General features: G+C 42.7%; 1 pseudogene; it reads left to right on the top strand.

Annotated features, from left to right (window-relative positions):
* Nucleotides 1–44,940: 44,940 nt before the first annotated feature.
* Nucleotides 44,941–45,058, top strand: LOC126238593 (5S ribosomal RNA; annotated as a pseudogene).
* The last annotated feature ends 27,031 nt before the right edge of the window (nucleotides 45,059–72,089 follow it).

Below are 72,089 nucleotides of genomic sequence, written 5' to 3'. Positions count from 1 at the left end.
TGGAAACAATTTTATTCGTGTACTGCGGAATCAATACAGTATTATTTTGTGAGCTCTATTATTTTGTGTTGTTTGGTATATTGTTGTAGAAGTCAGTTGTATATAATGAACCTAATTCTGAATGATTTTCATTAAATGATGATATTTATAAAGTGAACATAAAACCAATTTTCGCTTAAGTTAGGGCTCCGTAAAATACGTAGTACTTCAAACGGATTCCGTCGCCAGAAAATTTGAGAACCGCTGACCTACACGAACAGTGATCAGGGGCTGACGAAATGAACAGCAACGCGTTCTCGCAATTTCATTAATAACCGACATATAGGAGTCCGCTTTGGTTTCCGCCGGATCAGCAGATCTCGATGCAACAAATTCAGTGATATTACTCTTTTGTAAATCCAAAAAAAAAAAAAATCACGGAGCAAATATACATTGAATATAGGGATTTTTGTAGGTCGCATCTTTACAGTATCACAAGGGAAGAAAAGCAACAGCAACAAATAGGTGATCGTGGTAGATACCTCTCAATGACTGCTCCTTCACACCCGCCGCTTCTAAAAGTAGCGTTTGTTATTGAACAATTGTGAGCAAGATATGTATCAAGTTGAAGCCATATTATCTGACGAATTCTCAAGACCCGATTTTCCTATAATAAGCTTAAAGCGTTTATCGAAAAGCGTGTGTCATTTTCCCCATACGACGTGCCGCCAACGAAATAAGCACCTGTTACGTTCTGTCCGTTTATGCCACATCATATATTCACACTTCACTGTCGTCAACTGAACATGTGACGAAGTCAAAGCGGGTTTTCCCCTCAGCTGTAGTGCATGTCCAAAAATGTGACTTCTGAACCTGGCTTCAACAGTACATCCTCATCTACATAGATCCTCGGCAAGCCACCGTACGGTGTATGGCGGAGGGTACCCTGTACCACCATTAGTCATTTCCTTTCCCGTTCCACTCGCAAATAGAGCCCTAATTTCTCGTGTCGTATCCTCGTGGTCCTTACGTACAATATATGTTGGCGGCAGTAGAATCGTTTGGTAGACAGCTTCAACTGCCGGTTCCTTGTCAATATTGTTTCTCGAAAAGAACGTCGTCTTTCGTCCAGGGATTCCCATCTGAGTTCCCGAAGCATCTCCGTAACACTTACGTGTTTTTCAAATCTATCGATAACAAATCTAGCAACACGCCCCTGAATTGTTTCTTTGTCTTCCTTCAGTCCGACCTGGCACGGGTCCCAAACACTCGAGCAGTACTCAAGAACAGGTCGTAGAGGCGTCCTATGTGCGGTCTTCTTTACAATACTTTCTCCATAAAATTGTCTCGGTAGAGAATCCACTAATAGTACTCAGAACGATGTTGAAGAGCACTTCCACGTAGCTCTTGGTGCAGAGGAACAAGTGACATTTATGTCTATGAATAACACTCAGAACGATTCTTTGCCTTATAGCAAACTCTCTTTGTATTGGACAAGAACCGGTATGCGTATTTACTGCAACAATTGCAAGAACCGCAACTTCTGCCTCATTAGTAAATGGCTTTATACTCCTGAAAACGTTTACGCATTACTAATACACTCCTGGAAATTGAAATAAGAACACCGTGAATTCATTGTCCCAGGAAGGGGAAACTTTATTGACACATTCCTGGGGTCAGATACATCACATCATCACACTGACAGAACCACAGGCACATAGACATAGGCAACAGAGCATGCACAATGTCGGCACTAGTACAGTGTATATCCACCTTTCGCAGCAATGCAGGCTGCTATTCTCCCATGGAGACGATCGTAGAGATGCTAGATGTAGTCCTGTGGAACGGCTTGCCATGCCATTTCCACCTGGCGCCTCAGTTGGACCAGCGTTCGTGCTGGACGTGCAGACCGCGTGAGACGACGCTTCATCCAGTCCCAAACATGCTCAATGGGGGACAGATCCGGAGATCTTGCTGGCCAGGGTAGTTGACTTACACCTTCTAGAGCACGTTGGGTGGCACGGGATACATGCGGACGTGCATTGTCCTGTTGGAACAGCAAGTTCCCTTGCCGGTCTAGGAATGGTAGAACGATGGGTTCGATGACGGTTTGGATGTACCGTGCACTATTCAGTGTCCCCTCGACGATCACCAGTGGTGTACGGCCAGTGTAGGAGATCGCTCCCCACACCATTATGCCGGGTGTTGGCCCTGTGTGCCTCGGTCGTATGCAGTCCTGATTGTGGCGCTCACCTGCACGGCGCCAAACACGCATACGACCATCATTGGCACCAAGGCAGAAGCGACTCTCATCGCTGAAGACGACACGTCTCCATTCGTCCCTCCATTCACGCCTGTCGCGACACCACTGGAGGCGGGCTGCACGATGTTGGGGCGTGAGCGGAAGACGGCCTAACGGTGTGCGGGACCGTAGCCCAGCTTCATGGAGACGGTTGCGAATGGTCCTCGCCGATACCCCAGGAGCAACAGTGTCCCTAATTTGCTGGGAAGTGGCGGTGCGGCTCCCTACGGCACTGCGTAGGATCCTACGGCCTTGGCGTGCATCCGTGCGTCGCTGCGGTCTGGTCCCAGGTCGACGGGCACGTGCACCTTCCGCCGACCACTGGCGACAACATCGATGTACTGTGGAGACCTCACGCCCCACGTGTTGAGCAATTCGGCGGTACGTCCACCCGGCCTCCCGCATGCCCACTATACGCCCTCGCTCAAAGTCCGTCAACTGCACATACGGTTCACGTCCACGCTGTCGCGGCATGCTACCAGTGTTAAAGACTGCGATGGAGCTCCGTATGCCACGGCAAACTGGCTGACACTGACGGCGGCGGTGCACAAATGCTGCGCAGCTAGCGCCATTCGACGGCCAACACCGCGGTTCCTGGTGTGTCCGCTGTGCCGTGCGTGTGATCATTGCTTGTACAGCCCTCTCGCAGTGTCCGGAGCAAGTATGGTGGGTCTGACACACCGGTGGCAATGTGTTCTTTTTTCCATTTCCAGGAGTGTACGAACATCCGGTTGGCGACCGATTCAACGGCTGCAACGACAAAAATACCTATATTCAATGTTGGTTAAAAACAGTCTTGGTTGCAATTTTAGTTTTTTTATTTTTCAACTACGCGTTTCGCCTCATTTCGGCATCTTCAGGTTATCTACATAGAAAACAGAGAACAAATACATCTATTTAAGAATCGCGATCGCGTTGTGCAGACTTGGATAACCTATAAGCACGTATAAACAGATCAACTGTTGAAAGTATAAACAGATCACCTATTGAATGAGCAAATACCTTAATTTGTTATTTCTTAGGAGAATCCTTTAGTCAGTGTAGCCAAAGGGCATCTCGTTCGTTAAACTCAGTAAAAACTAGAAATATAAAATAGTAAAATCATTACCTTTTCTAGATGGACGCGAGAGGCACCAAGATCTGCATAACGCGTTCCCGTTCACAGGAGCGAGTAACAGTAAGATGGGGGCTCAGGTAGTAAGCATAATGCGCCACAGCGTCGTGTGCCAGTACTGAAGCCTAATACAGAATCATCTCAAGAGGTGGCGCTGCGACGCAGCAGTGATAAGAATGAGAGATCGTGCACTGGATATACATACCCAAAAAACTTTATAAATGTAATGCACATAAAACATTGATAAGATGGAATTACTAGGGGCAACACCTGTGCATAACTTATCCTAAAATTTTGACGAAGTAAAATATAACGAAGGCGGTAAATTTAAAATGAGAAAACAAGGGTGTTTAATACAACACAGAGATTCAGTACATAAACAGATTTTTCGTATCATATACCACTAGAACGAGAACATTAAAAACACAGGACCGTAATTTCAGATAAAGAGGCCGCCCATATAACACTCAATACTGCGTCATTCGGAGCTAGAACGTCTAGCAAGAAGACTTTCTTTTTTTTATAAAGTACATGTAAAATTATTAGGCTTAAAAATACACACCAACGTGGAAGATGGACGTTATGCGGGTAAACTCCTCCCCCCCCCCCTTTTTTTTTATAGCTACATTGAAATGTGTAAAATGCGTCATCATTTAAAGCGACAAACTCGCAAGTATCCTGTTTGCTTAAAAAAGACACACCAGCGGGGAAGACGGACGTCATGCGGGTTAACTTCCCCCCCCCCCTTTTTTTGTTATAGCTACATTGAAATGTGTAAAATGCGTCATTGGGAGAACCTATATTCAATGTATTTCTACTGCGTGATTTCTTGTTAGATCTGCTATTCTAGTGCCAAAGATAGTATTGTTCCATTAAAAAAATTTGATGTTCATCTCACGATTATTAATACATTTCTGTTTGTCAAAATACAACTTCGGAACAGGGACTTACGGTCTTGGAAGTAACCCTAATCCAAAGAAAGCGTTGGAACCTCAGAAACATTAACACCTTGCTGTGCTTTGATGAGTCGGACTCGTGATAACAATTTTGGACCAAAAATGAATATTTGAATCGCACGCGTGGAAAAAAAAATGCAGGCCAAACATAGACAACACAAGTCACACTCGCGGGGACGAAAGTCGGATCAAACGTAAACATCGCGAGTCTAACTCATGAGACAAACAGTTGTCAGTTACAATCGTGGTCTAGTTCTTACTATTACGCTGCGAGAATTGGTCACAATTCGTTATATGTACGTTATAAAACAAGCGTGGTAGTGGTTCTGAACTTTTGCTTTTGAAGAAAAATTAAACAAACGCTTACATAATGTTAAGAGAGCGTTTCGTGTACGTAGTCATGCAGAATCCTAAGACACCTACGTGATCGCACAAAACAAAAAGCACGCAAATAAGTTTAATTATAGATGAAGACAGTAAAGAGGAAAATTCAATTCCTAAAGCAGGTGTATCATGGTCTTGCCAGGAAGCGAAAACCACACCAATCATTTGGAAATATTGTGAGACTCGTGGCATAAAAGCATATATTTCAAATCATTTAAGTGAATAGCTAAGACGATTAAATCTATATGTTTCATGGTGAATTTGCAATTATTTGTTACGAAAACATATCTGTTCGCACGTCAGGGAACAGATGAAAAATGGAACAAATAAGAAGTGAATGGCACTCGGTACCATGTAACTTCGACGAAATGAAGGCCTACTGTGCACTGTGCATTTTGATGGCTCGAGTCAGAAACCAAATATCCAAATGCATTATTGTAAAAGACCAGCAGTAACAACGCCAATATTTAAAAAATTAATGCCTTTTAAATATTTAAACAAATTTGTAGATTCTTTCTCTTTTGCGACAGTGAAACTGCTGACACTACTGTCCCGCTTCTCATCAAACTTTGGAATGACAAATTTAAAGAAATTTACATAAATTACACACTTCATGGTAATGTCTGTGTAGACGAATCCTTAATGATATATGTATAAACAATTTAATCGATCGAAAAGGGCGAGGTCTGGATTCAAAATGTACAAAATTTTTAAGGAAAGTATCAGTTTTTGTCACGGTTTCAGAATATCTACTGGCCAAGACAAAGCAGATAGGAAAATGAAGTGGAATGAGCGTATTGCGTCGTTGGCCGGGAGGCTCTATTCGGAGAAGTTCGGCCGCCAAGTTCAAGTCTTAAAACAGTATATTAGACAATGTTGTTGTGGACTTGTGAAACTGAATGAGCAATATACATAGTTTCTTGATAAGGGATGCTCCTTCGCAACCTCTTTTTAAAATTACACCAGGAAAACACAAATGTTTTAGTGACAGTAAGCAGCACTAAGCAAAATATGCCAAAAAATTCAAAAAGCAAATTTTAAAGAAAAGACAATGTTTATGGAGAAGTTGTAATAATTTTTTGGCTCTGAGATGGAAAGATAAAAGTGACGTGTGTATGGAATCAACGAAACACGAAAGTGTAGATATGGCTGAACATATAGACAAACAGTCTAGAAAAGTATTGAAGTCCAAATGAATCCTTGAATACAGTAAGGGAAGGGGTGGGATTCATCGTCGAAATCAGATGTTGGCCTGTTTCCAAATCATATGAAAAATCCTAAAAGGAAACCGAAAACTTTTTTTACACGTCAGATATGGGTATATTCAATGCGTACATTATCCATAAAACAATACACGGCCAAAGAAAACAAACATATGTTGATTACCTAATAACTATATCACAGGTAATTTTTTTAAATGTCCAAATACTGGACTACGAAAAGCATGGTAAACTATCGCTAGATGAAACATTTACTCGACACCAAGCCCAATATTGGGCCCAAAACATATCGATCCGACGTCTAAGAAAACCACCCAACAAGGATGTGTAAAGTTCGCATAAAACACAAAGAGCGAAGCGAAACGACGTAGGAATGCACGGAGTGCAAAGTGGTTTTACATCTGCCACAATACTGTCGACACTTCCGTACCATGCGTGACTACTAATTTCTAGAGTCGTAGGTATTTTTCTGTTAGAGCGTCGTAGGGGAGCATTTCTACTTGTAATTAAGTTGTTTGTTGACAATATCTACTTTCAGGAGTCGTGTTATCACATTCCTTCTGAAGATCACACCTGAAGTCGCCCAGGAACATTATAACTTGAGGCCCTGAGAAACATAAGGGCCCAAAGCACAGAAACAAAGTTTTGATAAAAGTAGTTGTTTGTGAAAAATCAAGTTTGTCTGCAAACTACCAGTCTCATAGGTTTGACTTATTTGCTTTTAACCAAGCGTCATCAAGCTATATTTCCCATAAAAAGCCATCCATTTACCCATTTTTTATTATGAAATTATAGTTAAGGTTTAGGAATATTATTAATTCATGTTAGCCCACAAAAATCCTCTGGCGTGAGGTTTGGATAAAATTCTCTGTTTACTTTAGGCATGAAATCTATTAGATTCTTTAAGTCTACGTATTACAAGTTTGATCTATTCGTTTTGTTAAATCTATGAATTTGAACGTTGATATTTGCCTTCCACCTAATTATTTGGACACTAGTGGGCAACTGTGGAGAAAAGACAAATTGTGGTCTCTCTCGATGTGAACTGTTGAAAATGGTAGTCCCACAAGTCTCCAATGTAGAATATCTTACGACGAGTTTCGTTCAAATGAGACTTGGTCACTGCGTCTACCTTTGCCTTACACGTAAGGTGGCACCACGTAACTGCGGGTATGGTGGCGCCAGCTATCGGTGGAGAGACTGACGTGTGCGCACCGTTTGATGTTGCATAGCACCAGTGAGGTTTCACGCCGAAGAGAAGGTGGTCACAGAAGTTATCGTCCACTACCGAACTTGCAGGCGAATAAGCAGGAACAACAAGGAATGATTCAATTTTTGGCGGCGGAGAGAGTTGGAGGCTGTGAACTGTATCGACGGATGGAGGCTGTGTACGGTGAGTGCAGCCTGAGTCGTTCAAGTGTTGTTGAATAGCGCAAACGATTCCTTGAGAGGTGCGAGTCACTGGAAGACGTTGCTCGTCCTGGACAGTCTCAACGTGTAATAGCAACGAAAATGGTTGCGGAAGAAACTTTCGAAAAATCTGTGTGCAGTGGGTTCCCCACCAACTGACCGCCGAACAGCGTAATACTCGAATGGCGCTGTCTTTGCGTCATCTGCAACGTTATCATGAGGGGAAATACGGATTTCTGTTGTGTATTGTCACAGGTGACGAAACATGGTGTCAACATTTTGAACCGGAAAGCAAGGGTCAGAGCAAGAAATGGAAACATGCGACTTCACCACCTCCAAAGAAATCAAAGACCGTGCACACCAGTTCTGGTAATGTCATGATGTCCTTGTCCGCAGCTCGTGGTCGTGCGGTAGCGTTCTCGCTTCCCGCGCCCGGGTTCCTGGGTTCGATTCCCGGCGGGGTCAGGGATTTTCTCTGCCTCGTGATGACTGGGTGTTCTGTGATGTCCTTAGGTTAGTTAGGTTTAAATAGTTCTAAGTTCTAGGGGACTGATGACCATAGATTTTAAGTCCCTTAGTGCTCAGAGCCATTTTGAGCCAGCCATGATGTCCTTCTTTTTTGTCCACAAGGGCCCACTGCTTGCCGAGTTACTGGATCGGGGAACCATTATCAATGTCCGGAGTTGTCAAGTCACTTTACAGGACCTTAGACGAGCCATCAAGTTGAAACGCCGAGACATGTTGTCCAATAGCGTTATACTCCTGCATGATAATGTTTCCCAGACACTCCCAATGCTCTGAAGACAACATTGCAGCAGTTTCTGTGGGTAACGCTGGAACATCCAACGTACTGTCCTGACTTTTCACAGTGTGACTTACATGTGTTTGGACCTCTAAAACAAGCTATTCCCGGACTTCGGTTCGCAACGGATGACGAAGTGGAAGTGTGTGACTGGGTCCAGGCCTGGATCCGACAGCAGCCTACAGCTTCTTCAAGGATGGAATCGACCGGCTAGTGTCACAATGGGATACATGTGGCAACAGTTTTCGCGACTATTTTTGAGTATGTGTACTGTGTATAGCTACATTTTTGAGTTAATAACATCGTTATCGTTACTTTACACTATTGACCGGGTTTCATTTGAATGCCCCTTATATAAGCAGCAGTTCAACCTGTTGGAAACTTCATCTTGGTAAAATTTCTGAAATACGCATTGTCAACTCTGACACCAAGTTTTCATTTGATAGTTGGTTGGTTGTTGTAATGGTTAAACGGGCCAAACTACAAGGTCATTAGTACTTCTTACCTGGAACAGGTAAGTCAAGAGAACTACACACCAAAGAAGGACCTAGTGCGTGAAATCCAGGGGACAAAACTCCAAGGACTACCATAGGCCAACAGAGCTTGGAAAGAGGATCAAGGAAGGAGAAAAGGGGGGAAAACAAGAAAAACAGGTGAGGTGCCCCGTCGGGGCAGCAGTCAGGGGCACCAAAAGGCAGAAAGTGCGTTGGGGGATATACACCCCACCACTTACCAGAGGCACCCCACCCAACTATACCCAGGTAAAACTAGCAACACAGAAAGAGCAACAGTAACAAAGAAAGACAAAGGAAGGACACCAAGTCAAACAGAACGCACGAGAAGGGGGAAGAAGAGCAATAGAGCAGGTAGGGTGAAGACTATGGCGAGCCACCAAACCCAGACAGCTGCTGCCCACACACGGCAGAGGAGTCTACAGGGCATCCTGCTGATTCCTCAATGGGCTAACAAGGCTGAAGTAACCTCCCTTAGAGAGAATAGTAAAAGCTCCCATAGTGAATAAACTGTAAAAGCAGATCAACCACTACAGGCATCATACACTAAGACGAGGGTGTAGTGAGTCAGCAAGATTAAGAGTCTGCCAGTGGGCGGCTAGGTTATGACAGTCCGGCAAAATGTGGACAACCATCAAGTAGGCACCACAGCGACAGCAGGGTGGATCCTCGTGACAGAGTAGATCACCATCAGTAAGCCAGGTTTGGACGATGTGGAGCTGGCAAAGGTCGATGTAGTCCTTGGAAAAGGCCTGCGTAGAGGATCTCCACAGCTTCTTGGCCTCCTTTATCACCCACAAGTTGTCACAAATGTTGTGTCCCAAATCTTTAGAACTTGATGGCATAATACCAACTGAAAGTCTGATTCTGGATTACCAATCTCAAGAGGCAGCTTGCCAGTAGCCAGTGTGGTCAGCCTGTCAAATGGTTCAAATGGCTCTGAGCACTATGGGACTTAACATCTATGGTCATCAGTCCCCTAGAACTTAGAACTACTTAAACCTAACTAACCTAAGGACAGCACACAACACCCAGCCATCACGAGGCAGAGAAAATCCCGGTCAGCCTGTCAGCGAGTTCTTTCCATGGGGTCCAACATGACCAGAGGCCCAGACGAACACCACCGAGTGTCCACATTGTTCAAGGGCCAAAAGGAAATCCTGGATAGTCAGGACCTAGGGATGGCGAGGGTAACACTGGTCAAGAGTTTCTAAACTGCTCAAAGAGTAGCTACAAGTGAAAACATTCATTACTTGGTAACGTGTTCACATAGCGAAACGCGACGTATGCGTTGCATGACCTGTTATATTTAATCTAGCTGTAATTGTAGGCTACTTATCGTGTCTAACCGAAAATCGGCCTGGTGCGAACCACATTACAGCAGAGCGCTAAATGAAAATGCAAGTTCATAGTTATAAAACTGAAAAAAGTAATCGCTTAAAGTACCACAAAAAACCAAAGAACTGATGACTTGTTCTTGAAAAGCGGTGCTAAAGAATAATTGAATGATGATGCTCTGAGGAATAGATCATGTGATTAATTGATCAGTCCACAACTCTTAATAAATTTCGCGATGAAAGCAGTGACAGGAGTGAGTCTAATAAGTGTAACTGTAAAAGTTTTCGCCCAAAAGATAAAATATTGAGACCACCCATAATGCAATAGCAGTGTCGTTAAAGAGTTCAGAAAGGAATGGCAACAGATTACGTTACGAAAAAGGAACTATCAGTGCCATAGGTAAAAGAGAGTTAGATAGAGGAAATCTGTGCAATGATGGCAAAGATCGCAAACAATTCATTAAAATAGGTTATTATTATGAAAAACGAGAGAGAATTGTGATGTGTGATCATGTAACATGCAAATTATTGCATGTGAAGTTCGTGAACAATTATGAAATGCAAACAGGAATAAAAGCAGTAAGAATTAACGTAAATAAGATGAAGAGGCGTGAACGTTCGGAGAATTTGAAAGGATAAACACAGGAGGACGAAACGTAAACAAGAAACAGGTGTTTCCTGAAACGAAAAAGCAGGATCAGTATGATACAGAAGCGGATAGAGAAGCTTGCTAACGTTGTACGCAGGCACATGAGTCGCATATGTAGTGTCTATGGAAAGCTACCAAAGATAAGTTGCGTTTTGGTGCAATTAATTGAATTGTGATAGCATATAGAGGCAGAAACGAATGGTGTGTTCTTTCAGTTAGTACACGGTTTTTTTCATAATTTGTAAAAATTTTCGTGTTTTACATAGTTTCAGATTGTGTTTGTGCATTTGTCGTATTTGCAATTTGTATTGTGAGAATTGTAAAATAGTGTCACTTCAGATGTGGGCGACGTCGCTTGATTGACCTGGAAGTTACCCACTTGTCAATGAACTTCCGCGCCAGTTTATTTTTCATGGGTAACTTCCAGTGTAAGTCGAATTCCAACTCAAATAATTATTTGTTTGAATTTCTTCTTCGTGCTAGGGCTGTACCAGACCTATCCGAATTTCTACTTTTAATACCAAGTACACCACATGCGACATTTCCGGGAGACACTCACCCCATTCAGAAACTGACACCAAGTCCTCGCCGAACAGCTGTCCCTTTACAGGGTCAGTTCGTGCCCAGACTGTCGATCGCACGAGATGCCTTGCAGTTGCATATAGGTAACTTCATCTGTTGCTAGCCTCGGTTCACCGATGTTTGCTGAGTCTGTAGGGAGTTTCTACGAAACGCGTCCGGTACGTCTTCAGAGCGACGAGTCCACTTCCAGACAGCCTGGCAGGAGTCAAAATTGTCATGTCAGCAGCGACACCAGTGTTTCTTCACCAAATGCGACAAGTCTGAAACAGGCAACTCAACAGCATATATCATCGTACGGGAGGAATCACTGTGGAACAAGTTAAATAAAATAATCGAGAACTTACATCAAAGGTACCCGGAGATAAACCTAAAGGAGAAGAGAGCAGAATGATTGAAAACACTGCAGAAAATTAATTATATAAACGCTTAGGTGATAAGCAATTATATAGAACTGAAGGACGCGAAGTAACTTATCCAACGATTTTAATTTACCAGAAGCACTAAGACTAATCCAAAATCGTCCATGCACCCAAAATTGTAATAAAGTTCTTATGATACACATTCAGTATTAATACAAAGCATAATTACAGATGAACTCAAGTAGCCTAAAATAACACCAGTAGGATCAGTTCATGATAGAGAAACATACCTCTTACGTGCAGTTCTTCTACACAACGTCCGTTCTTCCGGCTATCTTTGAAGCAAAATTGTCAGTAACCTTTTGACTGAAACTACGTACGCTTTGAATGATGTTTTCTATGTAGAGCAGTCCTACTGCGCACAGCCTACTCTGTATCGCTGCACTTCTTGAAAATGGTTCGCTCCTGACAAGCGTCTCTCAGCACTTGCAGTAGCCATAGGTATCGTGTAGAGAACTGTGAATGGCTTGCATGTTTCCGATATCTTTCTTTCCACGTAGATTTCTGCCGCGAGCAGAAGAAAGCTGGTAGTGTCAGTTGTCAATTGAAAATCTTGTCGGCTGTATATAATCTCTATTTCAGTTTTTAGACAGTCCTCGGTAATCGGGTACGTTTTTATTTCTGTGTGGTCAGTTGCACAGTGAACTGTTTTTCGTATTTCGCAAACCTCTTAATATGAAAAAGAATCACTGCACAGTTGAAATCTACAAATGAAATTCTTTCCTTTATTCGATAAATTATTACATTCCATACTTCCTTTGCCAACACAGCTAAGATACGGGACCCTGCCTTATTCAGTTCTGAAAGTTTTAACGCACCTCAAGACATTTTACACAGTAACATACACTCCTGGAAATTGAAATAAGAACACCGTGAATTCATTGTCCCAGGAAGGGGATGCTTTATTGACACATTCCTGGGGTCAGATACATCACATCATCACACTGACAGAACCACAGGCACATAGACACAGGCAACAGAGCATGCACAATGTCGGCACTAGTACAGTGTATATCCACCTTTCGCAGCAATGCAGGCTGCTATTCTCCCATGGAGACGATCGTAGAGATGCTGGATGTAGTCCTGTTGAACGGCTTGCCATGCCATTTCCACCTGGCGCCTCAGTTGGACCAGCGTTCGTGCTGGACGTGCAGACCGCGTGAGACGACGCTTCATCCAGTCCCAAACATGCTCAATGGGGGACCGATCCGGAGATCTTGCTGGCCAGGGTAGCTGACTTACACCTTCTAGAGCACGTTGGGTGGCACGGGATACATGCGGACGTGCATTGTCCTGTTGGAACAGCAAGTTCCCTTGCCGGTCTAGGAATGGTAGAACGATGGGTTCGATGACGGTTTGGATGTACCGTGCACTATTCAGTGTCCCCTCGACGATCACCAGTGGTGTACGGCCAGTGTAGGAGATCGCTCCCCACACCATGATGCCGGGTGTTGGCCCTGTGTGCCTCGGTCGTATGCACTCCTGATTGTGGCGCTCACCTGCACGGCGCCAAACACGCATACGACCATCATTGGCACCAAGGCAGAAGCGACTCTCATCGCTGAAGACGACACGTCTCCATTCGTCCCTCCATTCACGCCTGTCGCGACACCACTGGAGGCGGGCTGCACGATGTTGGGGCGTGAGCGGAAGACGGCCTAACGGTGTGCGGGACCGTAGCCCAGCTTCATGGAGACGGTTGCGAATGGTCCTCGCCGATACCCCAGGAGCAACAGTGTCCCTAATTTGCTGGGAAGTGGCGGTGCGGCCCCCTACGGCACTGCGTAGGATCCTACGGTCTTGGCGTGCATCCGTGCGTCGCTGCGGTCCGGTCTCAGGTCGACGGGCACGTGCACCTTCCGCCGACCACTGGCGACAACATCGATGTACTGTGGAGACCTCACGCCCCACGTGTTGAGCAATTCGGCGGTACGTCCACCCGGCCTCCCGCATGCCCACTATACGCCCTCGCTCAAAGTCCGTCAACTGCACATACGGTTCACGTCCACGCTGTCGCGGCATGCTACCAGTGTTAAAGACTGCGATGGAGCTCCGTATGCCACGGCAAACTGGCTGACACTGACGGCGGCGGTGCACAAATGCTGCGCAGCTAGCGCCATTCGACGGCCAACACCGCGGTTCCTGGTGTGTCCGCTGTGCCGTGCGTGTGATCATTGCTTGTACAGCCCTCTCGCAGTGTCCGGAGCAAGTATGGTGGGTCTGACACACCGGTGTCAATGTGTTCTTTTTTCCATTTCCAGGAGTGTAGTTTTTTAAATATAGCAAATGATAAATGTATTTCACAGTCAAACCCGAAAAAGCAGGAAAGTGTCGAATACGTGCGTACTTATTACACAGAGACAACGCGGCTCACGACTCACAACGGGAACCCGACGTATAGGTCTCCCTCTGATACAGTTGAAGCTTGCTTGGCCGGGTGATGGACGAAAATGAGTGGACACTTATTTTGGCTTAGGCGTCGACTGGCAGTAGCTTCCGAGAAAATGACGGTCAAACTTTCGATGCGAATTCATCGATCGTCTAACGCATCGCTAAAGCATTTGACTTGACAGTGCAGTGGAGCACAAATTATTGGTTAAAAATCACTATTAACTAGTGGAATGTTCAAATAAAATGATATCGGCCTAAAAACGCACAGTGCTCCAATACCAGCTTATGTTTTCTTTTTCTTTTGTTGCCTCCGTAGTAAATTATGCCACATCAAAACTTTTGTGATATCGTAATTACAATGGAACTGTTGTTGAAAGAAACACGCACTTCAGATCATATTAAAAATAGATTGTATCGTCACAAATTTTGTATAACGTTAGTTATTTAGTTTACATTAATGGAAAATTAAAGTGTAGGTAAGCTGCTTAGGTTTTTGTGTTGGTAACGCACTCTGTCTGAAAATCGCTGACTGTGCTGCGTGCAGCTGGTTGGCATAGTTGGAATTTTTGCCATTGTAGTGTTGGGCAGTTGGATGTGAACAGCGCGTAGCGTTGCGCAGTTGGAGGTGAGCCGCCAGTAGTGTTGGATGTGGGGAGAGAGATGGCAGAATTTTGAGAGCGGACGATCTGGACGTGTGTCCATCAGAAAGAGTAAATTTGTAATATTGTATATCATGAACTGATATATATATATATATATATATATATATATATATATATATATATATATATATGATGACTTTTGAACATTATTAAGGTAAATACATTGTTTTTTCTCTATCAAAATCTTTCATTTGCTAAGTATGCCTATCAGTAGTTAGTGCCTTCAGTAGTTAGAATCTTTTATTCAGCCGGCAGTATTGGCACACGCTGTATTGCAGTAGTTCGAGTAACGAAGATTTTTGTGAGGTAAGTGATTCATGTAAGGTATATGTTAATCAGGGCCATTCTTTTGTTGGGATTAGTGAAAGTCAGATTGCGTTGCGCTAAAAAATATTGTGTGTCAATTCAGTGATGATCAGAATAAGTAAAGAGAGAAATGTTTGAGTACGTTCAGCATTGCTCAGCTGTTTGAAAATCAAATAGCGTAGAGGTTTTCCAGCACTGTCATTTATAAAATTTTTCTAAGGGGATGTTTCAAAAGGCATAAAAATTCTAACAGTATTTCAATTTTTGCTTTGTATTTTACTTTTACGATTCAAGAGTACCAATGCGTTCATAAAAACATTCAAAGCACAATAAATTCTGAGCACTATTAGCAACTTCCGAAGACAAATATCCAGCCTCTTCCTGCCATGTCTCGGATTTCTTGCTATTCTCTATTTCCTTTTCGACATGACTTCTGCACCCAGAATCAGGTTTACCTTCTCAAATTCGCCACTGTTGAGCTAAATTATGCACCTCTCTTTCTTGCGACTGGATTCAGCGGTAGTAAGGCTAATATGAACAGGGAGGCCTCAGCTGGTGTCGTTCTACGTGCGTCTGTCAGGAGCAGAAGTACATTTCTCTGTACTTGCCGAAGACCGGGTCTCATCGAGACTTGACCGTGGGTCAGTGGAAACGTGTGTCCTGCTGGGATAAATCACGTTTGTTACACCAGGTCAGTGGACGTGTCCTGACATATCACCATGCACATGAACGGCTGCTCGTGCCACGGGCGCAAGCCATAGGGGCATTATTGTGCTGTGGGGAACATTCAACTGGGCTTCTGTGGGACCTGTCGTAGTATTCGACGGCACCGTAAAAGCTGTGGGGTACGTTTGTATTCCACTTTAACCCTTGATGGTTGATCTCTTCCCCGACGCCGATGGCATCTTTCAGCAAGGCAACTTGTTACATAAAAACTCCATGGGCTACCAAATTTTTTCCTTCAAATTTTAATTTTCGATGTATTTTTCTATGAATCAAGTTTGTAAGTGTACTAATGTTTGCATGATGAAATGAAACGTTTTCTCTTCACAGAGTTAAACAAATGTTATTGTAAGTTAGTGTAACTAGACACGCTGGCTTAGTCAGGGCAACGCGATACTGTCAGAGCATATAGTGAAGTGGCAGTTGCATTATCGCTGGGAGCGCGCAAGACCGCCATCAGTTGAGTGCAGAGCAGGACGCGAAGGAAGTTGAGAGAGGCAGTCGAATCGCGCTGCGGTTTTTTGTTGACAAATGCCCGTAACGCAGTGGTGCTAAAGTGTGTAATGACTCGGAGTATGTGGCATTAAATGGGCACAATATGATTACCGCAGTAGGATGCAAATTAAAATGGAGGGTATTGTGGGCCCAATTTCATTTGTTATGGGGCTACGAGAAGAAAAGCCTGTGCCACATATCGTTAACACACCGCCTTACATTGAACCTACGACATGTCAACCTAAAATAAGATCCAATTACTTGGTCAGACTTGTATACGGCTGGCCATGGTCGTAGCTCATTTTGTGTTTGAATAACACCGAGTTTTCCAGAGTGATGACCTCTAAGACCAAGTACCTAAATAGGGTCCATCATGCCCGTTGTTGATGACGAGGGAGAGTCCTAATGATTGAGAAACTATTACAGTATTTTTATAAAAGAAATAATATTTATTAAAATTTCAATAATTTGAAAAACAACAACTGACACAACTGCTTTAATCTAGTAAATAGTAATTTCAAAGACAGTGCTTAACAAAGCAATATTCAGTAAAAGATATATTTTGTTGTATTTGTTCGTGGATAGATAAGTTTTCATTTTTACGCAACTGCAATCAGTTAGAAATGTGTGTTAGCGTCTTGAGCCAATAATGGTAGTAATTGCACAAAATGATTATCACTAATTGTTAATGGATAGTAGTAAAAGTTGAAGTTACGAGAAAACACTGAGTCAGTAAAATCATGTCACGAACTTTGCTATTCTTATACAAGTGAAATTTTGACTTCGCAAATCACGCAACTGTAACTCGAAGGAAAGCTATTACTGAATGTCCCTATGTCATTAAGATAAAATAAATTTTAAGGTAATGAACAGTATTCAGTGATGAATGAACATAAATAACTTTTTGAGTGAAATTAAAGATAGTGAGTAAGACAGTGAGTGACGTCACGAATTTTTGCAGTTACGTAACTGTTTAATAATAATCAGACTTCTTCGTTCTTTGATTCTTACTAATTGGGAGTTGGTAGTTCACTGAAAGGTATTTGTTCACTGTGGCATATCCATTTGAAATTATTCGAGGTCAGTATTTTCCAATTTTGTGCTGTTTCCGCCTTCCAATAAAGCGAAGCGTTCTTACGTAAGTTTCCCAATATCAATAGAAATTAGTTACAGAGACAGTAATTATGTTCATGTAGTGAGCTAGCGACCGTTAGTTTTCATTGATTCATTCGTTAAATTTCTAACATTTTCCAAATTTAACTAACCACTGTAATTCCATCAGCCCAACTTTATATTCATTTACTTTCAAATGGCTCTAAGCACTATGGGACTTAACACCTGAGGTCATCAGTCCCCTAGAACTTAGAACTACTTAAACCTAACTAACCTAAGGACATCACACACATCCATGCTCGAGGCAGGATTCGAATCTGCGACCGTAGCAGCCGCGTGGTTCCGAACTGATGCGCCTAGAACCGCTCGGTCGCAGCGGCCGGCTCATTTACTTTAACCGAGTTTTTTTTTCTTGACGTCATTGCTGCAAGTGCTAAGCATTGGCGATTCGGTTACAACTGCAAGTAGATGCCGTTCCCGCTCAACACGAGACTTAAGGTACACGGTTCATTTAATTCCCAATTATCCGGAACTGTAGTCGGTTGTTATGAACTGCCCATGTCACAAGGTCAGATTCGCGCTACAGCGGTATGAGCAGTCTGTGAGTGAACTGACGTTCGTGTCCTGGCCAACATAAACACCGGGTCTGGGCCCGGCGCAACACGTCTGGGATGTATAAAGGCACATTTCCTCGGAAACGCGAAATCGTAATTAAATAATTAATCTCTGACAAATAAATAAAGCCTGTGGTACAGAACTGCAGCGCTATGCCGCTGATAAAACAAAATACAATTACGACACTCTTATGTTTCATTAAGAAGAAGTAGGTCGTGTACAATAGCTGGTGCGGGAAGCACTTATATTTTATTAACTGGCACACCGCCATATTTGATGTTATATAAGTACACTGCGAGTTGCAATCTCACTAGGCACTCGACTCTGTAAAGATTCTATATTTATGAAAGTAAGTTGAATTATTTATCTGTAGGCTTATTCGTTGAATATATCTGATTTAACTAACTGCGTAAACTTTTTTGTGTTTAGTAGACAGTCACCTCTGTACGACGTATTGACATGGCTGGCAAATTATTCTAATATTGTGATTTTGAGTCCGCACCTACCGCAGCAGTCTTTGGAAACGATTTAAATACGAAGTCCGATTATTTGAGTTCCATTTTACAGTCAACTACGAATAACATTGCATTTACGAAAAAGCCATTGTCAAGCGTCTAATACCAAATAATTAAACGTCCACGTTCTAGGTAAGCAAATATTAATTACAACCAGTCACTATCATACATATACAATAATTAATATTTTATTTTATTATTTATTTATTTATTTTATAGACGGTATCGGGCGCCAGCTCCGCACTAACAAACCACCAATGCACAGTTTACGGGAATACTGTAATCAGTGCGTAGGCATCTAGTGCCACATACCTTTTGAAACCTACCAAGGACTTATCAAATCCATGCCACGCAGAGTCGCTGTTGTATTGCTTTCCAAAGGTGAGCCATCACGCAGGATGTCATAATGTTTTGGGTCGTCATTCTAACTGACAAAGTGTTCCAAAGACACAGAAGTGAAATTCACTTGCTCTTTCTGCATCCTTCTTTCTACAACTAACAGCAAACCGAAATGTTCTTAACCGGATACCATTACTGTAGTGGGCGCTAAACTGTTCTCCGCTCAGCACGACTTCATTGCACTATTCTTCTGCATACGACAGTAGTTCTTAAGTTAGAAGCGTGACATCTCTCCTTCCTCGATAAACGGGCGGCAGCAAGAAGCCAGTGTCCTGGGTGCCTATTCTGTATCTTTCCGCCATTGTGCCGATCGTTTCAGTACTCAAGAGCACCGAACGGTCTAGTACTCGAATTAGAGTCCCATCTTTATTCAGTATGCATTTTGGTAGCGATATCGTTCGGGTCTAGAGAACCGAAGCGCTGTTGTCGGTTCGCGTCGCGCAATAAAATCAAAAGCAAGCGGCCGCACATCCGCGCATGCGCACTGCAGCGCACACAGTGCGACGAACACAAAGCGGCTAGCAGACGACACAGGCGCGCTATTCTTCGCAGTACTGAACTTCGTTTTCGCAGTACGAAGTGTTGCTAAAATACCAGCGGAAATGTCGGACGAATATGAGGTTAGTAGGTTCACAGTTCAATGACACTGAAAGAGCGTTAAGGATTGCTATTGTGATTGTTGTTTATGGGTATTTTATTTGAAACAAAAACAGCAACCCTGGGTATGGAGAGGCACTTATTATTGAACAGTTTTGGCCAGTATTTGTAGCCTCTGCTAAAAATTGTAACCATTAGGTGATGACTGAGAACTATAATTCGAGAATGGAACAGTAGAGAAATGGTCTGAAAGTGATTCGATTTCATCTGTAGTTCAGTCTTTCGTTTTAGTGTTCTTAGACTGAAGTCATGGCATCGAAAAAACTCATTACTGACAAAGCACACTCTTACATGTAAATGAAGGGCACATATACTGTTCAAACCCAGACAGTAATAAAGTGGCATCTTGTGTTGAAAAAACGCGTTTTCGAGAGCTCCTGCAGTTCGTCGAAGTTTATAACATGCATCTCATGAATGAAAATGTTTCATATATGGTGCTACAGTCTAAAAATATTACGGCGGAGATCTTTCATCTCTGTCTACTGTTGTTGAGGATTTAATCCCAGATAAAGACTTGTGACAAGCAAGATTATGAAGATGACTGCTGCTAGTTACATTTCCAGTAATTTAAGTTGTGCTCTTAGATTCCTGTCTAACCGCATACTCGGAAATCGCTACATATTCGGAAAAAATGGTGAATTATTTCTGACAAGAAAAAATATAAAGGTCACTGTCAGTTGTTTCACTCACAGCAATTTCATCTCCAACAATTTCATATTTCGTATTTTAAACACACAGAAATCACGAAATCATTACTGAGAATGTGCGCTCTTACATGTAAGTAATTTTGCAGAAAAAACTTACACGAATAACAATGTCTCAGAAAGTGTTGCATATATGAAGAGGAAAAAAAAAATTGTGGCATCCATCGGTTTGCGAACCCGTTTCTTTACGTGTAGCAGTCCCACGCAATAACCACTTGGCTACCCGAATCACAGCTATGCGTGGCTGAATTCTTGCTATTGCGGAGGAACGTAGATTGACTTCGTTGCCAAACGATGCTGCGTAAATCAGAAACGCACAATAGTTTGGAAGGTTTCCAATATCAGGCTTCACATAATTGCTTTCCATTGTTACTTGAAAGTTGTAAACACGTTTCGATAATTACTAACTAAACCATTTATGGGAAAAAGTACACAAAATCACTAGTAACGTCAGTTCACACTCATGTAATATACGTAAGCAGAGCCGATGTCTTGCTATTTCGTGATCTTTAAACTCTTATTTGCATTAAAATAACACGTATTTTGGAAGAATATTGACCGAAGACGTTTTCTTTTTGGATGTAATCATTCACAGTAACAACCAAACCTAACCATATTTCTAACAAAGGAAAATAGTCTATTATGAACTCACTTTCCAACTGAATGCGTCCTCTGGTGATTCTTTAGTAACACAATCACTAAATCCAAAGCTAAAACCGCTAAATACTTCTAAAATAACAAATTATAGGTGTACATAAACCACAGGTCACCGATCGACAGGGCCACACCGAAATCCAAAACCTCTCGGTACAATTGTCGCAAAATCGGTGGGAGAACTGTTCGGTAACAGGTCTCAGAAGCTTACTGAATAGGACATTTCGATTAAGAACCGAAAATAACGTCACTACCGAAACGAACCAACTATACCGATCGATACGAACGATACAGAATAGGGCCCCTGGTGCTGCACACACAGCCGCGGCAGCCGATGACCGTCGGACAGCCACCTGTTACACAGCGTCCATGTTCCGCATTACGTAATACGCCTCGTAGTAGCGCCGCATACCGAGAAGATTCCCGGAAGGTCACGTAAACGCCCGACGGCACACGGACTCTGCGGCGAGCAGCTGGCAAGCGATCGCGCCTAAGCAAAACAACTCGCCGCCGCGGGCCGTGAGCCAGCGAGCGCGAGGCGTTGTATGGGAGCTGGCTGGTGGCGGTCCCGCACTCACTTCAAACACTCACTCACGCCTTGCGAGTCGCTCTGCGCACAACACACCTGCGGTACGGACATCTCGACTAAGGGAGCTGGCGGAGTGGCCGTGCCACTGGGCTCAAATTCCAGCCCGGTCATTCAACTTTTAAGTTTTCTGTGATTTCGCTAAATCACTTCAATCGGACGGTTGTGTGTTTCTATTGGAAAGGACAGCCAAAAAAACTTTGCCAATCTGAGACTGTACTCCGTTTCCAAAGACGTCATCTTGGGCTACATAAGTATTATTGTTCCCTCTTCCTTTCCTTTACGGGCTTCTATTTCTGACTGCGAAGTCACTCATTTGACCACAAATATGTGTGTACATGATTACTTACTTCCAGGTGTTCGCAGTACTCTAAAATCAAAAATGGTTCAAATGGCTCTAAGCAATATGAGACTTAACAGCTGAGGGCATCAGTACCCTAAACTTAGAACTACTTCAACCTAACTAACATAAGGACATCTACACATCCATGCCCGAGGCAAGATTCGAACCTGCGACTGTAGTAGCCGCGTGGTTCCGGACTGAAGCGCCTAGAACAACTCGACCACCGCGGCCGGCCGCAGTACTCTACAGTGCCTGTTACACACTTCTGGTAGCGTTAAAGGGAACAATATGCGAGGATAATGTTCATTTTCTTGCTACAAAGTAAACAATACGTACTGTCTCTTTCATTTAACGTTTCGTAAACAACATGCCTTTCTCCCGCTGGAATATGAGTATCGAGGACTCTCTCTCTCTCTCTCTCTCTCTCTCTCTCACACACACACACACACACACACACACACACTTGTACACACGCACAAGCACACATACACAAAGAAATAGAGAGAACCTAAAGTTGCCAACGTTTCTACAAACGCATAAGGCAACAGACACCAACTAAACAAAAAGTTCTGCACAACGGTAAACTAGTGCAAAGTTGCAAATTTTACTCTTTTTATTCACTGGATGACTAGTTTCGAGCCGAGACCCAATTTCAAATCATCGTAGCATAGTCAACAACGGACATCCGAAGACGTGAAAACAATGTCGAAAATGTGCAACGAACAGTTATACCGCATACTAATAAGTAATAAGCATCTGTATGCGCTGAATCCACAGACCCTGAATGTCAACAGGGGACTGTTCAAGCTGGTGGAGCCTCTGTAATGGCGTGGTTCAAATGTTCAAATGGCTCTGAGCACTATGGGACTTAACATCTGAGGTCATAAGTCCCCTAGAAATTAGAACTACTTAAACCTAACTAACCTAAGGACATCACACACATCCATGCCCGAGGCAGGATTCGAACCTGCGACCGTAGCGGTCGCGCGGTTACGGCCACTCCGGCCGGCTTTCGACATGGTTTTCGCATCTTCAGATATACCATTTTTGACTATGTTACGATGATTTGAAAATGGATCTCGGCGCGAAACTTGTCATTCAGTGAATAATAAGAATAAAATTTGCAACTGTGGACTGGTTTTTCGTTGTACTGATTAACAGAAGTTCCTGACCCACAGCTACTCCAACATGCTGGGAGTTCATACAAAGAAAGTTCTGTTACAAAAACCACCAGAAATCAAAAGTTCTAGGCACTGAGACAATCACTTTCGTCAGTTAGCACACACGGAACGAGGTCTGCAAATGCATGGAAACCAATAACTACGATGCTAACGTGTGTCAAATTTTCGCAAGCGATCTTGATACGCGTCTTTTAACCTGTGACCACGTGAGAAGTTCCGGAAATCGGCAGGACAAGCAGATAAAACCATAATTACGGTTTTACTGACGTAGAAAAATTAGGACGTGGCGTGTTTTAAATCTACGATTAATAGACGAAAAAACTGCTTTACATTCGTCGATGATCACGCTATCCTGTCTAGGAGCACTATGATATCAGCAGAGTAGCATAATAACAATGAAAGTGAGCAAGGAAAGCTAGACTCGAAAATTCCTGTTAATACATGTATGACAAGAATCAAACTAGCCCTACGTCATCTAAAAACAAATCACGGTTAGATAGAAAATTTTGACAGCGTTAAATACCTCGGACAAACTGTACATCTCAAAGAAATGAAATAGATGCGACAGCAGCAGGCAAGAGAAGACGACCACTCCTTTTTCGATTGACAGGAATGTCGGAACTAGCAGTGAATGATTGAGGTAAAGATTAAGAATTACGGAATAACTGCAACACGAAAACGGAAGACTAATGGAGTCAGTAAGACAAAGAAGACTAAAATTTTACGGACGTGTATTTATGGTTAATGAGAAGGGCTCGACAGTAAAGAAATCTGACACACCTGACAGCAGACCCAAAGTTTTCGACAAAAGATTGAGAGGGGTGAGGCAGAATCTTCTGTGGGCGGATTACATCGAGGGGACATCTACATCTACATCAATAGATCTGCTCTGGAAATAATCCTGAAGCGCATGGCTTAGTACCAGTTATCTGTTCATTTCAGACTGGACAAAGTGTAAGTCAGTGGTCGAGAGCTTTAAAGGCCTGCGTGATGAACAGAAACTGAACGACGGATGGACAGAGAAAGAAGACAAGCTGTCACAGAAAGAATGCAGAGACTATGGGCCGAAAAGAAGGCTTTTAGTAATTTGTGACTATTACTTAACGGGGGCCTGCTGTAGGATGCACAGACTGAACCGAAACTCCATCGAAAAAATTTCGGAAGTTCTTCAGGGACATCTTCTGACAATTTTGGTAAAGTGGCCTACGGTATCTAGTGGCTCGTTACAGAATAGTAGTGTAATTAACATTTACTCGATTTACTCGGTTTATTACCCCAGTTACCTTTGCTTCTGTGAAACTACTTTCACAACAGTGAAAATTCTTGCTATACGTAATCACCATAACGTGAGACACCAAACACAGAGTAGTGCTGTAGTACTGCGATGTGGTTGCGGTTTCTGTGTGAACATTTCGGCCTAGCGCCTTTGTGCTGCCATTTGACCGCTTTCAGTGAACCCACACACGAGGTGCACATCGGCAAACTCTTCCTCAATAAACCTACTCACGGTACTGCTGTGATCACTGTTGGATCACAACCAACACTGCCGTAAAAGTAACCTTGCAATAGAATTATGCAATACTGAAGACAAGCTTTAAGCCGAAGTGCAAAACGAGCACTACTGTCGTCAACAGTAAGTGCCGTCAGTGAGCTTAACAAGTCTACTTCCACACAAGGCACACACAGCGCTTACCGTCGACATTAGCACTTTTGTGCAGATATTTTTAGTGGAGTAGAGGTACAAAGATAAATGAGGGTAAAGAAATCAAACGAAATGGAATTATCGTGCAACGGACCTGCGGATTCCAAGGGTCTTTTATACCTGAATACTAAAAAAATATCGTTGAACAACCTCTGGAACTTTGTCGGCGGATTTCCGGTCGACCTGTACAACCGACAACGGACATTGAAGACCTCTTTAACTGACCGCGACTCCGACGAGACAAGCCGTTCCGTGTACTGAAGTCCGTAAACGCAAGGTGTCTCGGGGGCATGAGGTGTGGGCTCCACCGGCTACTCAACACAAAAACAACATCCACATCATGAACGAACTGTTTGAACTGATCGTGTAGTTAAAAAATACAGAGGCTTTTAATCTGTTTTCGTATGTTACCCTACATTAATTTATGTTCAGGGTTTGTTTTCAGCCTTCGCATCAAGTGCAAATTATCTGCAAGAATTCTCACACTTCTTAATACTTTTGTAACGGTGTGGTATCCCTCTACACAACTACATGGCCCACAAACAGCATCGAAGAGCCGCCAACGTTAAGTGTGGTCAGGCGTGTTTTCGCTGTTCTTCGGCAGGTAGCTGCAGTGCCTGGCGTTGTCCGTCATGTTTAATATCAGCCACACAAAGTGATCGGCCCTGTGCCTTGTTGATACTCATAGCGAATCGTATGGGAAACTTCAACCGCTTCAAATCGAAGGCCTAATTTCAATCACCGAGTGTCAACGGAATGCGGTGAATGAATACGTCTTCAGCTGTGGCATACGTAAAAATCAGGTTTTAGGCTTCCAGTTTGCCGACTAATCAACAAATAAAAATTTGCAATCATGTTTCTGTCAAATTCTCTAGCTTTGGCTCGTCGCACGATCTATTGATATCTGATCGTACTACCTGCAAGACGAGTAATGCCGCAGTAATTTATTCTCGCAATACGAATTACAGTCAGCTTAGCACGATATATTTGGTTTGTTAGGCATTTATTTTTTCATTAGTTTACTTCATTGCTTCAGCTGAATATAGAAATTTGAAGTAAATCGACCAATAACTTTTATAGATTTTTGGAAAAAACCTTAACCCTTTATACACTACTGGCCATTAAAATTGCTACACCAAAAAGAAATGCAGATGATAAACGAGTATTCATTGGACAAATATATTATACCAGAATTGACATGTGATTACATTTTTACGCAATTTGGGTGCATAGATCCTGAGAAATCAGTACCCGCAACAGCCACCTCTGGCCGTGATAACGGCCTTTATACGCCTCGGCATTGAGTCAAACAGACCTTGGATGGCGTATACAGGTACAGTTGCCCATGCAGCATCAACACGATACCTCAGTTCATCAACAGTAGTGACTGGCGTATTGTGACGAGCCAGTTACTCGGCCACCATTTACCAGATGTTTTCAATTGGTGAGAGATCTGGAGTATGTGCTGGCCAGGGCAGCAATCGAACATTTTCTGTATCCAGAAAGGCCCGTACAGGACCTGCAACATGCGGTCGTGCATTATCCTGCTGAAATGTAGGGTTTCGCAGGGATCGAATGAAGGGTAGAGCCACGGGTCGTAACACATTTGAAATGTAACGTCCACTGTTCAAAGTGACGTCAATGCGAACAAGAGGTGACAGAGACGTGTAACCAGTTACACCCCATACCATCACGCAGGGTAATAAGCCAGTATGGGGATGACGAATACACGCTTCCAATGTGCGTTCACCGCGATGTCGCCAAACACGGATGCGACCATTATGATGCTGTAAATAGAACCAGGATTCATCCGAAAAAATGACGTTTTGCCATTAATGCACCCAGGTTCGTCGTTGAGTACACCATCGCAGGCGCTCCTGTCTGTGATGCAGCGTCAACGGTAACCGCATCCATTGTCTCCGAGCTGATAGCCCATGCTGCTACAAACGTCGTCGAACTGTTCGTGCAGATGGTTGTTGTCTTGCAAACGTCCCCATCTGTTGACTCAGGGATCGAGACGTGGCTGCACGAACCGTTACAGCCATGCGGATAAGATGCCTGTCATCTCGACTGCTAGTGATACGAGGCCGTTGGGATCTAACACAGCGTTCCGTATTATCCTCGTGAACCCAACGATTCCATATTCTGCTAACAGTCATTGGATCTCCACCAACGCAGGCAGCAATGTCGCGACACGATCAACCGCAATTGCGATAGGCTGCAATCCGACCTTTATCAAAGTCGGAAACGTAATGGTACGGATTTCGCCTCCTTACACAAGGCATCATAACAACGTTTCCCCAGGCAACGCCGGTCAACTACTGTTTGTGTATGAGAAATCGGTTGGAAACTTTACTCATGTCAGCACGTTGTAGGTGACTCCACCGGCGTCAACTTTGTGTGAATGCTCTGACAAGCTGATCATTTGCATATCACAGCATCTTCTTCATGTCGGTTAAATTTCGCCTCTGTAGCACGTCATCTTCGTGATGTAGCAATTTTAATGGCCAGTGGTGTATATTACATGCATATACATTTCAAGTCGTTATCAAAAGTGAACTTCCTCTTGCCTTGTAGGTAAAGTGTGCAAAATTTCATCAAGATCGGAACAAAACTGTAGATTCCTATGAATTACAAACAAACAGACAGACACTCTTCTTTATATATATACAAGGTGTTTCAGAAATGATGGCCAATATTCAGGGATATGACATGACAGGAATAACCATTCGATATTGTGAGACAAATCCCTTCCACTGCAAGCTCTTTCCTTTCCACGGTTTGGAAAGTGGTAGTATGGACTAAAAAAAGAAAAAAAGTCCAGTAAACGTGTGCTCTAAAACGCGTAACTTGAGAGCTATGAGCACTTGTTCATCTTCGCTATTTTGAAACACACCTCCTCTAATGAGCAAGTGCTCATAACTTTTAAGTTATGCATTTTAGAGCACATGTTTACTGGACAGTTTTTTTCTTGTTTTGGTCCATACTACCACTTCCCAAAATATGGAAACAAAGAGCTTGCAGTAGAAGAGATTTGTTTCACAGTATGGAAGATCAAGAATTGTTCTAGCTCTTAAGGTATCCGTTTCAGTCCCCATGTTTACTTGGCTTTCTTGTTTCGAATGATCATTCCTGTTATATCCCCGAATATTGACCACCACTTCTGAAACACCGTATATACATATTTTCGGAGACAACCCAAACAAAAAGTAGACACCAACTTTCCACATATCGACCAGCATGAACGGGAAATATCGATTTGTTACTCGGTAGAAACAAAATGTTTTTAAATGTAATTTTATGTGTCAAACGGATACAGCGGTCCAAAATCAATGCAGTCGGATATTCGGTTTAACTGTATGTACGCTGGTGATCGTCATGTCGGTAAACGTTGTGCTGCCAAAGCCTACTACCATTTCTCGCCTTGTATGTTGCGCTGACCGCTTGCTTCCGTCATGCAGTGGCGCTACTCACAAAGGAACACTCCCAAGTGTAAATAAACGGTCTTGATAAAACGTGACGGGTGTGCAGAGGGGTCCAAATAATGCAATACGCGTTTTGTTCTTTGTGCCTAATTTTACCTATAAAGTGTAAAACACACCCGGAAAGGTAATTTGGCATGTTAGTTTCAGAGGGAATATTTTCGAAACGATGATACAAGTAAAATGTTTTTCATACAAAATTTGGTAAGTATTTAACGTTCTTGAAAACTGTATAACCTGCTTTTGTAAGTCTCCAAAATACCCCACTCCCATCAGTTACCTCTGAAAAATGAAAACTTTTGTTACAACATACACTCCTGGAAATGGAAAAAAGAACACATTGACACCGGTGTGTCAGACCCACCATACTTGCTCCGGACACTGCGAGAGGGCTGTACAAGCAATGATCACACGCACGGCACAGCGGACACACCAGGAACCGCGGTGTTGGCCGTCGAATGGCGCTAGCTGCGCAGCATTTGTGCACCGCCGCCGTCAGTGTCAGCCAGTTTGCCGTGGCATACGGAGCTCCATCGCAGTCTTTAACACTGGTAGCATGCCGCGACAGCGTCGACGTGAACCGTATGTGCAGTTGACGGACTTTGAGCGAGGGCGTATAGTGGGCATGCGGGAGGCCGGGTGGACGTACCGCCGAATTGCTCAACACGTGGGGCGTGAGGTCTCCACACTACATCGATGTTGTCGCCAGTGGTCGGCGGAAGGTGCACGTGCCCGTCGACCTGGGACCGGACCGCAGCGACGCACGGATGCACGCCAAGACCGTAGGATCCTACGCAGTGCCGTAGGGGACCGCACCGCCACTTCCCAGCAAATTAGGGACACTGTTGCTCCTGGGGTATCGGCGAGGACCATTCGCAACCGTCTCCATGAAGCTGGGCTACGGTCCCGCACACCGTTAGGCCGTCTTCCGCTCACGCCCCAACATCGTGCAGCCCGCCTCCAGTGGTGTCGCGACAGGCGTGGATGGAGGGACGAATGGAGACGTGTCGTCTTCAGCGATGAGAGTCGCTTCTGCCTTGGTGCCAATGATGGTCGTATGCGTGTTTGGCGCCGTGCAGGTGAGCGCCACAATCTGGACTGCATACGACCGAGGCACACAGGGCCAACACCCGGCATCATGGTGTGGGGAGCGATCTCCTACACTGGCCGTACACCACTGGTGATCGTCGAGGGGACACTGAATAGTGCACGGTACATCCAAACCGTCATCGAACCCATCGTTCTACCATTCCTAGACCGGCAAGGGAACTTGCTGTTCCAACAGGACAATGCACGTCCGCATGTATCCCGTGCCACCCAACGTGCTCTAGAAGGTGTAAGTCAACTACCCTGGCCAGCAAGATCTCCGGATCTGTCCCCCATTGAGCATTTTTGGGACTGGATGAAGCGTCGTCTCACGCGGTCTGCACGTCCAGCACGAACGCTGGTCCAACTGAGGCGCCAGGTGGAAATGGCATGGCAAGCCGTTCCACAGGACTACATCCAGCATCTCTACGATCGTCTCCATGGGAGAATAGCAGCCTGCATTGCTGCGAAAGGTGGATATACACTGTACTAGTGCCGACATTGTGCATGCTCTGTTGCCTGTGTCTATGTGCCTGTGGTTCTGTCAGTGTGATCATGTGATGTATCTGACCCCAGGAATGTGTCAATAAAGTTTCCCCTTCCTGGGACAATGAATTCACGGTGTTCTTATTTCAATTTCCAGGAGTGTATATTAAAGAAGCTTGCAAGTCACATACGTCCGTGTGTAATAAAGGAGTACACACGGATGTGCTGGCGGAGTATTTTCAATATACATAATTCAAATGTCTAAACATTCTGCTGTGTCGTCCGAACAAGACACAGCCACGGCAGAAGCACCACAGGCGCAAAGATGCGAGCTGGTGCCAGTGCCGTAGAGACTCGCCACTTGCGCGAGATCCACCAGCGCCACGGCCGGCGCCGAGGATGAAGATATCGACTTCGCCTCGGCCACTTGCCGGCCGAGTGCAATCCACCATAGACCGGACGACAATGGACAGAAGCCTACTCGGAAGATAGAAGAGCAGCTCTCGCCCACTTGGTTTTAGACCATCGTCCAGGGCTGGCTTAGACGGGGAACGTCGTTTAGTGAACTCTTAGAAATGAACAGACAGTTGTTGCAAATTGTATTTGCTATATATTGTGAAATATACCTACGATTATTTGCACGTAGCCTATGAGAGCCTTCTTGTGTTATATTACAGGCAGTGTTGCAGGCTTCATTATTCAACAACTCACAAAGGTAAGTAAACCTTTTTAACTCATTTATGTGACTTTGGTACTAATTTGCTGGTGTTGTAGGACCTTCGGTCTCCTATTCTTCTACCTGGCCGTAGGGCATAGCTGTATAACACTGGCAGGGAAAAATTGTCTTAGCGGCGTACTGCACCAGAAGTTCGGCCTCCACAGCAGTAGCGACGAGGCCTTTACAAGACTGGCGACGAGGGTTTACAAAACATTCATAAGTATTTTAATTATTTATTTTTCTTATATTTGTTTTACAAGTGCTTTAAATTGTTATTTTACGTTTTACATTTATGATTTTTGGTTTTTTTGCTTACCGTTTCACATACGTCTATTTTGTTTATTGAAAATAAGGAGTAACTAATTATTCTGATATAAAATCATTACAGTAATGATAATCCTTGAAGACACGCTTAATCCTCGAGCGGGCGCGCTGTTGTAAAAAGTACAACAGCAGCAGTTTTTATGCCTAATCGATGCCTTAACCTCTTGAGCTATTGGGCCATTGCTGCCATATATTCCATTGTTGATGTTTTCTCGACAATGTTAAAGTGTCTTCAGTTCATTTGGTTAGCTTTCTAGTTTGTTTTCTGAATTCTAAGCAACGACGTGTGGAATGTTGTAAAAAGTACAACGCGCACCTGCTGGTGTGACGGTTGTAAGCTTTGCTCCAGCAGCCAATGTCCAGTGGAAAGTGTACTAAAAAGTTAAGTGTACTTGCTCGTTTTTTATAGTTTTTACAGGTGCACATTAAACGTGACTTTGGTTACACCGACATGTGAATGTATTTATTCATTTCATTTCTTTGATGTTTTGTTCCAGTTCAAAGGGTGTATCAGCGAAGAAATTCGCAAACTCGCGATAGTCTATCCAGACGTTACATACTTGGAGGAAAGTAAAGTAGATTTGAGTGAAGAAAACGCTAAATAGGACTATGGCAGTGAATCTTAACTTGAAGGTGAGGATGGTGATGGTCTCGAAGAGGCAGCAGATGGTTCTTTATTGAAAAGATAAGGTTTCACATTGGTGTAAAAGCGCGTGTGCTAAAACATCAAAACCAACATAGAAACGTACAAATTCCACCAGATACGATGAGAAACGTGATGGGTATAACTGATGAAGTTAGTGCTTCTTTGAAAGTAATTGACCTTGACTTTATTGATGAAATCGTAAACTAAACAAATACCTATATAAATAAACAACGAGATACACATAAATTCTCGCGCAAAAGAGGTAATAAATAGACGAAATAATGGTTATGTTCGGGATTTCTTTGAAGAAGAAGAAGAAGAAGAAAAAGAAATGCCATCATGCTAATGTACTGGAACTCTGGGCAGCAGACGAACATGAATGCTACTGCTTAGGATTATTAGGATTACAATGAGTAACAATAGGTATGTATTTTTTCTAAGCTCTATGCGGTTTGGACAGTGTCGGGTATCTAATGCTCCTGAGGACAGTGAAAACATGTGTGGTGCCTTTAGAAAATTCTAACAGGAACCTTACAACTGACAATTGGTATACAAGCTACCTCCTTTCTGAATATTTGTTGCAGAAGTCTATCACATGCATTGGTACAATGACGAAGAACAGATGTGAAATTCTTCCTAAATTTCTCCCAAACAAAACAAAAGAAATTAGAAGTGCAATGTTTGGATTTCAGTAGGATAAGACCTTAGTTCCATATGTTCCTTGTAAAAACTGTGCTATCATATTTCTGTTGCTATGCCATTACTTGGCGACAGTGGATGAAGAAACACACAAACCTGCAATCATAATTGAGTACAACATGACAAAAGTGGAGCTGACGTTGTAGCTAAAATGTGTGCCTGATACTCCATTTCAAAGAATTACGAGGAAATGACCATTGCCTACTTTTTCATTTTTCTGAACATTGCCGGAATTAATTCGCAAATTGTCTGTGAAAGGTGCTATGAAAGTGAACATATGTCGGAAAAACTGACTAAATTGTTATTTAAAGAACTTAAATAGCGAAACCTTATGTTATAAATGTTGAAGATAGTGAATATGAATTGCTTTCTTCAATAAATATAACAGTTCGTCTAAGACAAGTTTGTTTTTACTGACTAATGATGTTGTAAATTTGACAACCCGCTCCTGCTCGTGTGACAAAGTAGGTGTGCCTGCCGGAGAGTTAAAATAAAACGTTTTTTTTAACACCATGCACATAAAACGCACGAATTTTCTGCACGTAATACATAAGTCGAAAAAAAAAAAAACAATACAAACCAAATTCAGTAGGATTTAAAATTGTCGCGGGTGATCCTCTAAATATACCGATTTGCAGCAGGCGTATTTCTGTACATTGGTAAGCCTAGAGAATTGATTACGTACTAGTGAATGCAGCTTCATAATATTGTTACTCAAGTGGAAATTGATATCATAATAATTCAAAAAAGTAGATCTGAGAACCTTCTCACAACATTCCTCTAACATCGAAAGCCGTATACGTCCCACTGTTGTAACTTAGCAGTCGAGCCCTTTGGGGTCAGCAGATGAATAATTTTCTTTTCATCGGGTATGACGGTTTTTTCACACTGACCACGCGCCTTTTCACAGTTTTAAAACAAACTAATGGTGAATTTGGATTGACAATTCGAGAATCTCTTTTTGAAGCCCTAAGTGTCCTTGTGACAGCCTCGACATCTGGTAAACTACAGTCTGACTAGCTCGAAAGATATATGAAAAGTGTTTTCTTTTCCACTGACGAACAAGAAACTGTACTACTGTTGGAGGCTCGGAGTGGTCAATGTGAAAGAAGAGTTTAGAGCGTCCTATCTGAGGATAAAGTACTTGTTCCTCTGACGATCCCAAAGGGCTCAATGGCACAGGTACACCTGTGGGACTTATACTCTTTTCGATGCTGGAAGAACTTTCTAAGAAATATTCAGATATAATTCTGTTGAATTATTATAATTTCAGTCTTCACTTGAGAAACTGTATAATCAAACTTCAGTCATTAGTATATAATCAGTTCTCTTCTTCAAGGCTTACCAGGCACAGAAATATGTCTGATACAAATCACGATATTTAAACGATCACCGGCGACAATTTGAAATCCAGCTGGATTTTGTTTTTCATTGTGTTCTCTGTCGCATATATTATGTGCAGAATTTTCGTCCATTTTATGTACATGGTGTAAACCACATTACGTTTTAAACATTTCTTTACAAATTATTATTATTATTATTATTATTATTATTGTAACGATGTATCATAATAGAGAGTTACTTATTATTTTCAAGAAACAAAACAGACGTATCGGAAACGGTAAAATAAAAAAAGAAAATGTAAAACGTAAAATAACCATTCAAGACACGAAACAAATATAAGTAAAATAACTAATTAGAGCACTAAGTAATGTTTACACATTTTAATTAGGTATGCTGAAAACACTCCGCCAGCATATTGTGTCTACCTTATTTTCCAAAAGTGGTATTTCAGAAATACGCTTTATTTCACACTGATGTATGTGACTTGAAAGCTTCTTCAATTTATGTTGTAACAAAACCTTTCATTTTTTAAAAGCAACTGATGGTGCTGGATATTTTGCAAAATTTCAAATTATTATAAAAGTTTGTAACACATTTTTAAAGAACGTTAATTACCTATCAACTTTTATACGAAAAATGTTTTATATAAATCATCGTCTCGAAAATATTCTCTCTAAGCCTAACATGCCAAATTACCTTTCGGGATGTGTTTCAGCCCTTAAAAGTGAAATTACCGAGCGACGTGGGGCAGTGTTGGTTACCACACTGGACTCGCGTTCGGGACGACGTTTCAAATAAGTGTCCGGCCATCCAAATTTAGGTTTCCCATGACTTCCCCAAATCTCTCGAAGCAAATGCCGGGATGGTCCCTTGCAAAGGACACGGCCGATTCATCCCCATCCCCAATCCGAATTTGTGTTCCATCTCTGATGCCCTCGGTGTCAACAGGACGTTAAAACTAATACTTCTGCCTTCCTTTTAAAAGTGAAATTGGGCACATATAAAAAAATACGTATTGCATTATTTTGCCCCCTCTACATATGCGCCAAGTTTCAAGATGACCTTCTCTGTCGCTACTGCGTTACTTGCTATTTTCCGTGTTTTCTTTTTTTGTCCCTATTGTAATACATGTCGTTTAACTGACAGTGGACTAATCTTGGATTGTTCTACCCAAATGGGAACATAAAATAACACTTTAAAGCATTCTCTTTGTAACGAGAAACACACCGACGTTCCCGTTTTCACTGGGAGTCACATGAATGAAGTGATGTGTCGTGTTTGTTTGTCCTGATTCCATCTACATATCGAAACAAAAAATTGCAAATATCAGAGAAAATGCGCCTGACGACCGCGAACAATAAGTATCGTACCGTAGTACCACACGACCTAAGGAACACTGACTTCCTAAGCTGATGTCATTTAGTCATCACCAATTAAGAATTATGCACTCATGGGGGGATTTACCGATAGTTCTTATCCCCATGCAACATTGACCTATATTATACTAAAGGGATCATAGTGACACCAGAAAAACCTTCCGCTATTCACTGAAAGGTGGTTTGCGGAATATAGGCTTGGATGAAGGTGTACCAGTCCTGTTTGCTAGGAGATCAAGCCGTATATCCCTCCAGACATTGCGAAAGCACGTATTTCGTTTAGTAAACAACTGCGAGGAATTGTGCCGAAGGCCTTCCGGAAGTCAAGAAACACAGCGTCAACACGTATAAAGCCTTGTGGGTTTCGTAAACAAGAAAACGAGTTGGGTGTCATACGATCCGTATGGTTTCTTATGGATAAGTAGTTCAGTCTCCAAAAATATTATCGCATAGTAAGCACAATATACAGGGTACTAAAAAAGCAACGTCGTAACTGAAAACCGAATGAGCTTGATAAGAATTAAGAGATAATTATCTCATAAGAAGAGTAGAACCCTTGACTGTACAACTTGGGTGCAGTCCATCTACATCAATCTACAAAAGTACTCAGCAAGCACCTGATGGTGTATGGCAGTGGATACTTGTGATACCTCTAACTGAGCTCACCTTCCCTCTTACACTCGCGAATGGCGCGTAGAAAGAATAACTGTCGGTATTCAACCGTATTAGCTCTAATTTTTCAAATTTTCTCATTTGGTCATTTCGCGAGACATATATGAGAGGAAGTGGTATGTTGTCCGACTCTTCCCGCAAAGTGCTCTCTCGAAATTTCAATAGTAAACCTCTCCGTGATGCTCAACGCCTCTCTTGTACGGTCTGCCACTGGAGTCTGTTGCGGATCTCTGCAACAATTCTGTGGCGAAACGCACCGCTCTTCGTTGGATCTTTCCTGTCTCTCCTACCAGTCGTAGCAGGTAAGGGTCCCGGAATGATGAACAATAGCCAAGAATCGGTCGAACAAGTGCCTTGTAAGCAATTTCCGTCGCGGATGAATTACATTGCTTTAAGATTCTTCCTATGAATCACAGTCTGGCACCTGCTTTTCCTACTGTTTGTTTTACGTGGACATTCCACTTAAGATTGCTCCGGATAGATACTCCTAAATATTTTACGGTAATTGCTGTTTCCAACAAATTTTCATCAATAGTTGTAGTTATACAGTGGTGCACATCTTTTCCTATATATTCCCAGTGTGTTACATTTATTTACGTTCAGTGTCAACTGCTAGAGCTTGGGATATCATAAATCCTCTGGAGATCTTTCTGCAAATCGATACTGTATTCTGGAATTGATACCTTCTTATAGACAACTGCATCATCTGCGAATAGCCTTAAAGAACTTCCGCCGCATTCTAATAGATCATTGATACACGTATTTTCTCTGCCTCGTGATAACTGGGTGTTGTGTGCTGTCCTTCGGTTAGTTAGGTTTAAGTAGTTCTAAGTTCTAGGGGACTGATGACCATGGATGTTAAGTCCCATAGTGCTCAGAGCCATTTTTTTTTATACACGTAGTAAGTAGTAACGGACCTATCGCATTCCCCTGGGGTACCCCAGAAATTGCCTTTAGTTGCAGGGACAACAGTCTGAATGATTGACTGATCTGGCCTTTTAATATCAACCATAACGGCCTTGGTGTACTGGTATTGCGAACGGCTGAAAGCAGGGGGAAATCAAAAGGTGTAATTTTTCCCGAGGGCATGGAGCTTACTGTATGGTTAAATGATGATGGCGTCCTATTGGGTAAAAATTCCGTTAAATGATGATGGCGTCCTGTCAGTTTAATATTCCGGAGGTAAAACAGTCCCCCATTCGGATCTCCGAGCAGGAACTACTCAGGTGGCCGTCGTTATCAGGAGAAACAAAACTGGCGTTCTACGGATGGGAACGTGGAATACCAGGTCCCTTAATCGAGCAGACAGGATAGAAAATTAGAAAGGGAAATTGATAGGTTAAAGTTAGATATACTGGGAATTAGTGAATTTCGCTGGAAGGAGGTACACGACTTCTGGTCAGGTGAAAATAGGGTTATAAATGCAAAATCAAATCGGGGCGATGCAGGAATAGGTTTGATAATGAATAAAACAATTAGGAACGCGGATAAACTACTACGAACAGCATAGTGAATGCATTATTGTAGCCAAGATACACACGAAGCCCACGCCTACCACAGTAGTACAATTTTATATACCAACTAGCTCCGCAGATGATGAAGAGATTGAAGAAATGTACAACGCGATAAAAGAACTTTTTTCAGTTAGTTAAGGAAGATGAAAATTTAATAATGATGGGGGACTGCAATTCGATAGCAGGAAAAGGAAGATAAGGAAAAATAGTAGGGGAATATGGACTGGAGAAATGAATAAAAGAGGAAGCCACCTGGTAGAATTGTGCACACAGCAGACTTTAATCATCGCTAAAACTTGGTTTAAAAATCATGAAAGAAGATTGTATACGTAGAGAAGACTGGGAGACACCGGAAGATTACAGATAGATTCTATAATGGTAAGACAGAGATTTTGAAACCAGATTTTTAAATTGTAAAACATTTCCAGTGGCAGATGTGGACTCTGGTCATAATTTGTTGGTTAGGAACTGTAGATTAAAATGGAAGAAATTGTCAAAAGATGGCAAATTAAGGAGATGGGACCTGTATAAACTGAAAGAACCAGAGGTTGTTGAGAGGTTCTTTAAGGGAACATTAGAGAACAATTGACAATAACAGTGGAAAAGAATACAGCAAAAGAAGAATAGGTAGCTTTGAGAGATGAAATAGGGGCAGGAGAGGATCAAATAGCGCACAAGATGAAGTCTTGTAGAAATCTTGGGTAGCACAAGAGATACTGAATTTAATTGATGGAAGGATAAAATATAAATATGAAAATGCAATAAATGAAGCAGACGAAAGGGAATACAAACGTTTAAAAAATGAAATTGTCAGGAAGCGCAAAACTTGATCATCAGGAATGGCTACAGGACATATGTAAGGATTTAGAAGCCTATATCACTTGCGGAAAGATAGATATAGCCTACAGGCAAATTAAAGGGGACTTTGGAGAAAAGAGAACGCCCTGTATGAATATCAAAAGCTCAGATGGAAAACCAGTCCAAAGCAAAAAAGGGAATACTGAAATATGGAAAGAGTACATGGAGGATCTATACAAGGGAGATGTATTTGAGAGCAGTATTATAAAAATGGAAGAGGAAGTAGACGAAGATTAGATGGGAGATACGATATTACGAGAAGAATCTGACAGAGTACCGAAAGACCTAACTAGGCTCTGGGAGTAGAATACATTCCGTTGGAAATACTGATAGGCTTGGGAGAGTAGTCCACCATAAAACTTTTCCATTTCGCGAGCAATATGTATGAGGCAGGCGAAATAGACTTCAAGAAGAACACAATAATTCCAATTTCAAAGAAGCCAGTTGCTGACAGAGGTCAAAATTACCGAACAATCACTTTGAAAGTCATGATTGTAAAATACTAACTCTAATTCTTTAGAGAGAATGCAAAAAATGGTAGAAGCCGGCATCGGGGAATATCAGTTTGGATTTCGAAGAAATGTTGGAAAGTGCGAGGCAGTACTGACCCTACGACTTATAGAAGATAGCATTTATACATTTATAGCATTTGTGGGCTTAGAGAAAGCATTTGACAATGTTGACTGGAATACTCTCTTTGAAATTATGAAGGTAGCAAGGTTAAAAAATAGGGAGGAGGTGGGGAAGGCTATTTGCAAGTTGTATAGAAACCAGACGGCAGTTACAAGAGTCGAGAGGCATGAAAGGGAAGCGGTGGTTGAGAAGGGTGTGAGACAGGGTTATAGCCTATCCCCGATGTTATTCAGTCTGTACATTGAGCAAGCAGTTAAGGAAACAAAAGAAAAATGTGGAGTAGGAATTAAAGTTCAGGGAGAAAAAAATAAAATCTTTGTAGCTTCCTAATGACATTATAATTCTATAAGAAACAGCAAAGGATTTCGAAAAGCAGTTGAATGGAATAGATAGAGTCTTAAAAGGGGGATGTAAGACGAACATCAACAAAAGCAAAACAAGGATAATGGAATGTAGTGGAGTTAAATCAGGTGATGCTGAGAGAATTAGATTAGAAAACAAGACACTTAAAGTTTTAGGTGAGTTTTGCTATTTTGGCAGCAAAATAAATGATGAAGGTCGAAATAGAGAGGATATAAAATGTAGACTGGCAATGGCAAGAAAAACGTTTCTGAAGAAGAGAAATTTGTTAACATCGAGTATAGATTTAATGTCAGGAAGTACTGTCTGAGAGTATTTGTGTGGAATGAAGCCATGTATGGAAGTGAAACATAGACGATAAACAGTTTAGACAGGAAAAGAATAGAAGCTTCTGATATGTGGTGGGGATGGGGGGGGGGGTAAAAATCGTATATGGTGACCAAGAAATGAATACAGCAAGCACATTCAGAAGGATGTAGGTTGCAGTAGTTATTCGGAGATGGAGAGGTTCAAATGGTTCAAATGGCTCTGAGCACTATGGGACTTAACATCTGTGGTCATCAGTCCCCTAGAACTTAGAACTACTTAAACCTAACTAACCTAAGGACATCACACACATCCATACCTGAGGCAGGATTCGAACCTGCGACCGTAGCGGTCGCGCGATTGCAGACTGTAGCGCCTAGAACCGCTCGGCCACCCCGTCCGGCGACGGAGAGGTCAGAGCAGCATGGAGAGCTGCATCAAACCAGCCTTCGGACTGAAGACGACAACAACGACAATAACAGCTGCCTACGCAGGTAATGAAATTATTTACACGGTAACGAGACGCAGTAAATAAATGAAGAGGAAAGTACTTACGATCCTATCAAGACGTTGCCCAATTTTAATGTAAAAGATTCATAAGTGGTAATTTGTCAGCAGTATGAAGCACTTTTAATTTATTACCATGTTCGTCACGGAATAGTGTTCGTTTTTAAGACAGACTTCTAGTGCGGATTCGTTCTTTCGTAAATACTCTGTGAACCTAATTCGTACTTTTCGTTTTGTATGGCCAATAAGCCAATGGATAAATCTTCACACTGAATCTTATTTACACGTTTTGAATATGGATGCACGATTCTACAAATGTCTGTGCTGCATCACTGTATTCTTTTACACCGCTATCGTTTGGGTACAATCAAACGAATTTGGTTGGTTCAAATGGCTCTGAGCACTATGAGACTAAACATCTATGGTCATCAGTCCCCTAGAACTTAGAACTACTTAAACCTAACTAACCTAAGGACATCACACAACACCCAGTCATCACGAGGCAGAGAAAATCCCTGACCCCGCCGGGAATCGAACCCGGGAACCCGGGCGCGGGAGGCGAGAACGCTACCGCACGACCACGAGCTGCGGACTCAAACGAATTTCCGTTAAGGTGGTAGATACTCATTTCTAATTTCTATGGACAAAAATATTCAAAAACGAGGATAAAATAAATAAAAAATCAGTGTACAAAGCGGCTTTCTCAGGTGTAGGTAGACTCCAGTTTGCGAAAGAAATCGTTAATTCATAAAAATGTACATTTTTCAAGGGGTGGACATAGACTTTTAATTATCAAATAATGAAGTTACGTCATACTTTTTCTTCCAGACACACTTTGAAATACTCATCCCACGGTACCGTACCACGTCGCTAGGGCAGCAAAAACAAAACTGCGCAGCACATTGATAGGTTGAAGTGGAGTGCAGTGATTGGTTTCCGGCAGTGGTTAAGCAGGCTGCCACCACCTCACCCCATTTAGCTCACAGGATGTGTAATGACTGGTCGCTGATTTGGAGTACTTGTCAGTAGGTGGCAGCACAATGCACCCTATATGAAAAACTTATGTTTTTGGGGGTGTCTGGATACTTTTAATCACACAGGGTAAATTTTAAACATTCTCTTTTTCTCAAACCAATTTTTTTTGCAGAAATTACTCGGTATTCTAACGTACTAAATCAATCGCTAAAAAGTTAAAGTGATCACATAACTCTCTAGAAATTTCCCAGTGTGTTCCGAATGATTGCCGCGTCTCAAAAATTGTCAAGAGCAGCTCTTTGCGGGCGTTGTTGACTTCTGGTACTCATCGCAGATTGGCTGCCGTGGCCATGGGCGTCGCCATAGCTCCATTATATGAGGGGGTACCCAAAAAACTGGAATTATTGTTTAAAAGCTATATATTTTCAAACTGTTTAGAAAACAGCCTTATCCCTCTTCAAAATACTCACTATTACAGCTAATACATTTGTCCCATCGGTGCTGGCAATGTTCGAAACATTTTTTGTAGCCATCTTCAGAAATGGCTGACAGCTCCTCCTCGTTTTTTTTTCTTTTTTTTCCTTGACTTCCTCAATTTTGTCAAATCGGTGTCCTTTCATATCCTTTTTCATGCGTGTAAATAAGAAAAAGTCTCACCGAGTCAGGTCAGGCGAGTAAGGTGCGTGGGGCAGCGGAACCATGCAATTTTTAACCAAAAACTAACAGAGATGGCTGTGTGTGCAAGTGCGTTGTCATGTTGGAAGAACTAGTCTCCTGTCTGCAGCAAAACGGGTATTTTTTGACGAACACTGTTGTGCAATCTTCTTAAGGCTTCCAAATAAACGGTTTGAATGACAGTCTGACGTGGGGGGAACAAACTCTGAATGAACTATGCCCTTGGCATCAAAAAGGAAATCAGCATTGTTTTGGTGTTTGACTCGACAACGTCTTTTCGGACAGGGTGACTATAACGTCTTTCACTAGCTTGACTGTTGCTTTGTTTCTGGGTCATAACCACAGCACCATGGCTGATCGCCAGTAATGAGCTTTGACAGAAAATCTGGATCAGTTTCAAGCTGCTGTTTCAAAGCACGACATATTTAAACTCGACATTCCTTTTGATTGTCAATCAGAACCTAAGGAACAAACTTGGCAGCAACGATTTTCATTCCCAAATCTTCCGTTAAAATTCGCTGAATCGTACTCTAAGATAACCCACTTATGTCTGACAGTTGAACAATTGTCTGTCAGTGGTCTGTGAGCCGAAGTTTTCGAATTTATTTAATATTTTTGTAAATTCGGGCAGTTGACGGATGTCGAGAACGTGATTATTCAAATCGAGCAAACAACTCGTACACTAGAGTTTTTCCCACAGCGTCATCTAGGCAAGCTGTTTTTAACATTAAAATAGTTTCAGCAGCATTTTTACCGACTAGGAAATAAAATTTCGCAGCAGCACGTTGTTCACTTAAACTTGCCACCATAAAAAAACGAAACAAGAACAAAATAGCGCTAGCAAATACAATCACTGCAGATGAACAGAACAAGCCATGTCGACAACATAGGCGGCACAGAACTGGCAATGAGTCGCACTGCTGTAGAGACCTTTGTAAACCTTATAAAGGAACAAGAGTGGCAAGATGTTTATAGCGCTGAGACAGTAAACGATAAATATAATGCTTTTCTAAAGACCTTTCTCATGCTCTTTGAAAGTTGCTTTCCGTTACAACGTTTAAAACAGGGTACTAGCACAAACAGGCAGCCTGGGTGGCTGACTAGAGGGATAAGAATATCTTGTAGAACGAAGTGGCAATTATATCAAAACGTTAGAAACAGTCAAAATCTAAATGCAGCAGCCCATTACAAACAGTATTGTAAGGTGCTTAAAAATGTTATTAGGAAGGCAAAAAGTATGTGGTATGCAGATAGAATAGCTAAGTCTCAGGATAAAGTTAAAACCATATGGTCAGTCGTAAAGGAAGTTGCTGGTCTGCAGAGACAGGTCGAGGATATAGAATCAGTGCGTAGTGGGAATGTCCGTGTTACTGATAAGTCGCATATATGTACAGTATTTAATAATCACTTTCTGAATATAGCAGGTGAACTAAATAGAAACCTAATTCCAACAGGGAATCATATAGCGCTCTTAGAAAAAAGTGTTCCGAGACTGTTACCTGAAATGCTCCTCCATGATACTGACAAGAGGGAGATTGAGTTAATAATTAAATCACTAAAGACCAAGAACTCTCATGGATATGACGGGGTATCTAGCAGAATACTGAAGTATTGTTCTATGTATGTTAGCCCAGTACTTAGCCATATCTGTAACTTTTCCTTTAGGAGTGGTCGGTTTCCTGATCGATTAAAATACTCGGTAGTGAAGCCACTTTATAAAAAGGGAGACATTGATAATGTTGACAATTTTAGACCTATTTCTATGCCATCGGTGTTTGCTAAAGTTATCGAGAAGGTTGTATATACAAGGTTACTGGAGCATTTAAATTCACATAATTTGCTGTCAAATGTTCAGTTTGGTTTTAGAAATGGTTTAACAACTGAAAATGCTATATTCTCTTTTCTCTGTGAGGTTTTCGACGGATTAAATAAAAGGTTGCGAACGCTAGGTGTTTTCTTTGATTTAACGAAGGCTTTTGACTGTGTTGACCACAAAATATTACTGCAGAAGTTGGACCATTATGGAGTAAGGGGAGTAGCTTACAATTGGTTCGCCTCTTACTTTAAGAACAGAAAGCAGAGGGTAATTCTCCGCAATATTGAGAGTGGTAGTGATGTTCAGTCCCAATGGGGCACTGTTAAGTGGGGCGTTCCCCAAGGGCCGGTGCTGGGGCCACTGCTGTTTCTTATTTATATAAATGATATGCCTTCTAGTATTACAGGTGATTCAAAAATATTCCTGTTTGCTGATGATACCAGCTTGATAGTGAAGGATCTTGTGTGTAATATTGAAACAGTAACAAATAATTTAGTTCATGAAATAAGTTCGTGGCTTGTGGAAAATAATTTGATGCTAAATCACAGTAAGACTCAGTTTTTACAGTTTCTAACTCACAATTCAACAAGAACTGACATTTTAATCAGACAGAATGGGCATGTTATAAGCGAGACGGAACAGTTCAAGTTCCTAGGCGTACGGATAGATAGTAAGCTGTTGTGGAAAGCCCATGTTAAGGATCTTGTTCAGAAACTAAATGCTGCTTTATTTACCATTAGAACAGTATCTGAAATAAGTGACACTTCAACACGAAAAGTAGTCTACTTCGCATATTTTCATACGCTTATGTCGTATGGTATTATTTTTTGGGGTAATTCTTCTGATTCAAAAAGGGTATTTTTGGCTCAAAAACGGGCTGTTCGAGCTATATGTGGTGTAAGTTCGAGAACCTCTTGTCGACCCCTATTCAAAAATCTGGGAATTCTGACATTGCCCTCACAGTATATATTTTCTTTAATGTCGTTTGTTGTTAGCAATTTTAGCCTATTCCCAAGAGTTAGCAGCTTTCACTCAGTTAATACTAGGCAGAAATCAAATCTGCATGTAGAATGCAGTTCCTTGACTCTTGTGCAGAAAGGAGTGCAGTATTCTGCTGCATCCATTTTCAATAAGCTACCACAAGAACTCAAAAATCTTAGCAGTAGCCCAAACTCTTTTAAGTCTAAACTGAAGAGTTTCCTCATGGCTCACTCCTTCTATTCTGTCGAGGAGCTCCTGGAAGAGCTAAAAAATTAAGCAAATTCCAGTGTTACATTGTTGATTGTCTTCATTTAAACTTATGACTTGTCACCTGAATATGTTTTTTTTTCTATATTTCATTTTATCTGTTTCTAATATCGTGTTATAATTTCATGTATTGACTCGTTCCATGACCATGGAGATTTCTCCTTAATTTGGTCCCACGGAACAATAAATAAATAAATAAATAAATAAACTATACGCGCCTAGCGGCAGAATTGGGTATTACATATACTGCGCCCACGGCAATGTTATTCCGGTTTTTTTGGGGGTGGGGGCGGGGGTGGGGTATCCCCTCGTACTCCATTCCCGACGTTTTCACCCATTCAATGCCCCCTACTTTGAACTAACGTAGTTATGAGGTTTTCCTCTGGTAAACACAAGAGCAAATCTCTGAGAAGTGGATGCCTTTTCAAATCGATATTCCTTACCGTTCCGTTCGTGCATGAAGTGTAGTAGCAATAATTATTCATACAGCTTTCTGAGGTCTAGGCCACGGCCTTGCCGCAGTGGATATATCGGTTCCCATCAGATCACCGAAGTTAAGCGCTGTCGGGCGTGGCCAGTACCTGGATGGGTGACCATCCGGGCCGCCATGCACTGTTGCCATTTTTCGGGGTGTACTCACCCTCGTGATGCCAATTGAGGAGCTACTCGACCGAATAGTAGCAGCTACGATCAAAGAAAACCATCATCACGACCGGGAGAGAGGTGTGCTGACCACACGCCCCTCCTATCCGCATCCTCAGCTGAGGATGACACGGCGGTTGGATGGTCCCAATGGGCCACTTGTGGCCTGAAGACGGAGTGCTTTTTCTGAGGTCTAATTTTATTCTCACAGTTGGTTCAAATGGCTCTGAGCACTATGGGACTCAACATCTTAGGTCATAAGTCCCCTAGAACTTAGAACTACTTAAACCTAACTAACCTAAGGACATCACACACACCCATGCCCGAGGCAGGATTCGAACCTGCGACCGTAGCAGTCCCGCGGTTCCGGACTGCAGCGCCAGAACCGCTAGACCATCGCGGCCGGCTATTCTCACAGTTACCACGGGACCTGTATCTCTTGGGCTGAACAGTGGTGGGTTCCTCCTGTTCCTTGTTATCTTCTGAGCAAGCGTGTCGGTCAAGAAATTTCTGCACTCTGGTTACTCTCTCTCTCTCTCTCATGACGCAAACACCCGCGCTGCCCTTCTCTGTATGCGCTCCGTGTCGCCAGCTGCTACGAACTGTTTTGTACAGGTGTCACGTAATGAGTCTCTTTCAAAGACGAACAGTATTTCCTCAGAATAAATTCAACTGTGCATTTGCTTTACCTGGAACTGAACCTATGTGGCGGCGCAACATCGCATCTCTCCGCATTGTTAACTTCCGATCGTTTGTATTTTAAGTTGCCGTTTGAGCGCTTTGCTGCAGCGTGTATGCAACGTAGCGCGACTTCGATGCGAGTATACATATAAGCACTCACACTTAGGCTAGAGATTAGCGTGGCATTCGGGTCCTTCCGACGTGCGTGTGGTAAATACGGGAACGCGAACTATGGGGCAGCACGCCTGTCGCTAACCACCGCTGTGGAATGGTGATACAAGGTATGAGCTGCTGCTTTATGATAACGAACGTAACGCACGTCCCCAAAACGCAAAAGTTACGCCAAATCAAGTGGGAGACACTCGAACACCCGTCCTGATCTCTCCCCACGCAACTATCACGCCTTCGGTCCCTTAAAAGGGACCTTCAAGGATCAACGATTCCCGTCGTGGGAGGATGTGCAGCAGGCAGTTAGGAACTTCTTCACGCAGCAGGACACGGCGTTCAACCAAAAGAGTATCTTCCATCTGCTGCGTCTGAGGGATGATTGTCTCATTGCCAGCTACAGGAAGAAACCATTTTATTTCATGGACCGTTTCGGTGCTATTTTTGCCTACTTATGTGTCATTTTTTGCCAAATTCAATGTTACGTTGTGGCGATTTCGGTGTTGATTTTTCCCCCTTTCATGTATTCCATCTATGAAGTGCTCAATCAGCATTTAATCTGTGTAATCTGTGTAAACATACGTTAGCGCAAACCATATCAGATGAGAATAGCTCGAGGTTGTACCGAGACCTTCTCATCTGAAATAGATAGAAATAGGCCGTTACTAACCAACATGCTACTTAGACTACTTACTCATCCAAATACATCATATCACTTCCCTCTATATATTACAAATTATTCTTAACCACGCTCATTGTGTTACATTTTCTTTTTTTCTTTTTCTTTGACATTTGCATAGTATAAATTATATTCTCATCAACTATGTAATAACAAATTATGTGGAACCATTTTAACAATTGTTAAGCATTCAATTCGCTGTAACCTCAGAGAAATCTTTATATCTTATGTTCTTTATATTATTTAAAAAAAGCATTAACAACTGTAACAATGAGAAGTATTTGCTATTAGATTCAGAAGCCTAGACCCACCTTACATTTCAAGGCGGTGGGTTACTCTGTACTGTTAATGAAATAAATAAATAAATAAATAAATAATCCCCCTTTTCCCTGAACTTTTTTCCAGTGTCGGTTAATTTTTTCTAATTTCGGTGTTATTTGATTACCAACTTCGGTCTTATTTTTTTCCCAAATTCGGCATTATTTTTTGCCGATTTCGTTGTTTTTTACCGGTTTCGTTGTTATTTTTTGCCAAATTTTGCGTTATGTTTTTTGCCTAGTTCGGTGTTATTTTTTGCCTGGTGTTATTTTCGCCCAAATTCGGCGCTATTTTTGGCCAAATTCGGTGCTACTTTTTTGTCAAATTCGTTGCTATTTATTAACAAATTCTGAGCTATTTTTTTGCCAGATTCGGTGTTTTTGTCAGATTAAGTGTTACCTTTTTTTGCCAGATTCTGTCCTACATTTTTCTAGATTCATTGTTTCTTTTGCCAAATTCGATGTAATATTTTTGTCAGATTCCTTGTTTTTCGCCAATTTCAGTGCTATTTTGAAAGTCACGTCACAGTTCGTTGCACGGAAAATGAACTGTCACATAGAGTTTGTATACGAACCTCAGTCTTGAGGAGAAAAAGGCAAAATGTACGAATAAAGTCAACATTCAATAACTATCAGTTACGAATGTTGTAAACTGTGGTCCTCAGATTTGTATCATTTTTTATGTGGTAATATGATGCAATACTTATTAAAAACCGCCAATTTCGCATTATTTGGCAAGAAACCGTCAATTACGCGTCAACGTTTTCGCGGAATTTTCCTGTCCTTTGTCATTTCTGATGACGATTTTGGGTGATTGTGGACCGTACGGCCATCGAAAGGAAACTTTTTGATTGCCCATTATATCTGACCGTGTCCATCTGTGACTCATTAGGTAATTAGTGGAAGGATTCTGCAGTAGCGGAACCACGTTTTTCGAAGTGTGCAGCTTTCTACTTGTCTGCAATCAGAGCTAGTCGTTTCTTTCTTAAAGTTAGTCATCTACCTACGTAATCTGTTCCTTTAATTGAAATAAGCACTGTATTTCATTATTTAGAAGTTAGCTAACTTTCTCCTCTTCGGCGTTATCAAGCAATGTGACAATAAAGATTGACTTGCTTACAGCACATTATGATCCACACAGCTACGTGAGAAAAAGAATCATGACACGGCGTCCGTAATAATCGTCTCGCGGAAGTCCATATACGAGTATACAATGGAAAAAGCGCAAACCTTAAGCGGGTTTTGCTGCCTCACCAGCACACACAATAAAGATGAGTTGTCAAAGTTTGTAACACGCTGTCGTCTGTCGATATCTTATGGGACCCTACTACATTTTTACGTAAACGTGCATTCGGCGACCACAGCCGTTACGAAACACATCAAATGAATCTGCCGGTCCGGCACAGATTTTCAGTGTCGCCATTCAATTTTGCAGCTGATGGTTGTTCTTTATTCGCGACTGCGAATTGATTTGATGTATTACTGCATTTTGGCTCATAAGCACTTCACTGCCGGAATGTTTGATATTGCAACTAATATATTATTGAAAGTCATTACTTTATGATATGAGCAATAACGTGCCTGTCTCACATTTCTGAAGAGTTACTTGTGTATCTGTCGGTTACTCTGCTTAGAGTTCAACGTGCTGGATGCTGCAAGTCTCCTGATACGTACAGCAGTATGATTGCAAAGTCGTCTTCGAATACACGTTAGCCAAATGTAGCGATAACTACAACGTCTCTCTTCCAAAGATTCTCATGGACGTTTCACGAGCATTTCCGTTACACGTTCGTAGAGCCTAGAGTCAGTTCGTCTAAGACGAATGCGCTCCTGCTTAAAAGGCTGTGACTGAAAAGTGGGGTACCAGCTGCTTCAATCTACCTTCGTGAGCACCTTTAAAAAATTTCCCAGGAATAATAGTATGTACACATATTCGCGCTTTATTAAAACAGGCAACTCCCCTCCAACTCTCACATGCACCCGCTAGTCCATCGCTGAAAGTCGCTCATACGCATCCTCTTCCAGTTTCGCTGTCCGTTTTCGTCCCTTCACCGCATGTGTTCCTGTTTCTATGCGTTTGGGCGCTGATGACCACGCTGTTTAGCGCCCGAAAACCTCAAACCACACACACACTCTTTATTCCTCTCCCACAGACACTGTCTCCTTCACTCTTTTCCTAGCACTGCTCTGTCGCAGTCAACTATGTTCCACTGCCACTGTGTCCCTCTCTTTCTCTCAGACTGCCATTGTCTCCCGCGCTCTTTCTGCACCACAGTTACTGTCTATTATCTTCCAGTATTTATTATTTTTCCGTCTCTTTTCGACTGCCACGGTCACCTTCTCTCGCAGTATTAAAAAGCGCGATTAGATCCCATGCCAAACTTTTTGGAAAAAATTTTAAGGGTGGTAAGGAAGGTTTCCTTCTTTTCTCTGCGACGGCAGGGCATGTCACTCATATGAAAAAATTTTATGGCTCAGTAATATTTTGATAGTTTACTTACGTGAAACTGAAATAAGCAAAACTGATTTTGCGGCTAATGCCGGATTATAAATGCATAAAAATTTGCATGTGCTTCAGTACTACAAAATAGTCTTCCCAGAACCATCCTGGTGTTAACGGAGACACTTTCCAGCACATTTCTCTGTGCTACGCCACTTCATAAATTACGTCTTCGCCTCACATCGGATTTTAGGTGTACAAGTAGGGTAACTTTGAACCTCTGTACCTCGTAAATGGGTAACGACATCAAGAAAATTTTGAAGAGTGTTCAAGGGTGGGGACGTAGGGATGTACCGTAAAAATTACAGCTATTTGCTGTGTGTAGCCGTCTTGAAATCCACTGCTTGCTTCTTTTTACTAAAGAACCATTTTTGCAGCGTATTTCACGTGACAGATCAAGACTTTTGAAAACGGAGAGATGGCACTTATAGATAAATGCCTAGAGAAAACACCTTTAAAATTTTAGCACTTTTCTATGGTTAGTTATTTTCATGTACGCTGCTGACGGCGGAAAAAATGGTGAAAAAGTCTCTTTTCAGATTTTCTCAGGAACCACCCATGAACTACATAGCGTCTCCATAAGTCCCTTAAAGCGCACCCTATACCACATCTAATGCAAAAGAACAAACCGACGTCCTTCATTTACCTAATCTGGAGGAAGTGTGTAATATTCAAACTTTGACCCTGTCCTGTAGGATAAATATAGTAAGATGATCTCTCTGTTGGATATACAAACGTCCCTAGTTCAAGGGCTATCCAAAGCACGTGACCTTGTCTTTTTCCCACTAACAGAAACCGTGGTATGAGGCCCAGAAGAATTCCGTTTTTATGCCCCATCTTTTGGAATGAACTGGTAGTGCACTCTGTCGGATACGTGCCGGCCGATTACTAAGCGACTAATCCGGTGCACGGAAGCCGAAACCTGGTTCCAGGTAGCCTCTCTGTTTCCAGGGGTTTTTAATATTTTGTATAAATAGTCACCGAATTTAAAAATTGAATTTGCTGTCATAATCTACCCATTAAGAAGTATGATCTTATGTGAAAGGTTTAACACAGTGATACAAGTTTTATAGTAGGAAACTGTGTATACTCTTGATGCAGCATAACTCAACGCGCGAAATACCCAGATTATATTCATCCATTATTTGAGAAGGAAGGCACTTAGTGACTTGCAACAAACTTCACACATAATTTCAAATGTTTTCGGCCTTTTTCTCGATGAGACCCTCAAAAAATAATGAAAGCAAAAAAAGTTACCGCTTGTTACATTTTCGCTACTACCACAGTAAAACTGCCGCATCTAGCATGAAATTTTAAACTGCTTCTTCTTTGCTATACACTCCATTCCCAGCTCTTTTTGCAAACATAGTCCACATATAGCACTGAAAGTACTTGTAAAATTGTGTCACTGTGAGAGGCTCGGTTCAGGAGATAGGACGTCATAATCATTGAGACGCGTGGAAAACCAGTTTTTTTTAAAATAAATGGAGCGCAAACTACTCAAAATGTATTCATCATGGGCATCTAGCGACTACAAACAAACCTCAAACATAATTTCAAATGTTTTTCTCACTTACATGCTTAACGTCAAATATTGAACACACTAATTCATTTGTGCAGTTTGGCTACGAAATTTTTCGCGACGGAGTTCTTCTAAAAAATTTCTCGATTCACTTGCCGCGTCGAATTCGGATAAGATTCCAAGCTTTCGACGATAGTAGCTCCAACATCGTCGTCAGGGACGCCTTTAGTAGTCCATTAAAACAACGTAATGTGAAGAAGTAAGATGCACTACTCTGGCAATTCCGAGAACATCATCCTTTTCTGGAAATTCCGAGTAGTGCGTCTTACTTCTTGCACATAACGTTGTTTTAACGGATTACTAAAGGCGCACGAAGTTTGAATTACACCCGTGACCCCAACGTCGTGGCCTCTCCTTGTCTTTCATTCGCCTACCCTGGTACTGATATTTCGTGAACGTCATACACTCCTGGAAATGGAAAAAAGAACACATTGACACCGGTGTGTCAGACCCACCATACTTGCTCCGGACACTGCGAGAGGGCTGTACAAGCAATGATCACACGCACGGCACAGCGGACACACCAGGACCCGCGGTGTAGGCCGTCGAATGGCGCTAGCTGCGCAGCATTTGTGCACCGCCGCCGTCAGTGTCAGCCAGTTTGCCGTGGCATACGGAGCTCCATCGCAGTCTTTAACACTGGTAGCATGCCGCGACAGCGTGGACATGAACCGTATGTGCAGTTGACAGACTTTGAGCGAGGGCGTATAGTGGGCATGCGGGAGGCCGGGTGGACGTACCGCCGAATTGCTCAACACGTGGGGCGTGAGGTCTCCACAGTACATCGATGTTGTCGCCAGTGGTCGGCGGAAGGTGCACGTGCCCGTCGACCTGGGACCGGACCGCAGCGACGCACGGATGCACGCCAAGACCGTAGGATCCTACGCAGTGCCGTAGGGAACCGCACCGCCACTTCCCAGCAAATTAGGGACACTGTTGCTCCTGGGGTATCGGCGAGGACCATTCGCAACCGTCTCCATGAAGCTGGACTACGGTCCCGCACACCGTTAGGCCGTCTTCCGCTCACGCCCCAACATCGTGCAGCCCGCCTCCAGTGGTGTCGCGACAGGCGTGAATTGAGGGACGAATGGAGACGTGTCGTCTTCAGCGATGAGAGTCGCTTCTGCCTTGGTGCCAATGATGGTCGTATGCGTGTTTGGCGCCGTGCAGGTGAGCGCCACAATCAGGACTGCATACGACCGAGGCACACAGGGCCAACACCCGGCATCATGGTGTGGGGAGCGCGACCTCCTACACTGGCCGTACACCACTGGCGATCGTCGAGGGGACACTGAATAGTGCACGGTACATCCAAACCGTCATCGAACCCATCGTTCTACCATTCCTAGACCGGCAAGGGAACTTGCTGTTCCAACAGGACAATGCACGTCCGCATGTATCCCGTGCCACCCAACGTGCTCTAGAAGGTGTAAGTCAACTACCCTGGCCAGCAAGATCTCCGGATCTGTCCCCCATTGAGCATGTTTGGGACTGGATGAAGCGTCGTCTCACGCGGTCTGCACGTCCAGCACGAACGCTGGTCCAACTGAGGCGCCAGGTGGAAATGGCATGGCAAGCCGTTCCACAGGACTACATCCAGCATCTCTACGATCGTCTCCATGGGAGAATAGCAGCCTGCATTGCTGCGAAAGGTGGATATACACTGTACTAGTGCCGACATTGTGCATGCTCTGTTGCCTGTGTCTATGTGCCTGTGGTTCTGTCAGTGTGATCATGTGATGTATCCGACCCCAGGAATGTGTCAATAAAGTTTCCCCTTCCTGGGACAATGAATTCACGGTGTTCTTATTTCAATTTCCAGGAGTGTATTTCATACCGGCTCTTACTATTACAGCTAAATACACATTTTATGCCCGCCGCTAATCTTGTAACCAGGTACTATCAGGTTGTTTCTCTTTGTTATACTTGTGTTGTACATTTATCCAAATTTGAACAGGGCTACCGTTCATTGCAGCAAGTGGAATTTTGCTCAACCCTTTGTGCATCACACACGGCGCGAGATCTGGTGACCTGGGGGCGAGGGAGGGGGCGAGGGGGCATGACCACACAGCAGAACACGACCCAGTTCTCTGCTGAAAGACGAAAGTCGAGGAGTCAGTAGTCATTTATGGCAACAATCACAACTGCAGTATATAGAGACTTTCTCTTGTATTTTCGTCATCTTGTAGAGTGCCGTCACAGGCCTGCCTTGAGGCGTGCAAGTGAACCACGATGCGGGCTTCCTAAACTTGATAAGCGCATCTATCTTTTCATGTATCATCAGGCCCGAATCTAGGGGTGGGGGCGGGATAGGGGAAAACTGGGATATCAGCCCCGGGTGGAAATTTCAGGGGGCGCCAAATTCATATTCTTGATGAAAAAAACCTTGATTCACAAAGCGCCTAGCATCCAGCGCACGTTGGTCTATCGACTATTCATCTTATTTTTAAACGCATCCCTATCGGTGTTTGAACATTTTTGAACTCATTCTAAATTGATTTCTGAACGAATCATAAGTTGATTTTTAAATGTGTGCGTACTCTAAGTGATGTCTCTGCCAGGGGAATCCCCTTCGCATCAAGGAATGAAAAACTTTTACGCAGACGAAAGAGGACAGATCTATTCGAGCTGAGGCGAATAAACCCGAATGGGTGAATACCAATCGCTGTTTTCTATATGGTTAATTGGAAGTGTGAATAATAAGCGTTGTTATAATTATTAATGAAATTCATAGATTCAGACTACCTGAGGTGTAACTGTGCACTTTGGCGCACTTAAAAGACTAAATAACATGTCTTACATTTCCTCGAACATAAATGTTTTATACATCAAACTCTTCAGAAAGATGGGCGCTAAAAACGAACATATTCTTGAAAAATCGATTTATTTTTTATTTTTGGCTTCCTGTCTCAAGCGCCACATCATGTTCATGCCCCGGTTCGAAAATATCGTAGATCCAGGGCTGTGTACCACTCGTCTTTGTACGTCATATACTTGTCAACAAACAGTGCTTTGAAATACGACGAATCATTTATACTAACCCTTCATACTGAGACCGTTGGAGGGCGAATTACACATCCTCAGGACACACCCGATTTATTTTAGTTTCCGCAGAACATACACCGTCCAGCATAACGCAGAGTGTTCTATTAGTCAAATATTCTTCCGTCCAATGAGACATTAGTGAATATTCTCCGTACGTCCGCTTCTTGCTTACTTGTGGAAGATGTAGAACAGTGTGGAACTCGTTTCGGAAATCGGGAAACTCGGAATCTACGCGCTCAGTTGCATCCACTGTCCGCAAGACATCGCCTATGAATAAAGCAAGCTGTATTGCACACGAGTAGTTTATCCTGAATCCGTACTGATTCCACAAGAGAACTTTCTTTCCCTCCCGACGCCATAATGTTTGAGCTTAGAATATACTTTAGTAACCTCCGTTAGATAGATATCAACCATATTTGTCTGTAATTTATCCTTTTCGAAAACACGAGTGACCTGGGCTCCAACGTCCATGTCGCTGAGTACAGTTGGGTACGGTAGTAAGCTCTTGATTGAATTCACAATTAAAATTCTGCCTTCTGTCTGCTGTCTTCAGTTCTGACGCCAGACGGATCCACGAGAGACTAAATGGAACGTTTAGTTGGATCCGTCCATTGACTTTTTGTGCGTCCCTTCTTATGGATGCACGAGCTGCTATTAATTATTCTCCATCAGAGGACAGCAGTCTTTGTTTTCGCAGCAGTCTCCTAATGGTACCATTAAACCAGGGCGGGTCTCTATTGTCTATTATTGGTTGGAATGTATTTGCGCAGACCGCTGAGTATAACATTTTCGCCTCTGGGTTGCGTTAACACTGAAGTCATATTCCAGACCCTGTGAAATGACCAAGATTTGGTAGTTCCTAGATGTAGTCAAGCACTGCCTGGGATTTCTAAGTTAAAAGGGCGTGGACAGCATGGACATGAGTGGCACTAAAGCCTTTGATCTCAAGTGCAATCTAGGCCTATCAGCTTTGTAAGCCGGCGCTTGAGAGACTTTTGCAATACAGTTAGCCGATATGCATTCTACGCCCAACACCTGTTAAAGATAGCATAAAAGAGAAACATTCCCGCTGCGTCTGATAAGCAGAGAAACGTTGTCTGGCCAAACACTGCACACATCCAGCAGTGTCACCGATTTTCGATCTCGCGATAAAAGAACAGCCGACAAAGGAGCAACAACAGCAGACAGATGGATAGAAATATGGCATAACAACGCAACCCCAGAATAGCTGCGGATGTCCTGCATTTTGATCAGATCACCATGGTATCAAGATCATCGCAAGATACGATCTGCACTCAATAGAGTAAGGGCAAACAGTGGAAGATGTGCAAACGGGGATTAAAAACATCGCTCAGCTGTGACTGTGGTACAGAACGACAAACTGTTCAGCGCACCAAACGTACGTGCCCAAATCAGTCCTTTTCTGGCGATCCGAAGAAGTTCTTGTTAGCAATTAAGGCATTAACTGGGTATGTTCATCTGTTTGACACAAGCCTGGGACTTTCTGTGCTTTGTAAATATTTTAAATTCAATCAACCATGACTTTTTTTTTTTCTATGTGCTAAACATCTGTATATGTACTGTAATTCCTTGTGGGATGCGTAGCTAGCCATGAGCTAAATAAATTACCTAAATTTTTGGTCAACAGCCTACGATGCTGGATGAATTGCTTCTGATTGTGAGCATGGCATCACATTTGCTTATATCAGTAATGAACATGTTGTGAGAAACGAAAACTTTTTTCGGACTGGGGCTCTAACTCGAATTACGTATCTTTTGATAGCAGTCTCCCAAACATCAGTCTACCTGAGCACTCCTCCAAGTCCAAATCAAATTTTCAGTTATCACTGATGTTTCCTGCTACGATTTTCTATTGCTGTTACTAGATGTTCTATCACCGACTGCCTGGCAATAAGCACTAATGGGGGAACGGGTTTGGTGGAGCAATTTGGCTTACCCTGACACAAGATATAGAAACACCAGTTGAATTGAATGAAATTTACACGCTGCAGTGTGCGCTGATATGAAACTTGCTGGCAGATTAAACATGTGTGCCGGCCCGAGACACGAACTCTGGACCGTTGTCTTCCGTGGGCAAGCGCTGTACCGACTGAGCTACCCAAGCACGACTGACCTGCCCGCCAAAGGCAAACGTTCCGAGTTCGATTCTCGGTCCGGTAAGCAGTTTTAATCCGCCAGGAAGTTCCACCAGGTGAATTAATTCTGTGACGAAATGATATCATCTGAGGTGAAAGGAATAAAGCTGCAATAACACGAAACTATATCACCGAAATTCATTGATAAATGCTGAACATGCAGGCTGCTTGTGTTCTTCTAGCGAAATAAGAGAAAACGTCAGTGACAATGAAATACTGAGTCGCTAGGTTAATGCTGAAGGCAACTGTACGTAAAATGCTGGAAATTCTGATTGCGGCAAAAATTTTCATTTTTCATGGCATATTCATTACACTGCTGGTTAAGCATATCTGGAAGTTTTTCACTGCTATCGTATCATGTCATTGCCTTTTTGTTGGTTTTGTCCCCGTTCACACCATTCATTTCATTGACTGAATTTTAGTCACTGCTCATAGCCAGAAGTATCTGCTGGAAACGCTGCTTACTACCTGCCTTCCTATGCTCGTGTTATACGGACTACAGCTCGCTGTTAAGTAACTCGTTATGTACCGAGAACTTCCACTAGTTCAAGAGCCCACAAAACGTAAAAAATAAGAAAATCGTTCGTATGCATGAACAAATGAGCTCAGGTGCTGGCAGCAAACAGCGCCGCCTGATGAACGCCCCCCACGCTCTGCCGGGAGCAAACAAGCTGCTGTCCCGCGTTCCTCTAGAAGCCTCCAGACTCCAGCCAACAGCATGTCCTTTCCCTCCGCCGGTGTAACTGGAAACAACCGGTCTGCACCAGAAGCGCGCCGTAGCCGACGACCGCAGCGCCGCGCCGCGCCCAGACTGGCAAACACGGAGACAGCGGACGATCGGCACTCTAGGCCGGAGAGTTCCAAACGGCGGTAAAACCGAGTGAGTGAAGAAATCGATGGGGACTTACTGAGGGGGAGCGGCACTGCAAATGTAATTATTTTTGCTTTAAAAGCGTATGCATTGAAGATTTTTGTCGTTTGTTGTTCAGATGTAGCAACAGTTGTGGAATTGGTTTCTTCTGTGTTGGAAATAAGTTTTACAGTCTTCGAGGCTTTATTCACACGTATGTGTGGTTTTCTCTTAAATTGCACTTGTGGTGGCTCATTTGGTACGTTAAGTAATGACAATATTGTATTCCATACAAGTTTCCTACGTTCCACATTTGGCTGGATATGCAGAGAATAAAACTTCACATTGTTCAGTAGAAATACGACGTCGTTCTGGAGAATGACAGTACTTCTGCTGTTTACAAGCTATGAGAAATTTGGAAAGGGAATTAAAAGTTCGGGGAGAAGAAATATGAACTTAAAGGTTTACCAGTGATATTGTAATTCTGTTAGAGATATCAAAGGATTTGGAACATCAGTTGAACAGAATGGACAGTGTCTTGTAAAGACGCTATAAGATAAATATAAAAAAGTAAAACAAGGGCAATGAAATGTAATCTAATTAAACTAGACGACACAGAGGAATTAGATTAGGAAATGAGACCCTAAAAGCAGTAGATGCCATTTGCTATTTGTGGAGCAACCTAGCTGAAGATGGGCGAAATAAAGAGGATATAAAATTCACACGGGCAATAGCAAAGAAAGACATTTCTCATAAAGAGACATTCGTTAAAACTGAACACAAATTTAAACGATAGAAAGTCTTTTCTGGAGGCTTTTATCTGGAATCTAACCTTCTATGAAAGCGAAATGTGGACGATAAATAGTTCAGACAAGGAGGGAACAGAAGCTTCGAAATCTTGTGCTATAGAACAATGCAGAAGATTATTTGAGTTGATTGAATTACGAATGGTAAGGTACTGAACCGAAATGGGAAGTCCTGAAATTTGTGAGGCAACGTGACCAAATGAAGGGATCGGTTGATAGGACACATGCTGAAACATCAAGCAATTGTCGATTTGGTGATGGACAAAAGTGTGAGATGTCGAAATGGCAGACGGTGGCCAAGGCTTCAGAACAGAAAGCCGTCTCAAAGGAATATAGGTTTCAGTGGTTATGCACAGTTGAAGAGGCTTAGTAACATGTAGATCTGCTTCAAATTATTCTTCGGACTGAGGACCACAACAACAACAACGACAAACTGAAAGAAACTAGGCAGTAATATGTGTTGGCTGAATATATTTAACCATCTTCGTTTTGCTGGTGACATTGTATTTATAGCCACTGTTGTAGACGAATCCCAGAAACGAGTTGAAGAACTTGTTGCAGTAGACTTGGATGTAGACGACAAAATAATGGCTCTGAGCACTATGGGACTTATAATCTATGGTCATCAGTCCCCTAGAACTTATAACTACGTAAACCTAACTAACCTAAGGACATCACATCACGAGACAGAGAAAATCCCTGACCCCGCCGGGAATCGAACCCGGGAACGACAAAATACATTCTAATACAAACAAAGCAGTGTATAATCATAACAGCGAGAGAAAATAGAAACTACCCGAAAAGTTAGAGAACCAGTTGCCACAATTTACATATAAGGTAGTTAGAGACAATAATTGTCGAGGTAGGAAGAGAATTAAAGGAAAGAGTAGTGCAATCTGGAGTGCACTGACTTGGGCTAAGCTTCCGATGTGCATGAGAAACAATTGCCAGCAGAGGAAATTACCAACCTTGATTTACGTCAGTGACGCATGGACTTCCAAGCATGAAATCGTGAAGAGTCCTGCATGTCACATAGCAGCTAATCCTGTTGATGATGATTACAATGTTAACTACCATGAGTGTTAGACCTTGACAAAATTGCACCTGATGCCAACCTCCGCTTAGAATAAGGTAACGTAAAGTTGACCACCTCAAGAAACATTGGGATAAAAAGACAAAATTTGACTACGGAGTTCAGTTGGCATCAGTGCTGTGACATCCATATCTCGGGGTAGTAATAAGTGGTGTAGTGAATTGCAACAACCAGATAGGAACATTTATATTTGAAGTAAATGGCATGTTACCCTAATTGGTAGAATAGTAGGAAACAGCAACACGTCTATGAATGAGAAAGCTTACAAGATCCTTGTGGAGCTAGAGAAGACACGGCATTATGGAGTAACATCACAGTTGTGCGACTCGATTCGCGATTTCCTGTGGGTCACAGTTCGTAGTAACTGACAGAAAGTCGTTGCATGAAAGAGAAGAGGTATCTGGTGTTCCCCAAGGCTGTGTTACAGGCCCTCTGCTGTTCCTGATCTATGTAAAGTACTTGGGTTGGATAAAAAGTAGTGGTAACACTGCCGTAACATGAAGGATGTGTGTCACGTGGCAGGCCCACTGCCTATAGCTGACAGCAGAAGATGAGTTGAAGAAGTGCAGGGAGCTGTGACTGCTATGAGTGAGCTGCTGTGCGTAACTGTCTGAAGATGCGGGCGAGCAGTTCAAGTGCCCTAACAGTATGTCTAGGAAAGACGAACAATGTGCACGAACCAAGACTAAAGTGGCACGTCGTCGAAGCACTTAACAATGTTTCCTTCTGGCGCTGCACGCGTTATACTTCATGACAATGTGCAATGTAGGGCTGTTGATATTTTTTTAGAATATCGGGAATCCGATTTATCGATGTTTAAAATAGTATCAAAGTCGGTCCGCGATACATCAAAAAACTAACGATGTACTGACGGACAAAATATCGACGTATCGGCCTATAAAAACATCGGATGCACAGCAGCAAAACGAGGATAATGGAATGTAGTCGAATTAAATCAGATGATGCTGAGGGAATTATATTAGGAAATCAGACACTTAAATTAGTAAATGAATTTTGTTATTTGGGAAGCAAAGTAACTCATGTTGGTCGAAGCAGGGGGTATAAAATGTAGACTGGCAATGGCAAGAAAAGCGTTTCTGAAAAAGAGAAATTCGTTAACATCGAGTACAGATTTAAGTGTCAGGAAGTCTTTTCTGAAGGTATCTGTATGGGTTCTAACCATTTGTGGATGTGAAATATGGACGATAAACAGTTTAGGCAAGAAGAAAATAGGAGCTTTAGAAATGTGATGCTACAGAAGAATGCTCAAGATTAGATGAGTAGATCAAGTAACTAATAAGGAGGTCTTGAGAGTATTTTTGTTCTGTCATTACAACTACGCTTTTTTAGTTATCGCAACGACAGAACAGAAATACTCCCAAGAATTGTAAAGCAACTACGGACTATATGACAACACAAGTGAAGAATTTAATGAGGAGGTACTGAATAGAGTTGGAGAGAAGAGAAATTTGTGGTACAGCCTGACTACTAGCAGAAGGGGTCGGTTGGCCGGACACATTCTGAGACATCAAGGGATCACCAATTTAGTACCGGAGTGAAGCGAAGGGGGGGGGGGGATAAAAGCCGTAGAGGGAGGCCAATAGATGAATACAGTAAACAGAGACAGCAGAAGGATATAGGTTGCAGTGGTTATTTGGAGATGAAAAGGCTTGCACAGGATAGAGCAGCATGGAGAGCAGCATCAAACTAGTCTTTGGATTGAAGATCACAACAACAACATTCAAGTACTGATTTATTAGTAGATATTCTGTACATCAACAAGCTAGCAGACTGCTTAAACGCCTTAGAGCAAGAACTGAAAGGAAAGCAATGGACTTTCACGCCTGGTGATAACTACTTTGCTAACGATGCTAACGGCATGTAAGTGTCACGATAAAAGGCGACTGATGGTTCCGTTCACAAATCGGATATGTCCGGAACACTTCATGTCGACTACCATGTTCTTTTCATTTCCGCATACGTCAGCGACCTAGCAGTGGCACTGTCAAAACTGCGTTGTGAAGTTAAACATCGCTGTTTCTATTGGTAGCGCTGAGCGCCGATTACGTCAGCGTTTCTCTTCACACGCCCCCGCCAACCGCAAAGACCAATCTTGTCATCTAGATTTTTGTTCATCATTTTCAGCAACTGCTTCTGAAGAGCCCGATGTGAAGGAATAGCACACTAGATGCGTAAAAAACTTTTTTTAACGCAACTGGTGTGTAATTTCTTCACATTGGAAATATTACTATATTCATACAGCCATCTGCCCCTCCCCCCTCCCACCCCCAGCGCAATCGAACTTTTTCTAAGTGCCACCTGTGCCTGTTCCATACAGTCAAAGAAAAAGACTGGACCTGGTGAAAGCTTAAAGATTAGTAACACTAGTAAAATTATGTTCTACTATAATATCAAAAGAACAGTTTCAAATATTTAACGAAAATTCCGAAAAAAATATAAAATATTAATGTCGGCTCTTGATATCGAAATGGCACATGTCCACGTAACATATTTTATTTATTTGTGTGGAATGTTTCCTGAAAGTTTGGCCGTACCTTTTTGTACCTGGTACGGCCAAACTTTCAGGAAACATTCCTCACACACAAATAAATAAAATATGTTATGTGGACATGTGTCCGAAAACGCTTACTTTCCATGTTAGAGCTCATTTTATTACTTCTCTTCAAATCACATTAATCATGGAATGGAAACACACAGCAACAGAACGTACCAGCGTGACTTCAAACACTTTGTTACAGGAAATGTTCAAAGTGTCCTCCGTTAGCGAGGATACATGCATCCACCCTCTGTCGCATGGAATTCCTGATGCGCTGATGCAGCCCTGGAGAATGGTGTATTGTATCACAGCCGTACACAATACGAGCACGAAGAGTCTCTACATTTGGGACCGGGGTTGCGTAGACAAGAGCTTTCAAATGCTCCCATAAATGAAAGTCAAGAGGGTTGAGGTCAGGAGAGCGTGCAGGCCATGGAATTGGTCCGCCTCTACCAATCCATCGGTCACCGAATCTGTTGTTGAGAAGCGTACCAACACTTCGACTGAAATGTGCAGGAGCTCCATCGTGCATGAACCACATATTGTGTCGTACTTGTAAAGGCACATGGTTCAAATGGATCTGAGCACTATGGGACTTAACTTCTGAGGTCATCAGTCCCCTAGAACTTAGAACTACTTAAACCTAACTAACCTAAGGACAGCACACACATCCATGCCCGAGGCAGGATTCGAACCTGCGACCGTAGCGGTCGCGCTGTTCCAGACTGCAGCGCCTAGAACCGCTCGGCCACCCCGGCCGGCGTAAAGGCACATGTTCTACAGCACAGGTAGAGTATCCCGTATGAAATCATGATAACGTGCTCCATTGAGCGTAGGTGATGAACACTAACCTGTTGATGCTACGTACTGATGTGCTTGATTCTAGTACTATAGAGCAATGAGTCGCATGTCAACACAAGCACCGAAGTCAACATTACCTTCCTTCAATTGGGCCAACTGGTGGTGAATCGAGGAAGTATAGTACATACCGACGAAACTAAAATGAGCTCTAACATGGACATTAAGCGTTTCCGGACACATGTCCACATAACATCTTTTCTTTATTTGTGTGTGAGTAATGTTTCCTGAGAGTTTGGCCGTACCTATTTGTAACACGGCACTAGCACGATGTCACACAGTGAAACTTGTATACGTGGGGATGGGAGACCCTGGAACATCCACCGTATTCACACGATATGAATCTGTGCAGTTACGACCTGTTTGCCAAAATGATGGGATCTTTTACGGCACGGTGCTACAACACAAAAGAAGACATAATTCGTGCCATAGGGAGGTCCTTGCGAGACATCGACAGAGACGCTTGTGCTGACTGTGTACTATGCCTTCCATCATTGTGGGGGAAGGTGATGGAGCTGCGGGGCAATTATATTGAGGGCATATAATAAGTGAACGTCTTTCAATAAGTCTGGTACGAATTATAACCGTGTTGCCACTACTTTTTATCTCAAGCATGTATTTGGGAGACAATCTGGGCAGCCCTCTCAGACTTTTTTGCAGATGATGCTATCATTTACCGTCTAGCAAAATCATCAGAAGTTCAAAACCTACTGCAAAATGAGTTAGACACGTTGTCTCATGTCTTCTGTCTGGTGAAAAAAGTGGCGATTGACTCTAAACAGTAAAAAGTGTGAGGGCCACCACATGAGTACCCAAAAAAATCCGTTAAATTTACGTAGATTACACCATAAATCGTACAAATTTAAAGGTTGATGCAACTGAATACCTAGAGATTATAATTGTGAAAAATTAAACTGGAACCATTACACAGAAAATGTTGTGAATAAGGCAATCCTAAGACTGCCTTTTATTAGCAGCACACTTATAAATGCAACAGATCTATTAAAGAGGCTATCTTCACAACGCTTGTCCGTCCTCTTGTGGAGTACTGCTGCGCGGTGTAGGATCCTTACTAGATGGGCTAGAAGAAGTACATTGAAACAGATGAAAGAAGGGAAACTAATTTTGTATTATCGCCAAATAGGAGAGAGAGAGTAGAACAGACATTATACGTGAGTTGGGGCTGCAATCAACAAATCATAAGCGTTTTTCTTTACGGCGAGATCTACTCACGAAATTTCAATAACCAGGTTTCTCCTTCGAATGCGAAAATATTTAGTTGGCACCCATCCACATAGGGAGAAATGACCTAGTAATAAAAGTGAGAAATCAGAGCTCATATGGAAATATTTAAGTGTTCGTTTTTCCCGTGCGCTGTTCGAGAGTGGAACGGTAGAGAAATAGACTGAAAGTCTGTGAAGCACTTCAGGGTGAATTGAAGAGCAGTTATGTAGATTTAGATGTCGATATATCGACAATATCTATACGTAGTAGAAATCATCATCACACTCACCCTTCGTTTAGGCATCCTTGCCTGATCCAATTTCAAGTAGAATGCAGCTGATCTTTCCATCTCTTCTTTGGATGCCCAACATTCCTTTCCCTTTGAGATGTATATTTGTCTATTAATTTAGGTATTCGGTCTTCTGACATCCTTTGAAAGTGTTCGTGTCATTTCTTTCTGTATTCCTCTATTTTCTGAGGTATGCTTTTGGCACCCAGTTCGTTCTTTATTTCACTATTTTTTATCCGATCTATGAGTTTGCAGCCAGCTAGAGGTCTCAGGAATCTTATTTCTCCTGCCCCAGTCCTCTTCCTTTGACTGGCGGTTACAGTCCATGTCTCTGACCCAATACGTTAGGACTGGTACTGCCATCACATCATAACATTTCAGTACTCTCTCTTTTCTAACATTTTAGAGGAGAGTGCAATTTCTAGTACCTACCAGCTGTTGGAAAATTGCAGTTTCTATTCTTGACCATTGTGTGTGATATACAAGGCCTCACATTCCAGGCATCGAATTTAAGGGACGGTTACTGGTAAGTCCTCATGCCACCCCCATAAACATAAATCATCATTTTTCAAAAATGTGGTGCAAATGGTTCTGAGCACTATGGGACAACATCTATGGTCATCAGTCCCCTAGAACTTAGAACTACTTAAACCTAACTAACCTAAAGACAGCGCACAACACCCAGTCATCACGAGGCAGAGAAAATCCCTGACCCCGCCGGGAATCGAACCCGGGAACCCGTGCGTGGGAAGCGAGAACGCTACCGCACGACCACGAGATGCGGACAAATGTGGTGCACAGGGGTCATTCCATACCTCAAAGTCCGGAAAAGGAGAATGAGGAAATGAAAACCCTGTGAGGCAATGGGCGAGTTGTGGCACCCAGGAAATATTCTAGGTCCAGAGTTGGCGGCCACCGCTCAGACTGCACAATGGCTGGACAACGTGGTCCATCAGCCGCGTGGCTGGGAATTCCATAGCGACGCTGTGTCGGTGAAGGGGACACGCCGGGAGTGCCAAAGATGGCGGACTTTGTGAAACCATCATGGCAGATATTTTACAGTTCGTATAGAAATTAATAGTAGCCAGATGAATCATGGTACCTCAAAAAGAAACATGTACATTACTATTATTTGCACGACGATTCTGATGGTGTTATCAGATTTTCAATATCTTTATTGGTTTAAAGTTTAGTATCTGACAGTAAATTATACAAGTAACACCCAGCAACGAATTTCCAAAATCTAAACGCTTCGTCCGATTTCGTCGATCGTCGTGTCTTTAGAAAGCTGTTAGTGTAAACCTAAACTGGTATGAATTATAGGTATGTAACTTGACTAGTACATGAGTTATTGGAGGTCAAAGTGGCCAATTACTATCGATTGCGTCAGGCCATAAATACTGCACAGTTACACGAAAAAACGGTAGCAGCATGCTTATAAACATATTTATTCATCTGTGTCTTTGTTTATATCCGATATATACTACTCATGAAGAAACTGGTTAAATATTTACTGTGTGTTAGAAAGCGCAGAGACATTAGGCTCCTGGCCTACCTTTCGGTTCTTTTCTTTGATATATGTTTATTTAATTGTTTATGTATTTAATAATGTGTGTTACAGCGTGTTTATGGTCCAGCGTAGGAATATTTATTTAATTTCAAGTTATTTAAATGTAAATCCAGTATTTAGAAAGTGTTTCATTATGTTTGTGAATGTGCATTCACTTGAAGATATGGCAGGAGGGCTCTAGCCAATCACAGCGCTCGTCAGTGGGGAGACTGGGTGGAAGTGGGAGGAGAGCATGGGTTTCCGGAGAGGACAGGGGGCAGAGCGGGACAGTCGCCGCACAGGACACGGAAAGTGCTGGACGCGGCGGCGCGACGGACGCGCAGTCGCGGAGAGACTTGGAGAATGTGGAGCGGTTTGCGCGTCGTCGCAACAGATAAAAATACTTCGGAGTGCAGACTTGTGCACTTGTGAGATTTCCGTGGCTTCTACAGTGAAGACGTAGTGTGCGATTAGAAGTGAATATCTCGCGAGCTATGTTGTCGTTCATAACTAATTACGTGCAGTGGGAATCCATCGTTTCCCTGTTATTCAAATAATATTTAATATAATTGCTGGACCATCGACACCAATAAGTCTTTTGCAGAAATATACCACATTCTCAAAAGTATTTCTACTATCGTACTCATCATTTCAAGTCGTTAATATAGTACCTGCAGATTTTATTTAGTTGCTATCTTTCAATTATAAATTTATATGTTACATTCATAATTCGCAATTGCCGAGTGATAGAAATCTTCGACCATTTGATTCATGTGTGTATTCATATCGTGTACTGTAGTGGCCCGTAATGTGGCACTACGTATCCCAGCCCCTAGACAACGAAACCAGCCAAAACTTTTAATATTGCAACGTTGAGTCGGAGGGAACATGTATGAGGGCCATCCTCATTTCGTTCATTTGCTTTTAGAAAGCCCGCAACCCTTAGACAAACAGCGGTAGAAAATGGTTTTGACACAGGCTTGATAGATCGGTTGGATGTAGCAGTTAGGCGTAGTAACTAGAAAATTATGAAAATCCAGACAACTATAGAGTCATGCCGTATTGGGGGACCATCTCACATAAATTAGAGAGGTTGTTTAGCAAGAAAGGAGTTAGAATTGCTTTCAAGACAGACAACAAATTAGGACAGAGGCTGAGGTATAATATCGACACAGATGACAACTGGGTGAGGGAATCGGAAGTTAACTGAAGTGAAATGTCAGGAATGGCGAGCGAGATATGTGGGGCAAACGGGATGGAATTTTAAAGTTAGATTTAAAGAGCGTAATAGAAAGAACGGCTCGTCGGCTGTAGGAAAGTACCTCAAGAATGAGCAGCATTCGTTGCGTATGTAACGAAAAGCATGAGGGTGTTGCACGTTGAAGAAACTGGGTGGTTGCTCTCGTTGCTGTCAAATTTAGAGGAGGTATAGATTTATTGTGCCTTGCAAGAGGAGTGCGTCGGCGCTTTAAATGAGAGGACAGAAGTGTCTATAGGGCATTTCTAGGCACACTTTAGCGATATTCTCCTTAAGAAGCAACCACCAATGTATTTTACCCGGTGAAATAGGATTTTCGCATGCTATTTCCATTCAGATTGCAGCGTAGAGGTACTTTTTAGTTCGAATGGGCTAGGATCATGCAGGCATTTCACAAAGATTTTATGACAGACAGTAGTATCGTTGGTCTCGAGCATTACGTTTTAAGTTAAATCGTTGTTGGTAGGTGATTGCAGCGGCTTTTAGTTTGTAACTGGGCCTCGGGAACGGTGGATGCACCAGTTTGTGGAGTTGTATGTTTTATGTTTTGAATTTTGAGTTGACAATGCAAGTGTGCAGCTTGTTTTTAAGTTGTGACAAGGCCTAATGGCATAAAAAATTTTGAGGTGGGTTATTACTCAGGAAGTTTGTAATCCTTATATCTCTGTCGGTATAAGGATTGTTTTATCTGGTTTCCTTGTTTTTACCACTTGAAAATGGAATATGTTAACCCGAAAAATGTTGCTGCAATAATCACACGATGGACAACTGGGCTAAATATCCACAATATTGCTTGTATTTAAAAGTATTTATTTGTTCTAGCGATTTATCATCAGTTATTATTTTTGCACTTACATGTTCCATACCGTGGAAAGCCTTTATCTTAGTTTTATCTTTAGATACCTTGTGCAAAGACCAAATTGATCTTCGTAGAAATAATATCGATATTCATGCATTGACATAGTACTGTCGATAAATGGATAATGTCGTTACATTTCCCCGATTTGTCAGGCTTTTATGTTCAGTTTTCTAGATCGGTTTACTATGTATTAAATGCAAGTAACCACTGTTTTCCACACAGGTTGTCTAAATAACAATGTGGAGATTAGTTATTTCCGGTTTCGCATTCACTGAGCTTTATGCAGGTGTAAATTTGTGAAAAAAGTCAACTCGTGATCTTATTTATACCACTTGACAAGAGAAATTATGTATGGAAATTCCACGACTCAGCTGTTTCCTCCGGTCAATAAATTCGTGCACTCCAAACTGAACCTCGGCCGCCGACTTGAAAGCTGCCCTTCAGGTGTATTTTAACAAGGTTACAAATACAGACAGTGGACACATTTCCTAACTCTGTCTGTTGTTTTCGACCCGCAGATCCAAAAAACATAAATTTTCTGGGTACGAATTTATCGTGAGAAAAACAAAACACTGTTGCATAAGTGGTATCCTCGCCGGAGCCAAGATACTGAAACGAACGAATATCCTCCAGGCACCTTGTCTTTTTAATTAAAGTTCAGCTAATCACAGAGGTCCATTGTGGGCTGTAATTAACGTACGGCAGCGAAACTTCGTAGATACTCTAATGCATTAATGCGGAACCACTTTATGCTGGAAAAAAATTAGTTCCAATTTTGGCCAACACGTGCAAATTTGGCCCTGTGAATGCAAGAAAGACATACAGAAATGCGTCCAAATGTAATGGATTGGGAACGGGATGTGGGCAGAAAAGGTCAAAAAAGTGAGAAAGGCGTAATATAGATTTTATTATTATGCGGCGCTTATACACACACCAAAAAAGTTTTGCATCACCTCGGTTCCGGGAGTTCCGGAACCCGTACAGAAAATTGGAATAGAGATCAACATAAACATCATCTCCGCCTTTTTTATTGCTCATGGAAACCATACACTGCATGTCGTACCACCACACAGCGAGACCTTCAGAGGTGGTGGTCCAGATTGCTGTACGCACATGTACCTCTACTACCCAGTAGCATGTCCTCTTGCACTGAAGCATGCCTGTATTCGTCTTGGCATACTATCCACAAGTTCATCAAGACACTGTTGGTCCAGATTGTCCCATTGGTCGATGGCGATTCGGCGAAGATCCTCCAGAGTGGTTGGTGGGTCACGTCGTACATAAACAGCCCTTTTCAGTCTATCCCAAGCATGTTCGAAAGGATTCATATCTGGAGAATATGCTGGCCACTCTAGTCGAGCGATGTCGTTATCCTGAAGCAACTCATTCACAAGATGTGCATGATGGAGGCGTCAATTGTCGTCCATGAAGACGAATGCCTCGCCAATATGCTGCCGATATGGCTGCACTATCGTTCGGAGGATGGCATTCACGTATCATACAGCCGTTAGGTGCCTTCCATGACCACCAGCGGAGTATGTCGGCCCCACATAATGCCACCCCAAAACAGCAGGGAACCTCCACCTTGCTGACTCGTTTGACAGTGTGTCTAAGGCGTTCAGCCAGAGCGGGTTGCCTCCAAACATGTCTCCAACGATTGTCTGGTTGAAAGCATATGCGACACTCATTGGTGAAGAGAACGTGATGCCAGTCCTGAGCGGTCCATTCGGCATGTTGTTGGGCCCATTTGTACCACGCTGCACGGTGTCGTGGTTGCAAAGATGGACCTCGCCATGTACATCGAGAGTGAAGTTGCTTATCATGCAGCCTATTGCGCACAGTTTGAGTCGTAACACGACGTTCTGTCGCTGCACGAAAAGCATTATTCAACATTGTGGCGTTGCTGTCAGGGTTCCTACGAGCCATAATCTGTAGGTAGCGGCCATCCACTTGGGCGGCTTGAGCGAGGCATGTCATCGACAGTTCCTGTCTCTCTGCATCTCCTCCACGTCCGAGCAACATCGCTTTGGTCCACTCCGAGACGCCTGGACACTTCCCTTGTTGAGAGCCCTTCCAGGCACAAAGTAACAATGCGGACACGATCGAACAGCGCTATTGACCGTCTACGCATGGATGAACTACAGACAATACGAGCCGTGTACCTCCTTCCTGGTGGAATAACTCGAACTGATTGGCTGTCGGACCCATTCCGTCTAATAGGCGCTGCTCATACATGGTTGATCACATCTTTGTGCTGGTTTAGTGACATCTCTGAACAGTCAAAGGGATTGTGTCTGTGATACAATGTCCACAGTCAACGTCTAACTTCAGGAGTTCTGGGAACCAGGGTGATGCAAAACTTTTTTTGACGTGTATACAGTTTGTTCAGTATGAGCACCAGAGGCCTCGACGAGATGCTGCATCCTTAAAACAACGTGACTAACAGTTTCTCGCAGCAGGTCCGGTGGAATCTGAGCAGCGTGTTAATGTATACTACTGGCCTTCACATCAGGTAGAGACCGCACGTGTCTGTGGCAATCGCGTTCTTTTCGATATCCACAGAGCCAAAACTCACATGAATTCAATCGGGTGATCTTGCTCGTCATACACCTGGAATAATATGGACACAATAATATCGTGGAAGGTTGCATTAAGCAGATTTTATACTGGGAGAGCGACATAAGGTGTCTCGATAATGTGCAGACGTCACGGTACACTTGATAATTCCTCCGGGTGCATTGTTTTCAAAGACGAACGGACCGAGAATGAAGGTGCTTGTAAATCCACAACCCACACTCACATACGGCGAGTGCAGTGTCTCTTCGCACACAACACCCGGTTTAACAGACCCCAAATTCGACAGTTCGGGTGTATTCACGGCACCCTATAGTGTAAAATGTGCTTCGACACTCCATTGAATTTTGCCCGGTCACATGTTATCAACTTTGATACGTTCCAGAAACCGAAGATCAAATTCGACAGAATTGAATAAGTTGATGGATATTTTGAAGAGGAAAGTAGTAGACGGGAAAGGGGTGACGATTGGTACAGAATCTGTATTTACAAAAGAAACTAAGAATAAGTATTGGACATGAAATGTCTGTAGGAAGCAGCACTGGAAGAGGCATTATACAAGGTTGTTGCCTCTCCCCTTTATTGTTCAACGTATACCTGGAAGACATTATTGCGAAAGGTTTAGATGGAAAAAAGGGGTGCGTATTGGTGGAAATAGAATAGAATTCTACGATTTGCTGAAGATATGGTATTAGTGGCAGAAAGTGAATGAAACGTAAATAAAATGCTAAAAGATCTGAATGATACCTGTTTGGAATACGGGACGAGAATCAACACAGCAGAAACAAAGGGTATGGTGATCGGCAAAGGGAGGAGTTTGGCACATATTAAGAAAGTAAAAGTTGTTATTAGCCAAGTAAGAGCAGTTAAATATCTTGTAAGTACAAATATTGAGGACTTGAGTGGCTATCAGGAGATGAAAAAGCGCGCTGTTGTAGAGAAGGAGGCATAAAATTAATATGTGACAAAGTAGACAAAGGTCTGAGGAAAAGATATTTCAAGTGTTTTGTCTGGAGTGTGGCATTCTATGGGACAGAAACATGGACACTGAGACCAGAGAATGAGAAAAGGCTAGAATCATTTGAGATGTGGATGTGAAGGAGAATGGAGAGGATAAGCTGGATGCAAAGAGTAACGAAAGGATGTTTTAAATGTTAGTGATAGGAGAAGACTGCTGCAGGTTACAAGAGGAAGGAAGAAGAAATGGATGGGAGATTCGCTGAAACCAGAGCTTTTGCCATGAGACGCTTTGGAAGATCTAGCTTCTGGGAGGAGATGAGAAGCGGGAGGAGGCGCAAGATGACAGACGACATAAAAGGAAGTGGAAATTACGCGGAACTGTAGAAGATGGCAGAAGACAGGAGAGCATGGAGAGTTAGCACGCGAAAACCTGCCTGCGAGCAGAACAATGACGATGAAGATGATGCGGATCATGAGGTTCCAGTTGCTGCACCGTCTGGCTCTTGTACGCGTACCAGCGTAAAACAAACCGAAAGACTTTCCGAACTGTTGACCATGTGACGGACAATTCTCGTAACACTGCACGAACACTGGCACTACCTGGCACACGTGCTGCAGCAACAGCAACACAAACTCGTCAATAACTTCCACCGGATTAGAAAGAATTTCCTCTTCCAGGAGCCGTACCAAGCTCACTTGTATTTTCGAATTTCGTTGCAAACTTCTTTAAACCATTTAATGACATCGGACTGTAACACCTATTTTCGATCTGTTTTGTTTCTGTATCGATATTTCGACGTCAATTTATAGTGTTACTTATATGTCGTTGTTGTTGTTGTTGTTGTTGTTGTCTTCAGTCCTGAGACTGGTTTGATGCAGCTCCACCATGTGCAAGCTTCTTCATCTCCCAGTACTTACTGCAACCTACAACCTTCTGAATCTGCTTAGTGTATTCATCTCTTGGTCTCCCTATACGATTTTTACCCTCCACGCTGCCCTCCAATGCTA

This window comes from Schistocerca nitens, chromosome 2 (genome assembly GCF_023898315.1).
Source record: "Schistocerca nitens isolate TAMUIC-IGC-003100 chromosome 2, iqSchNite1.1, whole genome shotgun sequence".
Taxonomy (NCBI): Eukaryota; Metazoa; Arthropoda; class Insecta; order Orthoptera; family Acrididae; genus Schistocerca; species Schistocerca nitens.
Note: the sequence above shows the minus strand (reverse complement) of the source record. Positions and strands in the feature narration are given on the sequence as shown.